This window comes from Aquarana catesbeiana, linkage group LG01 (assembly GCF_042186555.1).
Source record: "Aquarana catesbeiana isolate 2022-GZ linkage group LG01, ASM4218655v1, whole genome shotgun sequence".
NCBI lineage: Eukaryota > Metazoa > Chordata > Amphibia > Anura > Ranidae > Aquarana > Aquarana catesbeiana.
This window is the reverse complement of record NC_133324.1, coordinates 454,513,925-454,586,013: the sequence shown is the minus strand read 5'-3', so window position 1 is coordinate 454,586,013 and position 72,089 is coordinate 454,513,925.

Here is a 72,089-nt window from a genome sequence, read left to right as displayed (position 1 = left end):
GTTTCACTTACTACATGGACACAGTTAATCACACAGGGATTACTTGAGAATAACAAAAGGTAGGAATCTGCAACAATGTTTGTTAAAACCCTTGTAATGTACATAGATCACCCAGAGGGGAATGTTTCTTCTTAAAGTGAAGTTCCACCCAAAAATGGAACTTCCGCTTTAAAGCAGAGTTCCACCCATATAAAAGTCAGCAGCCACAAAAAGTGTAGCTGCTGACTTTTATTAATCGGACACTCACCTGTCCCACAGTCCAGCGATGCGGGTGTACGAAGCACCGCTCCTCTCCCCCTCCTCTCTGCAGCATCAGCATTGTCACTGTGGGCGCCCGGCTGTGGATTCACAGCCGGGCATGCACTGTGCATGCGTGAGTCTGCGCACTGCGACTTTTTGTAGCTGCTGACTTTTAAATGGGTGGAACTCCGCTTTAACAAAAGTGGAGTTACTGTTTAAAGTGGTTGTAAAGGTAAATAAGGTAAAAAATTATTTTTCTATATATAGATGTAAAGCTACCACAAATCCACTGTGTTTTCTTTTTTAACTGCTTAAATACAGGGCACTTTCACCCCCTTCCTGCCCGGGCCAATTTTCAGCTTTCAGCGCTGTCACACTTTGAATGACAATTGCGTGGTCATGCAATGCTATACCCAAATGATATTTTTATATATTTTTTCACACAAATAGAGCTTTCTTTTGGTGGTATTTAATCACCACTGGGTTTTTTATTTTTTGCTAAAATAAAATGACAAAAGACCGAAAATTGAAAAAAAAAAAAAAAAAAAAAAAACGTTTTTCCTTAGTTTCTGTCAGTAAATTTTGTAAATAAGTAATTTTTTTTCCTTCACTGAAGTGCACTGATAGGTGGCACTTATAGGTAGTATTGGTAGGCAGTGCTTATGGGCAATGATAGGCAGCACAGATAGGCAGCACTGATGGGCACTGAAAGGCAGCACTGACTGGCATCACTGATGGGCACTGATTGGTGTCACTGATGGGCACTGATTGGTGTCACTGATAGGCACTGCTGGAGCTGCACTGATAATCAGGGCACTGATTACCTGTACAGGTCTCCCCTGCAAGGAGATGCCGCTGATCAGCTCTCCTCGCCTCACACTCTGTCAGTGTGAGGCGAGGAGAGCCGACAAACAGCACTTCCATGTTTACATGTGACCAGCTATGATTGGATACAGCCGATCACATGGGTAAAGAGCCACGTCATCTGCTCTTTACTGGGATTGGGGATCTCGCCTTGTCCTAGCATGGCACAACTGCGATCGCCGCACTGCACACCCCCGTGGGCGTGTGATCGTGATGAGACCGGGCGACCTCATATGACATTGGCCCAGAATGAGAGGGGGTCCCCCCTGCTGTCATTTTACTATACGGCGGACCAGAGGTGATTAAACTAACTTGCCTGTTTTGAACTCCCTGCTTTTAAAGTGCAGGTCACGTGATTGCTATAGCTTCCTGAGCAATTCACAGACCTGCTAGTGGTTGTGTCAGAGTGGGGGCACTATGTCATTGTCAGAAATTAAGTTGCCACCTTTCTATTACCAGAGGAGGGGTGGAGCAACTGGAGGCAGGAGGGATGGGCAGGGAGGAGCAGCTGTAGGCAGGACAGATGGGTGGGGAGGAACAGATGGAGGAAGGAAGGCTGGGGGGAAAGAGCAGCTGGAAGCAAGAAGGATGGGTGGGAAAAAGCAGCTGGAAGCAGGACGAATGGGAGGGAAGGCCCTAGCTGGAGGCAGGATAGGCGAGCGGAGGAGGCGCAGCTTTCCACAGACCATGGAATTTACAGACATGCTGCGCTCTTGCACAGCGTGCCTGTACAGGCAGCAGCATGTCAAAAGACATATTGGATTGGCAGCCATAAATAGTGTGGTCCGTTTACTGTCAGGAAGAGAGGCACAGGCAGGATCAACCAGGTATTATTCAACACAGGAAGGAGTAAATTAGTACAGACAATATTATCTTACTTTAAAGAGACGGTACCATATTGCTTTTTAGAGGAGAACTGGAACAGGTGCACCTGAGCTACTACCTCCTGTGCAATGTCTGGTGGGCCTCAAGAACACAGCACTCAGCCTGTGAAGTCTCTGTAAACCTCCATGTAGTTCATGCAAAAAAGGAGAAAGGCTGGTGCCATGGAAGTCAGCAAAAACTTTGTTTTATTATTGCATGTGAACAACAGTCAAAAAAAAGTCAACATGTTTTGGCCATCAGGCCTTAGTCATGGCCATGACTAAGGCCTAATGGCCCAAACGCGCTGGCTTTCTTTTTGACTGATGTTCACATGCAATAATAAAACAATGTTTTAGCTGACTTCCATGGCACCAGCCTTTCTCCTTTTTTGCATATTTTTTTTTTATGTTTGCAAACACTTTAATTACTGCACTGAGTCACTGAGAGCTCCCTCTAATGAATAACCTACGAATATTGTTATTATCAAAAATATTGACTAAGATTGTAAAAAGTATACACGTTGTATCAAAAGAATGCACTGCAGTGATAATTCAAACTAAATGCTGACACAAAAAGCATTTTATAGAACTATCAATGTTAACAAAGAACAGTGAGACCGATTACGTGACAGGTAAATGACTGATTTACTATAAGATTGCAGCTTGATCACATAAATTCTCCCTACATGCCTGCGTATTTAAAAATAGCACTCTGACAATTTACCATGAAGTACGTGTCTATGTAAGCACACATAATTAACATATTAAAACATACAGTATATATTCCTCTTGGCTTCAGTTTGTGCTGCTCTGGGTCTTCAGTTTGGAAACTTTTTCATGCACTATAAAGTGCAAACTCAGCTGGACTAAAATTGCCAGAACGTGTACACTATGTAACGTATTCAGAGCTTCTAAAGATAGCTCTTGTAGAGCCCCAAAATCTTCAACAAGACAAAGAGGGACATTTGTGATTAATGGTGATGTCAGCAGTTGAGCAGCCCTGAGTTGGTGATAACAGCACTGGACATAGAATGGTTTTATCTGTTTTCCTTTCCTTTGTTACTTCTTCTCTTTGTCTCCTTCTCTGTTTTCCCACTTTACACTACAGCTTCTTACTCCATAATGTCACATTACTACAATGCTACTTGTCCACTGGCCTGATGAATTTTACTATTTCATAAAACATTTACAGAAAAAGTAACATGCAAATGCTGAAATATTAGGTGAAAATGCAATACAATAGAGTATAGTTAATTACAGTGATATGTAAATACAGGTTAACCAAAACAACACTGACTAGAAAAAAATGATACATGCAATGCATAATGGTTTTTATCTACCAATTTGCATTAAACCTTACAAAGCAATTACCTTTGAGTAAAAAAATATATAATCCAAAATTATGTACTGAATGCAAATGTCCTCATATCTTTTTTGATATTTTATCCCTCTTGGGGGGGGGGGGGGGGGGGGGTTATGACAAATGACTCTCCCCAAACAGGTTATAGCTCTGAACCTGCAGTTAAATAAGAGAACCAGAACATTCGCTAAGTGGAAGAGTTGGTTTGATAATAAACTTTGCAGTGCCTCTACCCAGGACAGGGCCTTTGTGAACAGAGGGGATTCCCTTCCTGGAAAACTAACCAGTGAGCTAATCAAAGTAATTTGAAGCAGCGGAACTACTGCAACCAGCATATAACACTAACCACAAGCCTAAAGATGCACACCAGTAAAAAAATAATACAAGCTTTATATAAGAAAGGATAAATAATAGTACATACATCCAATGAACAAACATATATCAGCAAATGGCCCAACAAGAATCCTGGTGGAATTGTGCACATATACTGTGTATAGATATTAATAGAGAGACCTCCAGATTATTGCAGCAAAGTCCAGTTGCAAGGGCCCGTCAGGATGATCGCGATGTGGCGTTCCTCTTGGCATTGAAGACCTGAAGACAAGATCTGCGGTGATGGGGAGACCCTCCATCCATTATCCAACCACCCCGAAACGCAACTTCTCACACACAGAAACTGTGGTGTGGCAATGGAATTTCGCCTATCTACTCTATGCTTTAGTCCCTCCCTAGTTGTTTCTAGTCTGATATGTAGGGTGTTGAATGCCCAGCCTGGCTCTAGCCTTTGCTAGTTATCGAGCCCTAAGCTAAAGCTAGCTATAGAATCCCAACCAGAAGGGACAGGGTTAACTAAAACAACTCTATTGCAATAAAAAGGTTCACTTACTAATATACTGGAATGTGACCACTGCACACATACAGTAGCACAAACCTAGCTATGTGGCACTGTGCATGTGAGATATCCGTCACAAGGATTCAGAAACACACTCAAGTAGTTACAGTATGGGCGGCTGCAGTTAAGCTATTAGCATATATAGTCTCTTCTGACATATATTTAGCAGCATGGACAGGACATGTGGCTGAGACTTTCTCTCTCTCCACTTCCTCCTTCTAGGGATTTAAAGCCAGCCTCCAGGAGACAGGAAGTGCTAATACATATTTATACATAAAACTGTGATATTAGCAGCTAACAGTAGAGGGCAGCAGATCCCAACACAATATTAATTTGATACACAACCTTTTATTGAATTTTATTAATAATATAAGGCTTAGAGGGACCACCTATGTTTTTTTAAGTAAATATAGCAAGTGCATTGTGGAGTAGAAACTTCTTCCCCAAAACAACAAAGGTAAACAAATACAATCATGAACAAAACCTGGTAAGCTGGTAAGCTGTGACATTCATTCTTCTGTTACTACAACTAAACTCTGATGGCTTGATGGGCTCATACATTGTCCCTACCTGCAAACCATATGCCAACAAGAAATCTATTGATGCCATGCAAACTGAACTGTAATAGTCATTGAAAGTCTTTATGAGGAAGCTTCCAGTATGTCTTATGTTACTACTGACTGACTAAATTAAAAATTGCAGATTCTGCTAGAGTACCTTGAAACTGCTGTGCAAGTTTTTACTTTCTAAAAGCATACATTTGACCTGGTTAAGCATCTCAATGTGCAGAAATGCCCTAAATGCCAGACTACTGCCCCTCAACCATATGATTACAAGGCGGTTGTAGTGCGGCTCCATTCACTTGCGTGCCCACTGAAGGTGACAGGGGTTTTAATTCCTGCCGTGACTGTGAACCAAAGCTGTGGCATGTGTACACCCCCGACCGCTGCCTTTCCAGCTAAGGGTTGGTAAAAATGCAGCTCAACTGCAGGGTTTTACCACTTTCCAACTGCTAGTATAAACAAGCTTATAGTGCCTGTTCACACATAGCGAGGTCACTGGTGTTTTTCCACACTGGAAGAATGCCAGTCACTGCTATGCTCCAGTTTTATGTGCGGTAGTGTGAACAGCCCTTGCTTCAGCTCCCCAGGCAAAGAAAATTGCATGTGCTATGCTAAAAAGTATATTAGTAATACCCTATATATTGTGCTGCTACATAAAAAGGCCAGCATATATTTATTACTTAAAGTGGTTGAAAACCTCAGTCATGGTATCTGAGAAAAGCATATATATTTGTAATGTTTACTTATCTCTCTCCAAAGCTCTAAGTGTCGTTTCTCTCTGGTGCTTTATTCCTCTGTATGAGTGACTTCTGAGAGGTTTTCCTGACACATGAGATCAATTTGTGTCGGGAGGGAGAGGGGGAAAGCTCAGAAGGAAGCTTGTCTTTTCAGAACACAGTTCTTCTGCTGTGTGGAGGGAGGTGTGTTCCTTTCCTCCAATTAGCTGTAACTGCAGTGTCTCCACCCCCTCCTATGTGATTCTAACTGATGAAGAAAGATTTTGAAAACAATCTGCCCTTTTGAAGGGGTGTAGAGGGTAGAAGACTGCAGATATACAAGTACAACCTATGTAGGAGGATTTGGTTCATCTCTGTGTATCATCTGAGGCTGTTCACTTCACTGGGTATATGAGAGGGTTTACAACCATTTTAATGTATTTATTACTGATATATCTGTTCCATGCGCAGATTCTTGAACCTCTGAACATTGTTTAAAAAAGATTTCTGCTGTGTACCTACAAGGAGGCAGGTGGAGGGAGGCCTTTCTCTTTCTCCTCCTGTGGGACCTGGAGTTATGTTTGAGATGATCGCTCACTCACATATGTCAGCACTTGGTAACTACTGATCTTTTATGCCTATTCCTGATTCTTGTTTTACACCCTGCTTGTGGCAGCATATATATGGTGCTTTTCCTGATAATTTCTGACTCTTTCTTTATATTTTATTTGTGGTAGTTTACACATGGGGTGTTTGTTGGTTTGTTGGTGTCTTTATTTGAATACTACATACATTTCCTTACAGGTCACTGGTTATAGACACTTTACCTTTGCTCTCTTTTGCTTTCTTTTTCTCTTTTTTTCTTCCTGAGTACATTTAATACAATTATATTTATAGCACGATATTCCATTTGCTTATGCACATGGCCATTATTTTCACTAGGAGTACTACATTCTGGCACTCTCTTTCACCTTTTTTTCTGTGGGTTGCACTTTCTGCACATAGGTCACTTTGTCTGTGTTTAATAGGCTTTTTTACTTGTTTCTGATGAGTAATAGGCTCTCTAATCCCATACATATACTGTAAATTCAGGTACTGCTCCTCGATTTTCCCATTGGGGTGCAATGTCTTCCCTCCACAAGCCTAAGCCAGACACCTGGTGGTGGTTTCCATTTGGAGATGGTATGTTAGATTGTTATAAAGCTAGTTTGTAAGTAATAATGAACAAATATATATGTATAAACATTACACCATCTCCACTCTTCCCCCGTTTTGAGGGAGTTTTGGAACATACTCTATGAAGCTGTTTTTTGGTTTGCAGATTTTACAATGGGCATCTGCTCCTGAAGAAGTGAAATTATTGTCACAAAACATGTTAAGCTAAAGGATGCACCCATCATTATGTTTTTTTAAAAACTTGGAAGAATGGAATGTGTATATGTATCATCATGTGAATATTAATATGCCGATACATGGCAGTGTTTACAAATCAGCCTGCTGTTTTAAAAATTCTCTTATTCATGTAAAAGATTTTCATCTATTACTTAAAGTGATTGTAAAGTCTCAGTTTTTTCTCTAAAAATAACAAACATGTTATACTTACCTGCTCTGTGTAGTGGTTTTGCAAAGAGCAGCCCAGATCCTCCTCTTCTTAGGGCTATCTTCGGCACTGCTGGCCCCTCCCTCCTGTTGAGTACCCCCACAGCAAGAAGCTTGCTATGGGGGCACTCAAGCTCCCTGTGTCCATTCAGACAGGGAGCCCCGCCCCACCCCCTCTCTCTCCTGATTGGCTGACTGACTTTGACAGCAGCGGGAGACAATGGCACCACTGCAGTGTCTCAGTCAATCAGGAGGAGCGTCTCTGATGGCCAAAGCACTCGTGGACATTGCTGGAGAGAGATGGAGCTCAGGTAAGTATTAGGGGGGTGCTGGGGCGGCTGCTGCACACAGTAGGTTTTTTACATTAATGCATAGAATGAGATGAAACAAATCCTCCTGCATAATGTACCTGTTTATCTATCTGTGTACTTCTTGTCTCTGCAACCTTCTAAAACACACAGATCAAAGGCATTTTCTAAGTTCCAGAATGAAGGGGAGCTGATGTTGTACATTGCACAGCAAAGACTAATCTGAGACCTTAGTGGAGGTAATAAACACAACCCCTCTGCACAGTCTCATAAAGAAACATGCAGAGCTGAGGCTGTCAATCAACTTCTGTGTGCTGGAATGCTATGAACATGCATGTATGCAGTCATGGACACCCATGACATACCAGAACACATATATCAGAGAAAGAGCTAAACCCGACACGTTTTGCTTGACAGCTTCTTCAGGGGTTCTCCTTGAAGGGGAGTAGGTGCAATGGAGTTGCTGTAAAGAAAATATATGCAAAGAATATTAATATATATTCATAAATAGCAATTTGAAAAAAATCACTTTACATTTTTTATTTATTTTATTTATTCATAGTTATATAGTTCGAAAACCTACATTATGTAAAAGTAAGTGAAAGTCTTTGAGAAGCCCCCAAGGGCACTACAAATTCCCACCAGTGCGCTGTAAAGTGGACCACATATCTGTCTCTGTCAAGTAGATCTAAGGCCAGCCAAGGATGTTTGTCCCGAAAGCCACCAAAGGTCCCATGTATAAGAGTGGGAAGTTTAGGACTGATTGGTCACATAATTTAGCCAGATGGCCCTGCAGCAGATAGAGAAATTAAATAATGTATCCCTGCCAAATATACCTCATATAATACATCAGCTGACCCATATTGTTTCACATACCTAGGGGAGACCTCCCTGGTACATCCAAAGACAGCAGCAAAAGCAGTAAGCAGATTCCAATTGCTGAGACAGATAATAGAATAGATCTGGAATAACACAAAACAAAGCAAGCATGTAAAGAAAAGCCTGTCTGTATCCCCAGATAATTACACAGCCCATATCCTCCAATCTGCCTCAGAAATAGTTGCACATTACCTTAATGGTGGCAAAATATCAAAGACCAACCGCAGATACTCTTTTCTTAAATCACATTAAAAATTACAGTCCTTGTAGAAAGTTACCTCCAAATGAGGATCCACAAATGTTCACATTAACAACACCCTTAAATAGGGTAGATTGGTGCCAAAACCGCCTTCCTATCTTGTCAGGAATCAGCTGAATCAGCTGTGTCCCTGACGTTGCCTGATCGTGCTACCACGCATGCGCCGTCAACTTGCGCAGTAATGGCGGGATGAGCCGTCAACTTGCGCATGCGCAGTAATGGCGGGATGCGCGTCCGCAGCCTGTACAGTGCCCATTACCCAGTCTAAACCCATGCATCAGAAGATGCAGGGAAAGACAGATAGGGCGCCGGGGCATATAATGCCGCCCCATCCCACCACGAGCCCACACGTCAGTATTGAAAATTTATAAAAAAAACATGTCATGGGTAGATAAGATGTCAAATTGGAACAAAACATACCTAATGCCATCTAGTGGCCATAATAGATAGCAAATGTAAAGATCCTTCACGAACAAAAATATAATACTCAATATCGTCATATTGTGTATTAAAAAGAGATGACGAGAATAAAACTGTCAATTCCTGTGTTGCATTTAAACCACAGAGGAAAACAAAAATTATAAATAGAAAGCTTCATATCTATAACAGATGTCACTAATATAGTGACAATAATAGATTCTTTCTAAACTATTATATACCAATGTGGGCTCACACATTCATGGTGTCTGGATTCTGTGTTGGCGACATAACCTGTCAGACGTGACAAATGCAAAGAGCAGAGCGAGGAGTGATCGGATAGCAACCACAATAGGTGCTTTGGATTGAGGCAAGTGCACACTGCAGAGGGTTATTTTTTGTTCATTTTTCATTTAAGAGGTTTACAGCCACTTTAGGTTTTCTTTTTTACAATCACTTTTATTGATAGCCCTGCACGCTTGATATACTTTTATTTATATAGGGTATGCACATTTCAAAAATCAAGCAATGTTTCGATAAAATAATAGATAGGAGAAAATCTCAATTTTATTTTAGACACACCACAACTTAGCTGGTGTACTTGCAGACAATAGAGCATACATTTTATAGGAAACCACCTGTAGAAATACATTATGTGTGTATTTAAAGATGTGCTGCCACAACAGTCCCTTTAATATTTTTTTGTGCCCTTGGATTGTCCTTTTGTTCCCTTTTCTTGTTTTGAAGAGGGAGAGAGCATGTAGTTACAGAGTGAGGTCCATTTCCTGTATCCACTTGTAACTGTGGTCATGTCACTGATAGTGAGGTGACAGGTATTACTGGGTTGGTGGGTGCCCATGCAGGTGCTACAGCACCAGTACCTAAATGCTGCGCACCTGGGAGTTTGTGTTCTCTAACTGTAGTGGTGTCTAGAGTGCTTAGTGTTAACAGTATAGTCAGTTAGCCTGGGGTTGTTAGAGGGTTAACTAAGTTCAGTGAGGCTCACTTCTAAGTCTAGAGTTATGCCTTAATGCTAATTTTCTCATGGAAGCAAACTCCTACCTACAGCCTAGGCCAGTGATGGCGAATCTTGGCACCCCAAATGTTTTGGAATACATTTCCCATGATGCTTATGCACCCTGCAGCGTAGTTGAGCATCATGGCAAATGTAGTTCCAAAACATCTGGGGTGCCAAGGTTTGCCGTCATTGGCCACGGCAATTAGTGAGTGTAGTTCTAGTGTCCCCCACTAGGGCACGTAAGCCCTGCTTTACATGCTGATGAAAGATTCTCTTTCAAACACTGCAGAGTTGTGTCATGCCTCTCTGTTCTACCCTCAGTGTGTCTGGTGGTTTAATGTCCTTTTGTTCCCCTCTTTTGTTTTGCCTCTAGTAGTACAGCCCCTTAGCTAGATATCCCCAGCCTAACCATGCTGTTTAGTTACTTTTATTTTACCACTGTAGAGCCAGAATAAGGTAAGTCATTGTCTTCCTATATTTCAAGGACTGTAATAACATTCTCTACATTACAATGTGCTGATGTAAAACTACATTGGATTCAACTTCTGTGTCTTCTTGAAGAGTTAATCTGCCTGTGGATCTTGTTAAGTCAACAAATTGCCATACAGTCCATACTGGGTGAGTCTCAGGATGTTTTGTGCATATAGTGACATTTGAAATCAAACACTAGAGCTTGTGCAAATGCATTCATGGACATTGTGGGTGATTTAAATATCTTGTTAGCATGAAATTTGCTTGTTTGTGTGACATCTATTTGCGATAGTATGCACATTTACATTAGTAAATCAAACCTATTAATTTACATTGTATGAAGGAGCAGTGATGCAGAATCTTTCTATAGCACTGCAAAGCAGATAGCATTGCCTTCATAAGTGTAATGGGGAAAAAGGCCTATATATAGTATACAAACTACCGTATTTATCGGCATATAACATGCACTTTTTTCCCCTTAAAATCAGGGGGAAATCGTGGGTGCGTGTTATAGGCCGATCCCCGCCAATTTTGTTCTGATCAGAGCGATCGCGGCTGTTGCCCGATCGCCGCCGACATACACAGCCGTGTGTAAATTCAAATATGGCGCTGAGACTGCAGGGACTCGTCTGAGCCGAGATACACATACCCGAGAGTCCTCGGCTTTTCTCGGCGCCGCTCACAGTCCCGCCCAGTCCCGCCATTGGACCTGTGTTATGTCCATTATAGGGCGGGACTGGGCATAACTGTGAGCGGCGCCGACAAAAGCCGAGGATACTCGGGTATGTGTATCTCAGCTCCGACGAGTCCCTGCAGTCTCTGCGCCATATTTGAATTTACACACGGCTGTGTATGTCGGCAGGGATTGCGGCAATCACACAAGGCTGCACTGGGGCCAGGCTGCACTGGGGCAAAGCTGCACTGGGGCAAGGCTGCACTGGGGCAAGGCTGCACTGACATGGCTGCACTGACAAGGCTGCACTGGGGCAAGGCTGCACTGACAAGGCTGCACTGGGGCAAAGCTGCACTGACATGGCTGCACTGACAAGGCTGCAGATGGACACCGATAACGCTGCATTGATGGGCATTTTAATGTAAGTTTTTCTTCCTTAAACTTTACTCCTAAAAGTTTTTTTCCTTAAAATTCCCTCCTAAACTTGGGGTGTGTGTTATACGCCGGTGCGTGTTATACGCCGATAAATACGGTATATACTGCATATACAGTACTGTATATATACTGTACATAGAAACACGTACATTAGTGCATATTGTTACGATTATTTACGTCAAGCTGATTTCTTTTACATTTATCTTAAAACTATAGAAATGACTGTACTTTCCCTTCAAATCATCTGTACAGATTGCTTATATAAAAGCTTCCTTATTTTTCTTCTTGGGCAAGAAAGCAAGCTAGGCTGCAATCCAGAATCCCTGCAGTTCTGATAAGATGAAAAAAAAAAAAACATGAAAGTTATTGAGGTCAGATGTAGAAAGTGTCTGTTATTTGCTTATCTCTCAAAACTTGGTCTCTTTTTAGAGCATTCACTATCCCATATGTATAAGACTGAGCCAGACTAAAGAGAGGATTAGCGTGAGTGCAGCATCCTAGTTCACCTTTGGAACTTTGCAGAAAAAGTAAGTACATGGATCTGGAAATTACAAAGTACAGTTTATGATAACTCCAATGTTACTTTCACACAGGGCCTGGATATTTTGTTCCTGAGGTTATTTAGTCTTGAGCATGCATAGTGCATGCAATTAGGCTTGTTGTGGTGAATTGTGGATGTGGCAAAATTGTGCTAACAGTGGGAGGTTCTTACAATGTGAGCCTACTAACTGTGTACAGGGTAACATATACCACAGTCCTTGTACCCCCCAAAAATATGATTTAATAACTGTGCTGCACGCAAGAGCCTAAAAGACACACACAAACCTCTGTACAATGATTTGTATACCATGAAATGCTTCCATTACATATGCTTTTCTGCAAAAAAAATGAAGAATTTCATTAACATAGTGTATGACTATTTAACAACCAGCAACAATATAAATAGTGCAGTGGTCAGAAGTATATAATGTACTTAGAGTGCAGTGGTCAGGAGTTTGTCATATACAGCCTAATGTACAGAGTGCAGTGATCAGAAGTACGAAACACAAAGCATAGCGTATGCAGTGAAGAGCTCAGAGTGCCTAATGCAAAGAGCACAGGGGTTTCGGATATGTTAACTCACATAGAGCAGCAGCAGTTTCTAACACACGGACTGCTAGGGGCAGGAAAAGGAAAGCGTAATGCATAAGCCAGTAGACATAGTACAACAAAACACCCCCCCCCCCCATCACAGATCTCCCTCAAGAACATATTTCTTTACAGTACAGATCTTCTCCCAAAGTGCAGCTGGCCCCTAGTACTGCCCCTAGATCTCCCCGTAGTACTGCCCCCCCCTCTTTATAACACACTCACCAGACAAGGCAGTTCACAGTGAGAGAAAGCCATTTCCCAGCTGACAACCAATATCACAGTGATCACGTGATATTGGATTCCAATCCACCTTCCAGGAGTAAGACCCAGTAAAAGGGCCACAAGGAAGGGGTTAAGCATCTAGCATGACCTTGTATTTACCTTTGGGTATTACTGCCTTGTATTGTATTCTTTGGCCTTTGCATATTTTCTTCCAGCATCTATTGTGTTGTTTTTTTTTAATTTACTTTGTGATCTGTGTGTGCAGCCCCAAACTTGCAGGGAACCTCCTCCTTGCTCCACTTTTGTCTGCAGACACTCATTATTGGACATTATTGTTTCTCTCCTGATGTCTCTCTGCTTCCTGGTGACGTCATCTCCCTGCACTCCACGGTGGCCTAGACCGACGTCCTGGTGGCCACAGGACGGATTGAGGCTCCCCCAGTCATCTGCCAGATCCGTGGACGCTCGTTTTGGATGCCGATCTACACCTGCAGTCACCACCATTTACAGATGAGCCTGTTTTTATGCTATTTCCTGTAAGTGCATTACTTACTTTGCTAATAAATTGTACCTTATATACTACACTCAGGCTGGCGCTTCCTGTGTCTCTCCCTCTTCCTCACTCATTATTGGACTGCCCTCCAGCCCTTCGGTAAACAAACTGCCTTTTGCTACAGCCAAATATTTCAAAGTTTGACTCATCAGTCCAGAGTGCCTGCTGTCATTTTTCTGCAATACAGTTCTCGTGCATATGTGAGTTGCTTAGCCTTGTTACTACATACAAGTGTACCTAGGAGAATTGATTCTGGTTTGAAGCCAAAGGGTAGTAACACCAAATATTGATTCTCACTTTGCTTTTTGAAAATGTATAAAAATAAACAATTAAAATATATATTTTTCAAAGCATTCTTACTTTACAGCATATCTTCACACCTGCTTAAAACCTTTACACAGTAATATATATATATATATATATATATATATATATATATATATATATATATATATATATATATATATATATATATATTGTACAGTATATATCTAAAGACTGGGGACAGAAGCATCTCTATCTGATTGGTATTATCTCACATGAACAGTGGCAGATAGCTAGGTCTGTGCTACTGTATGTATGTAGCAGTCAACCTTCCAGTATATTAGTAAGTGAACCTGATTATTGCAATAGAGTTTATATACAGCTCTTGTTATTTTAGTAAACCCTGCCTCGTCTGGTCTGCGATTTTAAAGCTAGCTTTAGTTTAGGGCTCAATCACCAGGATAGACTAGATCCGGGTTAGGTATCCACCGCTAACTCTGCTAGTTAGAGACACCACACATTGTAATCATCCTCAGGGGCCTCTGCAACTGAACTTTGCTGCAACTTTCATTCTGAAGGTATCTCTATTAATAATTATATATACCCAGGTATATGTGCACAATTCCACCAGAACCCTTGTCCAGCCCTTTGCTGATAATACCTGTTTGGATGTATGTACTGTTATTAACCCCTTTCTATATAAAGCTTGCATTATTACTATACTGGTGTGCATCTACAACCTTATGGTTAATGTTATACGTTGGTTGCAGTAGTTATTCTGCTCCCAATTACTTTGCTCAGATCATTGATTTATTTCCCAGGAAGGGAATCCCTCTGTTCACAGAAATCCTGTCCCAGGTAGAGGCACTGCCAACATTATTATTAAACCCACTCTTCCACTTAGCGAAGGTTCTGATTTTCTTATTTTCCTACAGGTTTATCACAAAATCCTGTTTGGGGAGGGCCATTTCTTGTAACCCTCCCAAAAGAGGGCTTAACAAACACTTTAATAACAAACCTTTTTTGTATGTGTGCAGTCTCATCATTCATTTACCACCTGGTCTCTTTTTCTAGATGCAATTCCTCTCCTGAACTTGTTACAAACATATGTGTTATGTGTATAATACTGCATGTACACATATAGAACTCTTGTCCCCACCCAGAAAAAAAGCCACAGAGAGATTATAAAGCTGATGTATAAAAGGAGTTTAGAATCTTTACTTATTAATTTGGAATTTTCACTTCTTTATTCAATGGAATATTCAATGGAAGCAAGTTCCTGTTTCCATTGAATACCGAATCATGCAGATTAAATAAGTAAACAGGACTTTTCTTTGACCACTTGCTGCCCCGCTCCTGCAGATATACTGCAGCGGGGCGGCATGGAAAGTGCAGTCATGGATATATGTGACTGAGCCCATTCTGGGTTAGGATTTCACAGCAGGATCCTCCTGTGACCACTGTGTCCATCGGATACAGTGGATTACTGTTACTGGTATGCACTAACCAGGTATCATCTGATCGCTATAGTCCCTTATCATCCCCTCCAAGAGTTTGCATACTATTGATGTTAGGCTAACTGGCCTGTAATTTCCAGGGATGTATTTTGGGCTCTTTTTAAATATTGGTGCTACATTGGCTTTTCTCCAATCAGCTGGTACCATTCCAGTCAGTAGACTGTCAGTGGTCTGGCAATTACTTGACTGAGTTCCCTAAGTACCCTCGGGTGCAAGCCATCTGGTCCCAGTGATTTATTAATGTTAAGTTTCCCAAGTCTAATTTTAATCATATCCTCTGTTAACCATGGAGGTGCTTCCTGTGTTGTTTCATGAGGATAAACACTGCAGTTTTGGTTACTGAAGCCCCCTCATGACAGCTATAACTATTGCTTATACAGTGATCATCACTGTATAAGCAGTAACAGTGCAACAAAAAAAATCACCCACAGTATCACTGAACTACTGTGATGACAGGATGTAAAATAAGTGTTAAAAAAAGAAAACAAAATATTTAGAAAAAATGGAATAAAAAATTATTCAAAAATGTATATATGTATTTATTTACATACTGTCACCAGTCAGCTTCCCTGATCACCATCACACCAGTCATATGATGACGCTGTACTGCACTGGTGACAGTATGTAAAGAAAAAACAATTGTGAAAAGAAAAATTACAACTTCAAAAAACTCGCCATTTCTCTTACTTTATGCCTCAGACTGTCTTCTTTCCAAAAAGGGGTCATTTTGGAGTATTTGTACTGTCCTGGCATTTTGGGGTCTCAAGAAATGAAATTTGTACAGTACATCAGGATTGATCAAGTTTCAGTTATACCATAGTTTGTAGATGCTATAACTTTCACACAAGCCAATTAATATACACTTATTGTTTTTTTTTTTTAATTAAAATATGTAGCAGAATACATTTTGGCCTAAATTTATGAAGAAACATGATTTTATTGGACTTGTTTTATATTAGAAAGTAAGAAAATATTGTTTATTTTTTATTTTTCTGTCTGTCTTTTTTCCTTATGTAATAAAAAATAAAAAACCCTGTGGGGATCAAATGCCACCAAAAGAAAGCTCTGTGTGAAAAAAATTATATAAATATAATTAGCGTACAGTGTTGCATGACCGTGCAATTGCCAAAGTATCGCAGTGCTGAATAGCAAAAAATGCTCTGGTCATAAATGGGGTAAAACCTTCTGGAGCTCAAGTGGTTAAACATGATTTGAAAAATGGAAAAGAAATGTTTACTTAATTTAGTAAAGTAAAGATTTTAAACTCCTTTAGTAAATCAGCATCATAGCCTCAATCTCAAGGTGCAGTGATACCTAATGTATGCTAAATTCCTAAATGAGCCCTTTAAATTAAATCTTAACAATCCTCAAGTATATAGACATAGTGGTACCCTCATGATCCACTTTATCAGTTATTTCAAACTTACTCCTGTCCCTTAAATATGCAGCCTAAACAGCTCTGCTACTGATGTGCAAACATTAACTTTTGTTGAAAGTTAAAAGGTAACCCCCAGTCTCCATCTTTTGCTGCCAGAGCTGTTTTTTTAGGTTTTTTTGAAGACATATTAAAGCTTGAGGATTATGCAATACCTCATAAAACATTAAGAGACCCTGGAGAATAAAATCGCGGTAGTTCCAATATTTATGTCACAACATAGCGCTATGGTTTATGGTTTATCAAATGCATAATTTTAGTACAAAATACCCTAAAGTGAATTTGAGGGCTTATAAACACAATATTTTACCCATTATTTGCTAAAGTATAAAAGATGAGGTTGCACCATGTAAATAAATACTCAACATGTCAAGCCTTAAAACTGCATGCGCCCAAGAAATGGCAACAAACTTTGATACCCCAAGTGTTCCACAGGTAACATTTTAAAAGCCCTTATAGGTGATCAGCTTAGAATTATTAGTCTAGAATTATGGCTCTCACTTGGCATAAATGGCAATAGGTAACATGTAGTGCAATTAACATTTTTTTACTTAGATGCCCCAGAAGTGTTTATCTCCGTGTATGTGAGGGTGGGAGCTCAACATTTTTTTGGTAAGGGTTTAAGTTCTTGGATGTAACGTTATTTTTTTACACTTTTTTTTTTCACTGAACTTTATTCTTTATCAGAGGACCAAAAAGTCCCCCGTGTTATACTATTTTGCAGTGAGAGGTTCTCTTTTTTTACTTTTTATTAATGATTGTACAAAATTATAAAATATCAGTTTTAAAACTACTTTAAACAAATAAAACCGGTATAGTTTATCTTTAACTAAAAAAATGTTGTACTATTGCAATAAAGTACGAATGCACTTACATGAATTTACTACAATACCACAACCTAGAATAATAAGCATCAGCTACTTCCATGGTACTATTCAAATGATAGTACTCCTACATTCATCTTTTATTGCAATAACATTATAAATTCAATATACTGATACAGCTACATGGCAAGGGTAAAAGTGCATTATTATGTAAATATAGAACATGTCTTTATCTCAGTTCATGGCTGTTGCAATAAATAAATTTAGGTTATGTGAATTAAACCTCATGGCACTTCACCTGGTCCAAAAAACACTAAGAGGAGTGCAAGCAGGTGCTACTTCCTAGCCTGGGGAAAAATAAGTGAGTGGTTGAGCAATTTCTCAGAGCCAGCAAAATCAGCTAACTAATAGCAAGATGATGGATTTGGCAAATATTTCTGAGGTCATGACAATTCATATGGGATTAGCAATGAAGAATGTGCCATATGTATAGACGCTGGAGTCCTCAGTTATAAGATTTATATGAAGGAAAAAGAAAGGAATATACAATACTTTATACATTTAGGCATATACGTATTCCTTCATTTTTTAGGCTACAAAACTAATTCTTTGCTGAGTTCTATTCTCTCTAGCAGCTGAATTTCTCTTTATGAACTGTACTCTTTAGGTTCTTTTTGCAGTCACCAGACCTTTATTGGCTATTGAAATAGTAGGACACTAAGCAATAAATGTATTCTCTCCCTTTTGTTGACTTTTTAAGAACTAAGTATGTTGTAGTGTAGGCTATTGGTCCAGACCTTGACAATAGCCAGGCCCCATGACACATAACCCCCCACTTCCCCAGGTGATTAGTTGTAAGGACTACAAGCATCCTAACAACTAATGAGGTCCCCTTCCAGCTCCTGCCCTCTGCTTGCCTGGTGCTAAAAGGTATGGGGCACCTAATGTAAGTGGGCACTGTTATGGGGACAATTGATGTAAAGGGGCACTGTTATGGGGATACATGATATAAGGGGGCACTGTGATAAGGATACATGATGTAAGGGGGCACTGTGATGGGGATACGTGAGGTAAAGGGGCACTGTGATGGGGATACGTGCTGTAAGGGGGCACTGTGATAATAGGTGTTAAAGTGTTACTAAACCCAGTAGTATGAAAATAGGTCATCCGCCCCCGCCCCCCACAGTGCACATAGCTTATAAATCTTCTTTTTACATTAAATACTGCCACTATATACCTTTCTGGATGATCTGTGTACCACGGTTACATCATAAACTGCACAGTTTCTCCGGTGCTGAGAGTTCAGGAAGGTGGAGATTTTCACTTCAGCCTCTATACACGCCCACATGTGTGATGTCAATATCATGTGACCTGGCTATCTCTGAGAACAAAAAACTGTTCTCTACAGCATTAAAGACACAACTGAGGATGAGCAGGTTGGTTACTCTGCCTGTGTTAGCTGGCTTTCCCCAGATAGACAGTGCAGGAGGGGGTGGATCTGTGCATACAGGATAAAACAGCCTTTTTACACAATGCAGAGGATTAAACCCTTAAGTTCCATAGTGAGTATAACAAGTATGCTATGCTGCATATACAGACTGATTTTACTGTTGTAGGTTTAGTAACACTTTTTAAAATGCTTACATTCTCAGAAAAGCAATATCCCAAACAGCATGACAGCATGACAGAGCGATCACTTGTAAACAAACCGGCGTTCTCTGTACAGTTTGAGCGGAGAGGGGAGAGAGTGGGTGCAGCAGCACTGTGGGCTGGATCTGTAGTGCCCACAGTGCTGCTCTGTGCCCATTGCAGCCTCATCCATCCATCCATGCTCAGCCATCCCTCTGTCATACTCATCCATCCATCTATACTCATCTATCCATCCATGCTCAGTCATGCCATCCATACTCAGCCATGCCATCCATACTCAGCCATCCATCCATGCTCAGCCATGCCATCCATGCTCAGCCATCCATCCATGCTCAGCCATGCCGTCCATACTCAGCCATCCATCCATGCTCAGCCATGCCATCCATACTCAGCCATGCTATCCATACTCAGCCATGCCATCCATACTCAGCCATCCATCCATGCTCAGCCATGCCATCCATACTCAGCCATCCTATCCATACTCAGCCATGCCATCCATACTCAGCCATGCCATCCACCCCCTTCCATACTCAGCCATACCCAGCCATACCCAGCCATACTCAGCCATACTCAGCCATACTCAGAAATAGGGATGAGCCAAACACCCCCCGGTTCAGTTCGCAGCAGAACATGCGAACAGGCAAAAAATTTGTTTGAACACGCGAACACCATTAAAGTCTATGGGACACAAATGTGAAAAATAAAAAGTGCTAATTTTAAGGCTTAATATGCAAGTTACTGTCATAAAAAGTGTTTGGGGACCTGGGTCCTCCCCCAGGAGACATGTATCAATGCAAAAAACAGCCATTTTTTGAGTGCAGTGATTTTAATAATGCTTAAAGTGAAACAATAAAAGTGAAATATTCCTTTAAATTTCATACCTGGGGGGTGTCTATAGTATGCCTGTAAAGTGGGAAATTTTTCCCATGTTTAGAACAGTCCCTGCACAAAATTACATTTCTAAAGGAAAAAAAGTAATTTAAAAGTACTCGCGGCTATAATGAATTGTCTGGTCCTGGCAATACAGACAAAAGTAATTGAAAAAAAACAGCATGGGAATCCCCCCCAGTCCATTACCAAGCCCTTTGGGTCTGGTATGAATATTAAGGGGAACCCCGAACCAAAATGTAAAAAAAAAAATTGCGTGGGGGTCCCCCCAAATTCCATACCAGGCCCTTCAGGTCTGGTATGGATATTAAGGGGAACCCTGCGCCAATTTTTTTTTTAAACATGGTGTAGGGGTCCCCCTCAAAATCCATACCAGACCCTTCAGGTCTGGTATGGGTTTTAAGGGGAACCCTGTGCCAAAATTTAAAAAAAAAATACGTGGGGGTCCCCCCAAAAATCCATACCAGACCCTTATCCGAGCACGCAACCTGGCAGGCTGCAGGAAAAGAGGGAGGATGAGAGAGCGTCCCCCCCTCCTCAACCGTACCAGGCCACATGCCCTCAACGTGGGGAGGGTGCTTTGGGGTAGCCCCCCAAAGCACCCTGTCCCCATGTCGATGGGGACAAGGGCCTCATCCCCACAACCCTTGCCCGGTGGTTGTGGGGGTCTGCGGGCAGGGAGCTTATCAGAATCTGGAAGCCCCCTTTAACAAAGGGACCCCCCAGATCCCACCCCCCCCGTTTGAAATGGTAACAGGTACATTGTACTCGTACCATTTCACAAAAAAGTGTCAAAATGTTAAAAAAAAAACAAGACACACCTTTTGACAAAATGTTAAAAAAAAAACAAGACACACCTTTTGACAAGTCCTTTATTAAAAAATGAAAAAATAAAAATGTCCCACGAAGTCCATTCATCTTCTTCTATGGTTCCGCCGACGGACCGAAAAATAAAATAAAAAAGATCCGCCTCCATGGGAGGCACCCGCCTTATGACGCTTCTGGTACCTAAACAGGTGGCCCCACCCCCCTCTGACGCCATGGGGAAGCCATTGGGAAGTCCCCGTGCATCAGAGGGGGGCGGGGTCACCCGGGTACGTCACCGTGTTGCCCCACCCTCACTTATAAAAGAACTGTCATCCGCACTGAAGCGTCATAAAGTGGGTGCCTCACATGGAGGCAGATCATTTTTATTTTATTTTTTGGTCCATCTGCGTTACCCGTTACCATTTCAAACGGGGGGGGCGGGATCTGAGGGTACCCTTGTTAAAGGGGGCGTCCAGATTCCGATAAGCCCCCCACAACCACTGGGCAAGGGTTGTGGGGATGAGGCCCTTGTCCCCATCAACATGGGGACAAGGTGTTTTGGGGGCTAACCCAAAGCACCCTCCCCATGTTGAGGGCATGTGGCCTGGTACGGTTCAGGAGGGGGGGTGTTCTCTCATCCCCCCTCTTCTTCTGCGGCCTGCCAGGTTGCGTACTCAGATAAGGGTCTGGTATGGATTTTTGGGGGGACCCCACGCCATTTTTATGGCCTGGTAATGGACTGGGGGGGATCCCATGTCGTTTTTTTCAATGACTTTTATCTGTATTGCCGGGACCCAACAAATCATTATAGCCACGAGTACTTTTATATGACTTTTTTCCTTTAGAAATGTCATTTTGTGCAGGGACTGTTCTAAACACGGGAAAAATGCTCCACTTTACAGGCATACTATAGACACCCCCCAGGTACAAAATTTAAAGGAATATTTCTCTTTTATTGTTTTACTTTAAGCATTATTAAAATCACTGCTCCCGAAAAAACAGCCGTTTTTAAAAAAAGTTTTTGCATTGATACATGTCCCCTGGGGGAGGACTCAGGTCCCCAAACACTTTTTATGACAGTAACTTGCATATTAACCCTTAAAATTAGAACTTTTTATTTTTCACGTTCGTGTCCCATAGACTTTAATGGTGTTCGCGTGTTCAAACAAATTTTTTGCCTGTTCGCATGTTCTGCTGCGAACCGAACTGGGGGTGTTCGGCTCATCCCTATTTCTGAGTATGGCTGAGTAGCAGGGGCAGGACCCAGGTCCCCAAACACTTTTTATGACAATACCATGCATATAAGCCTTTAAAATTAGCACTTTTGATTTCTCCCATAGACTTTTAAAGGGTGTTCCGTGGTTTCCGTATTTGCCGCGAACACCCCAAACTTACGTTCGACTTGAACATCGGGCTCATCCCTACTCAGAAATACCCATCCATACTCAGCAATGCCCAGTCATGCTCAGCCATGCTCAGCCATACTCAGCCATACTCAGCCATACTCAGCCATACCTAGAAATACCCAGCTATACCCAGCCATACTCTGCCATACGTAGCAAAACCCAGCCATACTCAGCAATACCCAGCCATACTCAGCCATACCCAGCCATACCCAGCAATACCCATCCATACTCAGCCATACCCAGCAATACCCAGCCATAATCAGCAATACTTAGCCATACCCAGCCATACTCAGCCATACTCAGCTAATTATATGTGTAATTTATGCTCCTAGAACGTCTGGAGGTGCTTCCTGCATGTTGGGCCTCTGTATGTGGCCAGGCTGTGTAAAAGTCTCACACATGTGGTATCGCCATACTCAGGAAAAGTAGTAAAATGTGTTGTGAGGTGTAATTTGTGGTATGCATATGCTGTGTGTGAGAAATAACTTGCCAATATGAAAATTTTGTGAAAAAAGAAAAAAAAAAATCTTGATTTCGCAAAGAATTTTGGAAAAAAATGACAACTTAAAAAACTCACCATGCCTCTTACTAAACACCTTGGAATGTCTACTTTCCTAAAAGGGGTCATTTGGGGGGTATTTGTACTTTCCTAGCTTGTTAGGGTCTCAAGAAATGAGATAGGCCATCAGTACTTCAGGTGTGATACATTTTCTGAGATTGGCACCATAGCTTGTGGAATCTAACTTTCACACAGACCAAGTACTATTCACCGATTTGGGTTATTTTTACCAAAGATATGTAGCAGTATAAATTTTTGCCAAAATTTATGAAGAAAAATTACTAATTTGCTAAACAGAAACGAAGAAAAATTCATTTTTTTACAGAATTTTTCGTCCTTTTTCTTTTATAGCGCCAAAAATAAAAAACCCAGCAATGATTAAATATGACCAAAAGAAAGCTCTATTTGTGTGAAAAAATTGGACAAAAATTTCCTATGGGTACAGTGTTGCATGACTGAGTAATTGTCATTCAAAATGTGAGAGCACCGAAAGCTGAAAATTGGTCTGGTTAGGAAGGGGGTTTAAGTGCCCAGTGGGCAAGTGGTTAATATAGCTCCTGAGCTGCCAGGATGGCAATCTCTTTTCTAGAACCTAATTGTGGCATAATTATTGGCATAATAATATCATAAACTTGAGAGCTTGCTTATCACCACAATAACCATTGAATTGAAACCAAAAATTCCTTTATGACACAATGTTCTAAAATATAATCATTGTGACATTAAGGAATTTCTTAGCCTCTCTTAACCTAACCAAACTACGTGGCATGTTCACCAATGCCAGGAGTCTGGCGGACAAGATGGGAGAACTAGAACTACTGTTATGAGGAGGATTTAGATTTTGTAGGAATTACAGAGACTTGGTTCGACAGTTCTCATGATTGGCTGGCAACCATTCAAGGGTATTCCCTATATCGCAGGGATAGAGATGGTAAAAAAGGGGGAGGGGTATGCCTGTATATCAAAAATGATGTACAAGTGAATGTGAGAGATGATATCACTAAGGGAGCAAGAGGTGAGGTGGAATCCTTAGGGGTAGAGCTACAAAGGGAGGAAATTAAGGGGAAGTAATACTGGGAGTATGCTATAGGCCCACTAACCAAAGTGAGGAGGTGGAGGTGGACCACCTATCACAATTTGCATTAGCGGCAAGAATGGGAAGTGTCATTATAATGGGGGATTTTAATTAACCAGACATAGACTGGGTAGAAGGAACCGCGCATTCATCTAAGGCTCGGCAGTTCCTAAATGTCTTGCAGGGTGGTAAATGCACCAACTAGAAACAAAGCATTACTAGACCTACGAATTACCAACAATACAGACCTGATCACGGATGTGGAAATACGGGGCAATTTAGGAAACAGCGATCACAGGTCAAATAGGAAACATAAGGAGAATACAAAGACACTGAATTTCAAAAGCGCCAACTTCCCTAAACTACGATCCTTGCTTGAAGATAATACTTGGGATAAAATCTTAAGATCAAAGAACACGGAGGAAAAATGGGTATGCTTTAAGAACATATTAAGTAGGGGCATTAGCCAGTGCATCCCAATGGGAAACACATTTAAAAGAGCTAATGTGGCTTAACTCCCATGTAAAAATGCATATAAAAGCAAAGGAGAAGGCCTTCAAAAAATACAAGGCTGAGGGATCATCATCAGCATTCTAACTTTCCAAAGAATGCAACAAGAAATATAAGGGTGCAATCAGGGCGGCTAAGATAGAACATGAAAGGCACATAGCGGAGGAGAGTAAAAAAAATCCCAAGAAATTCTATAAGTACATAAATAGTAAGAAAGGGAGGTCAGATTATATTGGTCGCATAATTCTTTATTATGATGAAGGGAATCTGGTTACTAAGGATGGAGAGATGGCGAAGGTATTGAATTTATTCTTCTCCTCTGTCTTCACAAGGGAACCGGGGGGGCTTCAGTAACCAAAACTGCAATGTTTATCCTCATGACATGTCAAAAGAAGCACCCTCATGGCTAAGAGAGGACAGAATTAGAATAAGAATTGAAAAACTTAACATTAATAAGTCACAGGGACCAGATGGTTTGTGCCCGAGGGTCCTTAAGGAACTCAGCCAAGTAATTGCCAGACCATTGTTCCTAGTTTTTACGAACAGTCTACTGACTGGAATGGTACCAGCTGATTGGAGAAAAGCCAATGTAGCACCAATATTTAAAAAAGGACAAATATATCCTATGGGAACTACAGACCAGTTAGCCTAACATAAATAGTATGCAAGCTCTTGGAGGGGATGATAAGGGACTATATACAAGATTTTAGTAATGACAACGGTATCATTAGCAGTAATCAGCATGGATTTATGAAGAATCGTTCTTGCCCAACCAATCTATTTACCTTCTATGAGGAGGTGAGCTGCCATCTAGATAAAGGAAAGCCCGTAGACAAGGTGTATCTGGATTTTGCAAAAGTTTTTGATACAGTTCTCCATAAACGTTTACTGTACAAAGTAAGGTCAGTTGGCATGGACCGTAGGGTGAGTACATGGATTGAAAACTAGCTACAGGGGAGAGTTCAGAGGGTAGTGATAAATGGGGAGTACTCAGAATGGTTCGGGGTGGAAAGTAGGGTCCCCCAAGGTTCTGTCCTTGGATCAATCCTATTTAATTTATTCATAAATGACCTGGAGGATGGAATAAACAGCTCAATCTCTGTATTTGCGGATGATACTAAGCTAAGCAGGGCAATACCTTCTCCGAAGGATGTGGAAACCTTGCAAGAAGATCTGAACAAATTAATGGGATGGGCAACTACATGGCAAATGAGGTTTAATGTAGAAAATATTTAAATAATGCATTTGTGTGGCAAAAATATGAATGCAATCTACTCACTAGAGGAGAACCTCTGGGGTAATCTAGGATGGAAAAGGACCTGGGGGTCCTAGTAGATGTTAGGTTCAGCAATGGCAAGCAATGCCAATCTGCTGCAAGCAAAGCAAACTAAATATTGGCATGCATTAAAAAGGGGATTAACTCCAGAGATAAAACAATAATTCTCCCACTCTACAAGACTCTTATCTGGCCGCACCTGGAGTATGCTGTGCAGTTCTGGGCACCAGTCCTCAGGAAGGATGTGCTGGAACTGAAGAGAGCCCAGAGAAGTGCAGCAAAACTAATAAGGGGGTTGGAAGACCTTAGTTATGAGGATAGGTTACGAGCACTGAACTTCTTCTCTCTGGAGAGGAGACTCTTGAGAGGTGATATGATTTCAATGTACAAATACCGTACTGGTGAGCCCATAATAGGGATAAAACTTTTCCACGATAGAGAATTTAATAAGACACTAAAAGCGGGGAGCATCGATAATTTAAAAAAACAATTGGATATGCACCTGAACGACCACAACATACAGAGATATACAATGCAATACTGACATAAAATCACACACATAGGTTGGACTTGATGGACTTGTGTCTTTTTTCAACCTCGCCTACTATGTAACTATGTACCTATCTACAACCCGAATTCCAAAACAGTTGGGACACTGTATAAAATCGATATTAAAATGATTTGCAAATCTCATAAAGCCCCATTTTATTCACAATAGAAAATAGAAATATCAAATGTTTAAACTGAGAAAATGTACCATTTAAGAAAAAAAGAAGGTAATTTTGAAATTGATGGCAGCAATATGTCTCAAAAAAGTAGGGACAGTACAGCAAAAAACTGTATGTGGTACTAACAAGGAAGAGCTGGGGTAACATTTTGCAACTAATTAGTTTAATTGACAAAAGGTCAGTAAGGTGATTGGGTAAAAAGAGTCAGAGTGTCTCAGAAGTAGGGATGAGCTTCGTGTTCGAGTCGAACCCATGTTCGACTCGAACATCGGCTGTTTGATCGTTCGCCGAATTGCGAACGATATGAGCCGTTCGCGCCAAATTCGTGTGGCGCGTCACGGCCCATAATTCACTGCGGCATATAAGTTAGTGTAGTGCGTCCTCCTCAAAGTGTTCAGCTAAAACTACAATTAGTGTAGTGCGTCCTCCTCACAGTGTTCAGCTAAAGCTACAAGTTAGTTTAGTGTGACCTCCTCACAGTGTTCAGGTAAAACTACAAGTTAGTGTAGTGCGTCCTCTGAACAGTGTTCAGCTAAAGCTACAAGTTAGTGTAGTGCGACCTCTGCACAGTGTTCAGCTAAAGCTACAAGTTAGTGTAGTGCGTCCTCCTCACAGTGTTCAGCTAAAGCTACAAGTTAGTGTAGTGCGTCCTCCTCATAGTGTTCAGCTAAAGCTACAAGTTAGTGTAGTGCGTCCTCTGAACAGTGTTCAGCTAGAGCTACAAGTTAGTTTAGTGTGACCTCTGCACAGTGTTCAGCTAAAGCTACAAGTTAGTGTAGTGCGTCCTCCTCACAGTGTTCAGCTAAATCTACAAATTAGTGTAGTGCGTCCTCTGAACAGTGTTCAGCTAAAGCTACAAGTTAGTGTAGTGTGACCTCTGCACAGTGTTCAGCTAAAGCTACAAGTTAGTGTAGTGCGTCCTCCTCACAGTGTTCAGCTAAAGCTACAAGTTAGTGTAGTGCGACCTCTGCACAGTGTTCAGCTAAAGCTACAAGTTAGTGTAGTGCATCCTCTGAACAGTGTTCAGCTAAAGCTACAAGTTAGTGTAGTGCGACCTCTGCACAGTGTTCAGCTAAAGCTACAAGTTAGTGTAGTGCGTCCTCTGAACAGTGTTCAGCTAAAGCTACAAGTTAGTGTAGTGCGACCTCTGCACAGTGTTCAGCTAAAGCTACCTGTAGAAGGTTGGTGGTGTTTTCCTGATCCTATCACTACTGCAGGCAGCTAAATTATTTACACGTTAGTGTAGTGCGACCTCTGCACAGTGTTCAGCTAAAGCTACCTGTAGAAGGTTGGTGGTGTTTTCCTGATGCTATCACTACCGCAGGCAACTAAATTATTTACACGTTAGTGTAGTGCGACCTCTGCACAGTGTTCAGCTAAAGCTACCTGTAGAAGGTTGGTGGTGTTTTCCTGATCCTATCACTACCGCAGGCAGCTAAATTATTTACACGTTAGTGTAGTGCGACCTCTGCACAGTGTTCAGCTAAAGCTACCTGTAGAAGGTTGGTGGTGTTTTCCTGATCCTATCACTACCGCGGGCAGCTAAATTATTTACATGTTAGTGTAGTGCGACCTCTGCACAGTGTTCAGCTAAAGCTACCTGTAGAAGGTTGGTGGTGTTTTCCTGATCCTATCACTACCGCAGGCAGCTAAATTATTTACACGTTAGTGTTGTGTGACCTCTGCACAGTGTTCAGCTAAAGCTACCTGTAGAAGGTTGGTGGTGTTTTCCTGATGCTATCACTACCGCAGGCAGCTAAATTATTTACACGTTAGTGTAGTGCGACCTCTGCACAGTGTTCAGCTAAAGATACCTGTAGAAGGTTGGTGGTGTTTTCCTGATGCTATCACTACCACAGGCAGCTAAATTATTTACACGTTAGTGTAGTGCGACCTCTGCACAGTGTTCAGCTAAAGCTACCTGTAGAAGGTTGGTGGTGTTTTCCTGATCCTATCACTACCGCAGGCAGCTAAATTATTTACACGTTAGTGTAGTGCGACCTCTGCACAGTGTTCAGCTAAAGATACCTGTAGAAGGTTGGTGGTGTTTTCCTGATGCTATCACTACCGCAGGCAGCTAAATGATTTATTATTTATTTAGTGTTCAGCTAAAGCTACAAGTTAGTGTAGTGCTACCTCTGCACAGTGTTCAGCTAAAGCTACAAGTTAGTGTAGTGCGTCCTCCTCACAGTGTTCAGCTAAAGCTACAAGTTAGTGTAGTGCGTCCTCCTCATAGTGTTCAGCTAAAGCTACAAGTTAGTGTAGTGCGTCCTCTGAACAGTGTTCAGCTAAAGCTACAAGTTAGTTTAGTGTGACCTCTGCACAGTGTTCAGCTAAAGCTACAAGTTAGTGTAGTGCGTCCTCCTCACAGTGTTCAGCTAAAGCTACAAGTTAGTGTAGTGCGTCCTCTGAACAGTGTTCAGCTAAAGCTACAAGTTAGTTTAGTGTGACCTCTGCACAGTGTTCAGCTAAAGCTACAAGTTAGTGTAGTGCGTCCTTTGAACAGTGTTCAGCTAAAGCTACAAGTTAGTGTAGTGCGACCTCTGCACAGTGTTCAGCTAAAGCTACGTTAGTGTAGTGCGTCCTCTGAACAGTGTTCAGCTAAAGCTACAAGTTAGTGTAGTGCGACCTCTGCACAGTGTTCAGCTAAAGCTACCTGTAGAAGGTTGGTGGTGTTTTCCTGATCCTATCACTACTGCAGGAAGCTAAATTATTTACACGTTAGTGTAGCGCGACCTCTGCACAGTGTTCAGCTAAAGCTACCTGTAGAAGGTTGGTGGTGTTTTTCTGATCCTATCACTGCCGCAGGCAACTAAATTATTTACACGTTAGTGTAGTGCGACCTCTGCACAGTGTTCAGCTAAAGATACCTGTAGAAGGTTGGTGGTGTTCTCATACTACAGGCAGGCAGTTGATTTTGCTAGCTGCAGTATCAGAGTATATATATATATATATATATATATATATATATATTCCAGCTTAGTGCAGCTACAGGCCATTAGTATGTCTGGAAGGCCAACAGGGAGAGGCAGACAGTCACAAGCCAATAAAAGAGGGCAAGCAGGCTGTGTGTCTAGAGGCAACAGTGCTGGTCATGGAGACGGTGCATCCTCATCAGTCTTGGGACACGCTTGGCCTTTTTTTCGGCAGCTGGCCGTGTTGAGCCGCAACATGTGGAAGCCGTCCTCACAACAGGCCGTCCTCATCCTCCTCATCCTCTCTCACCTATGCTCAGAGTACTTTGTCTGGCAAAGCAGCTGCCAACGCGGCCTCTTCCCTCGGCTCAATGGCATCAGTGACTCCTTCCCTAGCCCCACCATGTCCTCCTGAGGAGTCCCTCGAACTGTTTGACCACAGTGTTGGGTACATGCTCCAGGAGGATACCCAGCCTTTAGAAGGCTCTGATGATGATGCTGAGCTCGATGAAGGCAGAAACGTGAGCACGGACAGAGGGGGTGTCCAAGAAGGACAGCAATCTGGCAGTCATGCTGCAGCATACTGCCAGGTTTGCTCTAGTGATGAGGAGGGAGGGGATGATGAGGTCACTGACTCAACGTGGGTGCCTGATAGGAGAGAGGAGGAGGAGGCACATCACCAATGAGGCAGGATGCCCTCCAGGGGCAAGCCTAAGGGCAGCACACTGACTGCATCACACCGCAAAGCTCCGCATGTGCAGGGCGCTGCTGTCTCTAAGCATTATTCTAAAAGTTCTTTGGTGTGGGCCTTTTTTGAGACGAGTGCATCAGATCGCACTGCTGCTATTTGCAACATATGTCTCAAGCGTATCTCGCGTGGCCAAAACATCTCCCGCTTTGGCACAACATGCTTGACCAGACATATGTTGCCTGCCATGCAGTTCGTTGGCAAGCGTATCTAAAAGACCCACACCAAAGAACAAAGAGGACCTCTCCTTGCTCCTCATCAGCTGAGATCTCCAACCCCACTATACCTTCAGTCCTCTCTGAGACCTGCACTGAGAGGAATGAAGGTGTAGAATTAGGTGTGTCACAGCCAAGTACTTGTGGGCAATCTGCTTTTGGTACACGACGTCAGATTGTACCAGACAAATTTCCCTGCCCCAGCTGCTGCACGGCCGAAAGAAGTTCGCTCCCAGCCATCCACATGCCCAGCGGTTGAATGCTAGCTTGGCAAAATTGCTAGCACTTCAATTGCTACCTTTTCAGTTGGTAGACTCTGCCCCCTTCTGTGAGTTTGTGGAATGTGTGGTTTCTCAGTGGCAGGTACCCAAACGCGACTTTTTCTCACAGAAGGCGATTCCGTCTCTCTACTGCCATGTGGAAGGCAATGTCTTGGCCTCGCTGGACAGGGCGGTCAGCGGTAAGGTGCATATTACCGCTGACTTATGGTCCAGCAGGCATGGACAGGGACGTTACCTAAGTTTCACGGCGCATTGGGTGACTCTGCTGGAAGCTGGGAAGGATGCAGGACAAGGTGCAGTAGTGTTGGAGGTTGTTCTGCCACCACGCCTCCAAAATGCCTCTACTAATGATTGTGACACAACTCTCTCCTCCACCCCCTCCTCTTCTTCTTCCTCCATGGCCTCTTCCTGTGCTTTGTCCTTGGAACCAGCGGTGCTCCGTAGGTGTTCAAGGGGCTATGCAAGTATGCAGGCCAAAAGATGTCATGCGGTGCTTGAGCTGGTGTGCTTGGGGGACAGGAGCCACACTGGGACAGAGGTTCTGTCAGCTCTGCAGGTTCAGAGGTGCAGGTTCAGAGGTGGTTGACGCCATGCCAACTTAAGGCAGGAATGGTGGTTTGCGACAATGGCACCAACCTCCTCCCATGTGCCCTGTTTGGCTCACTTCCTTAACTTGGTGGTGCAGCGGTTCTTGGGCAGGTACCCGGACTTACAGGATGTCCTGAGGCAGGCCAGGAAAGTCTGTGTGCATTTTCGCCGGTCATATAATGCCAGTGCTCGGCTGGCAGACCTCCAAAAGGCGTTTAACCTGCCCAAGAACCGCCTAATCTGTGACATGCCCACCAGGTGGAACTCAACGATGGCCATGCTGCAGCGGCTGCACAGGCAGCAGAGGGCCATCAATGAGTACCTGTGCAACTATGGCACCAGGACAGGGTCAGGGGAGCTTGTTTTTTTTTCCCCACGCCAGTGGGCCATGATCAGGGATGCATGCACTGTCCTGTCACCATTTGAGGAGGCCACGAGGATGGTGAGCAGTGACAGTGCATGCATCAGTGACACTGTCCCCCCTGTCCACCTGTTGGAGCACACGCTGCATGGAATAATGTACAGGGCACTTGAGGCAGAACAGAGGCAGGAAGAGGAGGACTTCCTTAGCTCTCAAGGCCCCCTTTATCCAGACAGTGTTCCTGCGTGCCCTCCGATCACACAGGAAGAGAACAAGGAGGAGGAGGAGGAGGATTGTGTCAGTATGGAGGTGAAGCCTGGCATTCAGCATCAGCAGCAGTCTTTAAGGGATCAGTCCCAACCAACACATGGCCTTGTATGTGGCTGGGAGGAGGTGGCTGCGGACCATGTCATCCTTAGTGACCCAGAGGACTCCGGACCGAATGCCTCAGCAAACCTACGCTGCATGGCCTCCCTGATCCTGCAAAGCCTGCGTAAGGATCCTCGTATTCGTGGTATCAAGGAGAAAGACCAATACTGGCTGGCAACCCTCCTTGATCCACGTTACAAGGGTAAGGTTGCGGACCTTATCTTGCCATCGCAGAGAGAGCAGAGGATGAAACATCTTCGGGAGGCCTTGCAGAAAGGTCTGTGCAACGCATTCCCAGAGACTGGGAGGTTACAAACTCCTGTTTCTGGACAACATGTTGCTGAGGCTTCGGTCAGTCAAAGAAGGAGCGGTGGAGAAGGTGGCTGTCTGACAGATGCGTTCAGACAATTTTTTAGTCCGCAGCCCGAAGGTATGATCGGTTCCAGCAACCATCGCCAGCGTCTGTTTTACATGGTGCAGGAATACCTAAGGGCAAGATCTGACTTGGACACCTTTCCCACTGAAAATCCTCTGAGTTACTGGGTCTTGAGGATGGATCACTGGCCAGAGCTTGCACAGTATGCAATTGAGCTACTGGCCTGTGCTGCATCCAGCGTTCTTTCGGAACGCACATTCACTGCTGCTGGAGGCTTTGTAACCGATCACAGGGTGCGTCTGTCCACCGACTCGGTTGATCGACTGACCTTCATAAAAATGAATCAGTCTTGGATCACCACCAGCTACCAAGCACCTGATGCTGATGTAACCGAATAATTTTTTTTTAAATGTCAGTCCCTTCAAAGACTGCCTATGCTGATGCTGAGTGATTATCCTGTTATGCTGAGTAATTATCCTCTTCCTCCTCAATGATCATGCTGATAGCTTGTAAGAACATTTTTGGTTCTGGGCACCGCCACCAGTGCCTAAGGCCCAATTTTTAAGCCCCTGTTTAACAGGGGCATGTAATTACAATTTTTGATGCAATTCTTTGGAGCAGGGCTAGTTCCTGCGCTCCAACTAGAGTATCTGTGAGGGGTTGCAGTGTTGTGGCACCAGCACCAATGACTAAGGCCCAATTTTTAAGCCCCTGTTTAAGAGGGGCGTGTAATTACATTTTTTGATACAATACTTTGCAGCAGGGCTCGTTCCTGCGTTCCAACTACAGTATCTGTGAGGGGTTGCAGTGTTGTGGCACCAACACCAGTGCCTAAGGCCCAATTTTTCAGCCCCTGTTTAACAGGGGCGTGTAATTACAATTTTTGATGCAATACTTTGCAGCAGGGCTCGTTTCTGCATTCCAACTAGAGTATCTGTGAGGGGTTGCAGTGTTGTAGCACCAGCACCAGTGCCTAAGGCCCAATTTTTCAGCCCCTGTTCAACAGGGACATGTAAATAGAATTCTTGATCTAATATTTCACAGCAGGGCCCGTTTCTGCACCCACCAAGATTAACTGTGAGGACTTACAGTGTTGTGGCACCAGAACCACCACCACCACCGAAGGCCCAATTTTTCAGCCCCTGTTCAACAGGGGCATGTAATTACAATTCTTGATCTAATATTTCACAGCAGGGCCCTGTGAGGGCTTACAGTGTTGAGGCCACAACAACACCTAAGGCCCAAATTTCTGCTGAGTATATAGGGCAGGCCCCTACTTTCAAACATCCAACTTACAAACGGCTTCTACTTGCAAACGGAAGGAGACAACAGGAAGTGAGATGAAATCTACCCCATAGGAAGGGAAATTCTCTCCTGTAAGTGTTAATATGGGAAAAACTTTTCTCCTTTCCACTGATGCTTTATCACCAATCCTTGTTTCACTAAAAACCCCAAATTTTCAAAAAACATTTTGGACAAAAAGTGAGGTGAAATCTGAAGAGGAGCACAGACAGCAAAACAAATGTCACAGGGGTGATAACCCTTCCCTATGTTTTCCAAAAAGCTTAAAAACAGATTTTTTGGCTGGAGCTACACTTTAAAAATGTACCAGTTCAAAATTCCAAACAGATTCTACTTAACAACAAACCTACAGTCCCTGTCTTGTTTGCACCGCCTGTATACTGCTGTTCAGAGTATATAGGGCCTGGGGGCCCCACGCCTTTCCTTTTTTAATTTGGGTGCGAGGTTCCCCTTAATATCCATACAGGACCCAAAGGGCCTGGTAATGGACTGGAGGGTACCCATGCCATTTGTCTCACTGATTTTCATCCATATTGCCAGGTCCCGACATTTTATTAAAGCCGCAAGCAGTTTTAAATTACTTTTTTCCTTTAAAAATGTCATTTTGTGCAGGGACTGTTCTAAGCACGGGAAACACGTGCCACTTTACAGGCACACTATAGACACTCCCCAGATTCGATATTTAAAGGAATATTTCACTTTTTTTTTTTTTTTTTAATTTAAGCATCATTAAAATCACTGCTCCCGAAAAAACGTCCGTTTTTAAAAGTTTTTTTGCATTGATACATGTCCCCTGGGGCAGGACCCGGGTCCCCAAACCCTTTTTAGGACAATACCATGAAAATTAGCCTTTAAAATGAGCAGTTTTGATTTCGAACGTTAGAGTCCCATAGACGTCAATGGGGTTCTAACGTTCGTGCAAATTTTCGGTCCGTTCGCAGGTTCTGGTGCAAACCGAACCAGGGGGGGGTTCGGCTCATCCCTACTCAGAATTAAGATGGGCAGAGTTTGACCAGTCTGTGAAAAGTTGCATCTAAAATTGTTGGACAATTTCAGAATAATGTTTCTCAACTTAAAATTGCAAACACTTTAAATATATCATTATCTACATTATTTATTATCCTCATAAGATCCTGAGAATCTGTAGAAATCTCTGCGCGCAAGAGACAAGACTGAAATGCAATATTGAATGCCCATGATCTTCGGACCCTCAGATGGAACTGCATTAAAAACAAGCATGATTCTGTGATGGAAATCACAGCATGAGCTCAGGAATACTTCCAAAAAACACTCTCTGTGAACACAGTTTGCCATGCCTTTTCCAGAATCGCAAGGTATGCACTATCAAGCGAAGAAGCCATTTTTGAACATGATCCAGAAATGCCGCTGTCTTCTCTGGGCCAAGGCTCATTTAAAATGGTTGGTTGCAAAATGGAAAACTGTTCTGTGGTCAGACAAATTGAAATTTGACATTCTTTTTGGCAACTATGGGCGCTGCGTCCTCTGGACTAAAGCGAGGGACCTCCCAGCTTGTTATCAGCGCTCAGTTCAAAAGCCTGCATCTGTGATGGTATGGGGGTAAATTACTGTGTGTGGAATGGGCAGCTTGCGCATCTGGAAAGTCACCATCAATGCTTAAAGATATATCCAGGTTTTATAGCAGCATATGCTCCCATCCGGTTGTCTTTTTCAGGTAAAGCCTTGCATATTTCAGTAGGACAATGCTAAACTGCTAAACCAACAAATGACAACAGCATGACTTCGTAGTAGAAGAGTCCAGGTGCTTAACTGGCCTGCCTGCAGTCCAGACCTTTCACCAATTGAAACCATTTGGCACATCTTCAAACGAAATATATGAAAAAGAAGATCCAGGACCATTGAACAGTTAGAATCCTGTATTAGGCAAGAATGGGACAACATTCCTCTTTTAGAATTAGATCAATTGTAGCTGATTGCTACAATTTGCATATTGAATGGAGAAAAAACCCTCATGTATGGGACCCTATATAGCAATAACTTATCATCTATAATGAATTGTATCTTTAGAGAATTTTGTAAAAATATAAAAGAGACCATTCGTATCATAAGATATAAAAGCACATTATACAAAACAAAACATGGGTGGCTATTCCAAAATACAATGCGATATAATGAATAAAGGAATTACTATTATATTACATCCAGATAGTTGAGCATTTTCAAAACGCTTTTCAAAATTTCTTTTGTAATGCTTTTGTTGCAATTCCACTTTATTGGATAGATTTTCCTCAGGTTCTGTCTTAGTGACATCCTGTCATTGGGACAGGAAGTATGGAGGAGACACAGACAAAAACAAAAATTGAGCAGTAGCATTAACCCTTCTGTACTCTATTTAAAACTTGCGACAATGTGTGTCACTATATATCTAGCAGTGAATATGGTATTCACAGGGACATTTATATGCCATATACACCTTTGTGGATCAGATTGCCACATTACAAGATCAGGGCATACATTGCAAGATGGTAGTTACTTCACTCCTGTGCATCACTCTCTAGTCCACATAAGATGGTGCCATTTTAGTTTATATTTGGATCTGCAGTTGCCACGAAGCTGCACACAGGATCCACTGTGACACCAGCAATGTGAGAATTTCAAAGCTCTGCTGAGAGCTGACATAGGCACACTGGCAATTGTGACAGTTATCACCAGAGGAATACTTTAAATATAGCATACACTGCGCATGAAGTAGTAGGCAGAATGTAAACTAATACTGTAGGAAAGAACACTGACTTGTTTGATTTAGGACTGAATAACATTTATTCAACATTTCTAACTTGAGCTTTCTTTTAGGAAAATTATAAGTTAGTAGATTATGTTTTGCTTTATGGCCATAGCGGGCTGAACATAAAAAAAATCTAACAGATTCCTCCATCCACACAAATGAGGTGGATGGAGGAATCGACAAGTAATCAAGTGATTGACATCTGTCGACCAGAGACAGCCACACTCTAAAAATTGAAATTCTGCAGGTCCCTGCTGAACCGGCAAATTTCTATCCATCTGTGGCCAGCTTAAACATTTATAATGGTCAGCTATGCAAACCACTTTGGGCAGTTGTAAGCCTAAAAATCATGAACACAACACAATGTAAAGTAGCATGCAGCTGTTGTATAGTATGGCAATAACTGCTAGTAACACCCATGTGTTATGTGATTTTGTGACAAAAAAACAATGTACTGCAATCTGAATGTATTTTATCAATAATGAGTAAATGCCTTTTTGCCATTTCATTTTGGTATGTTGATAATTGCTTTTGGTTTAGAATCCACAGCATTCTACAAGAGAAATGTATGTTTAGAATTATGATTAAACTGTGGTAATCTGTAGAATACACTTTTTTTTTGACTGAAGGGCACAGAGCTCTGTGTAAACAGTGATAACATAGGCACTGAGGAGTGAAATATGCCTCTTTAGCTGTAATATTAATCCTTAATAATTTATTCAGCCCATTTTTGCTGACCAGTGCCATTCTTCTATTTCTATAACCCCATTACTGACATTAAATTGACTGATTAAACAATTTTAAAAAAATGCATCCTGCAAAATAAGGTATTTTTTGCAAGAAAAAAATATTTTAACCTGTGCTTGATTTACACCATTTGGCAAGACAATTTGGATAATTGGGCAATGATCATCACATATCTATGGCCAGCTTAAATAAAGCTTTTTCCTGCATACAAATGGTTTAGGGTATTTATTTGTTGGAAACTTGACTTGACCTAAAAGATTGCTACGATTATGATACTGATGACATTTTCAAACTGACCTATGTGCAGCTTGCATATTTTTAGGCCCTCTCCTTGCAAGTGCTGGATGTAGATATAATTTGTCAAATACCAGAACTCCAGTGGGTAGTAGAAGGTCTGACATGTGACAGTTGAGTGATGGGGATTGTGCTTGGTTCCAGAGGAAGGGGTGCTAAATATTGACTTTGTCCAGTGCTCAGGCTGGGAGCAGGATCCAAGGGGTTCTTCAAAGACTAATTTGAAGACTAACACAGGCACTATAATTTGCTAGTGCTTAAACACTGCTAGTACTTTAGGCCCTCTTTAGGCCAGGTCAAATTCACTAAACAATGGTTATAGTTTAATTGGATATAAATACTAAAGAATACCAGTCATTAACGAATCGGCCAGTAAAGACTATGTTGTTATACAGAGTTTAGAATCTTCCAATGATGGGTGGACATCCCCCACCGAGTAGTTACACAACTCAGCACTAGAGATTAGCACAGGTTTGGTCCAAACTTATGTTTAAAAGCAAGCTGTCATTCCTGCCAAATCAGCACACAATCAGTTGGAGCCAGAGCATTCCCCACCCCACAGCTGCACATAATAAGGGGGCAGGGATGCTCATGACATCATTGACCTAATATGGCTTCATGGCCATATTTAGCCATGTGGCTATATTAGGTCAATGATGTCACAAGCATCCCTGCTGCTTTGTTATGCGAGACTGTGGGACCAGGAATGCCCTGACTAAGTCGCACGATTTTACCACAATTTCGCCGCGATTTTACCGCGATTTGTCGCGATTTTACCGCGATTTGGGAGCCCACATTTTTGGCATTAACAAATGAAAACATACAGTAGTTGGTATGAATCATAAGGGGGAACTCCATGCCAAGTTTTAAATAAAAAAAACTGGTGTGGCTTCCCCCCCAGGGGCATACCAGGCCCTTAGGTCTGGTATGGATTGTAAGGGGAACCCCCTACGCCGAAAAATCGTCGTGGGGTCCCCCCAAAATCCATACCAGACCCTTATCCGAGCATGCAGCCCGGCCGGTTAGGAATGGGGGTGGGGACGAGCGAGCGCCCCCCCTCCTGGACTGTACCAGGCCGCATGCCCTCAATATGGGGGGGTGGGTGCTTTGGGGCATGGGGGCGCCCTGCAGACCCCCCCACCCCAAAGCACCTTGTCCCCATGTTGATGAGGACAAGGGCCTCTTCCCGACAACCCTGGCCGTTGGTTGTTGGTGTCTGCGGGCGGGGGGCTTATCAGAATCCGGGAGCCCCTTTTAATAAGGGGGCCCCCAGATCCCGGCCCCCCACCCTATGTGAACGAGTATGGGGTACATGGTACCCCTACCCATTCACCTAGGGAAAAAAGTGTCAATAAAAAACACAGTACACAGGTTTTAAAGTAATTTATTAGGCAGCTCCGGGGTCTTCTTCCGACTTCGGGGGTCCTCTTCCGACTTCGGGGGTCTCTCCGGCGTCTTCTTCCGGTGTCCGCATCTTCTGCCGGCTCCACCTCTATCTTCTGCCGCTCTTTTGCCAGCGGTGGCCCGGACTTCTGGATCGTCTTCTTCCCTCTTCTCTTCCAGAGATGTTGACACGACACTCTCTCCAGCTGCTATGGTCTCTGAACGCTCCGCAACGGACTTATATAGGCGGTGACCCCGCCCCCTTATGCCGTCACAGTCCCTGGGCATGCTGGGACTGTGACGTTTTAGGAGGCGTGGTCACCGGGTGATGACCACGCCCCCTTATGATGGCACAGTCCCAGCATGCCCCGGGACAGTGACCTCATAAGGGGGCGGGGTCACCGCCTATATAAGTCCATTGCGGAGCGTTCAGAGACCATTCCAGCTGGAGAGAGCGTTGTGTCAACATCTCTGGAAGAAAAGAAGAAGGCAGAAGGCAGAAGTCCGGGCCACCGTTAGCAATTGAGCTGCAGAAGATAGCGGAGGAGCCGGCAGAAGATCAGGACACCGGGAGGAGACGCCAGAGAGACCCCCGAAGTCGGAAGAGGACCCCCGAAGTCGGAAGAGGACCCCCGAAGTCGGAAGAAGACCCCCGAAGTCGGAAGAAGACCCCGGAGCTGCCTAATAAATTATTTTAAAAACCTGTATACTGTGTTTTTTATTGACACTTTTTTCCCTAGGTGAATGGGTAGGGGTACCATGTACCCCATACTCATTCACATAGGGTGGGGGGCCGGGATCCGGGGCCCCCTTATTAAAGGGGGCTCTGGGATTCCGATAAGCCCCCCGCCCGCAGACCCCGACAACCAACGGCCAGGGTTGTCGGGAAGAGGCCCTTGTCCTCATCAACATGGGGACAAGGTGCTTTGGGGTGGGGGGGCCCCGCAGGGTGCCCCCCATGCCCCAAAGCACCCACCCCCCATGTTGAGGGCATGTGGCCTGGTACGGTCCAGGAGGGGGGGCGCTCGCTCGTCCCCACCCCCATTCCTGACCGGCCGGGCTGCGTGCTCGGATAAGGGTCTGGTATGGATTTTGGGGGGGACCCCACGCCGATTTTTCGGCGTAGGGGGTTCCCCTTTGATCCATACAAGACCTAAGGGCCTGGTATGCTCCTGGGGGGGAACCCACGCTGTTTTTTTCATTTAAAACTTGGCGCGGCGTTCCCCCTCAGGATTCATACCAGACAGCTGTCAGCACTGCCTGTCGCTCATCTCCAAAGGAAAAAAAGTTTTCCTTTCCCGATCAACGAGCCAGGCTTGTGCTTACAAAGTCGTACTGAAATCGTGTCTATATTATTCAGGCACGATTTGCATGCTACTTCAGGGTTTAACATTGAGGTCTATGGAGTACAACTCGCATAGAAGTTGGACCAAAGTAGTGCAGGGACTACTTTCAAGTCGGCACGACTTAAAGTCGTGCCAATATGAATGGTAGTCATTGAAAATCATGGAAAATGACTTGTCATACGATTTTGCAGTACAAAATCGTGGGACAAGTCGTATACGTGTGAAAGGGGCCTAAGGCTGATTGGGTGCTGAATTGAAAGGAGTTACAGCTTGCTTCCATGCTCGGTCTGAACCTAGATTTGGACCAAACCCGTGATTATCCCTACTCAGCACAATAGTTGGAAAAGCTAGGGTGTGTCTTGGCTCCCGAGCAATGTCAGAAAACCAAACACAAATTTTTCCAAGGTTCCAAAGGTTTAATTGTCCAGACTGTAAAACTTTCAGAGATGCAAAAAACAAATAATAACATGTATATATTAAAACAACAAAATACTCTGTGCTTACCCTAATTATATCTAAAAAAACAAAAAAGGCGCTGCTACCTCTGTAAGCCTGAATAGAAGACTTATAAACTAATGCAAAAGAAATACCGTATATACTCGAGTATAAGTCGTCCCGAGTATAAGTCGAGGCCCTAATTTACCACAAAAAAATGGGGAAAACTTATTGACCCGAGTATAAGACGAGGGTGAGAAATGCAGCAGCTACTGTAAGTGGAAAAAGAGGGTCAACAATGACCATCTGCAGCTGTATACCTCCCTGTGTCCTGTGCATGTGTCTTGTGCATATGTGCATGTTTCATGTGTCCTGTGTATGTGTGCATGTGTCCTGTGCATATGTGCATGTGTCCTGTGTATATGTGCATGTGTCATGTGTCCTGTGCATATGTGCATGTGTCATGTGTCCTGTGCATATGTGCATGTGTCATGTGTTCTGTGTATATGTGCATGTGTCATGTGTATATGTGCATGTGTCCTGTGTATATGTGCATGTGTCATGTGTCCTGTGTATATGTGCATGCGTCCTGTGTATATGCGCATGTGTCCTGTGTATATGTGCATGTGTCATGTGTCCTGTGCATATGTGCATGTGTCATGTGTCCTGTGCATATGTGCATGTGCCATGTGTTCTGTGTATATGTGCATGTGTCCTGTATATATGTGCATGTGTCATGTGTATATGTGCATGTGTCCTGTGTATATGTGCATGTGTCATGTGTCCTGTGTATATGTGCATGTGTCATGTGTATATGTGTATGTGTCATGTGTCCTGTGTATATGTGCATGTGTCATGTGTATATGTCCATGTGTCCTGTACCTGTGTCCTGTGTATGTGTGCATGTGTATGTGTGCATGTGTCTGTATCCTACCTGTGTCCTGTGCATGCCTCCGTGTGCCGCTCTGCACCGATCAGCGTGTGCTATTACTATTCGGCGGCCAATTACTGTTCAAAAGCCGCGCCTCCTCCTCGTCCGTGATAGGTAGAAAACTCCATTTACCAGCAGTCAGCGGTCAGCCTATCACGGACATTCTCTCATCCTCATACCATGGACGAGGATGACAGAATGTCTGTGATAGGCTGTACACTGATTGCTAGGAAATGGAGTTTTCTGCCTATCACAGACGAGGAGGAGGCGCGGCTTTTGAACAGTAATTGGCCGCCGAATATTAGTAGCACACGCTGGCGGCCGTCTGTCTGCATGACACGCTGATCATGTAGGCAGACGGCGGTGACTCGAGTATAAGTAAGAGGGGGGCACTTTCAGCCCAAAAAAAAGGGCTGAAAATCTCGACTTATACTCGAGTATATACGGTAAGTGTGTAATCTTATTTCCCCAATGATCGTGTTATAGTAAATACCATAAATTTAAACCATCATTCAAATTCCAAATAACAGAACAACATAAAATTATGAAATCAGTGAAAAAGTGAAAATCCAGATAATCAGTCCGTGCTCAAAAATAAACAATGCTGTGTAGACAAGTGCTTAGCAAGGTGCCTTCCCCACATATACACACACCTCTTACCAGAAGGATTTGCTCTCAAATTATAGCGATCTAGCTCGCGCCAAAAAAACAATCTAACCACCAGAGATATTCTTCTCCTTGCACTCTATAAGAACACTCCCTCCGTTTATGGTCACAGCTACCACTGTTACAATGTATCCCAGAGTATCAACTAGATCCATACAAGACGTGCTGCTATGAATTCTCTATACATAGAGGATGACAGATGAAAGAAGCTTCATAGTGTAGTATGTAAAAACACCATTTATTTAAAATATATTGTTGCACTTACATATTAAAAGCAAATTAGAAGCAGTACAAACAGATATCCAGCACAGCCGTGGAACTCGCCAGTGGGCTTGTGCGTAGTGACGTCACAAATCCAACTCCACCTGGTGTGTTTCCCCGTAACAGGCATCGATGTAGAATGGAGGCTTGCATCTTTTAGTTTGGCTAGAGTAAGGAAGGGAACCCCTTGGTCGCACAGTTCTTGGTTTGCCACGAGCACAGAACAGTGACCGTCAGTCACTGCTCTCCGTTTTGCCCCTCCAGCTGTAGAGAGGGGGTGGTCGCAGCTCAGCTGGCTCAGCTCTCAGCTGCACACTGAAAGCTGGCATCAGCTGTTAATCAGGCAGTTGGGTGGATCCTAACAATATGGTCGGGATTCAGCCACAGCCTGGAGTGGCTCTGACTTATCAGCTGACAGCGGGCTATAACCCACTGTCGGTTGATTCTGGGTTATAGGAAAGCAAAAGTAAGTGCACTCCTGTGACCCACAAGAAAAGTATGACCTATAAAGCTTTGGCCATGCTTCTCTTCTAAAGTTTTCTGAATTGAATATATAGTCACCCGAGACTTAATAGGTGAAAAGGATCCAGGGGTAAGAATCTAAAAGTTTTGTCCATTATTTATCTTCTTATTATTATCATACAGGATTTATATAATTTCCAGCAGTTTATGCAGCACTTTATAACATAAGGGCGGATGGTACAATTACAATACAATTTATTACAGTAGGAATCAGAGGACCCTGCTTGTTAGAGCTTACAATGTAAGAGGGAGGGTTATTAAAGTGTAGATTTGTGTAAGGTGAAGAAAACAGCTAGCCCAGTTGTAGTTATTGCAAACTGGGAAATACTGAGTAATAAGCATTTAAATCAAGTTTGGTCATAAGTGCACTGTATATGGCTCAGTTGATTTGTCCTAATAAAATATATATGTGCAAATTTCCAATACAAGCTGTGAACATTATTCTTGCTTCCACAGAGATGCAAATGAGCCTTCCACACTCTTCCACATTTTTCACACAGCAGTAAGCTTCACTGATCCAATGGATCTGTCTGTCCCCTGGATTTCTCTATGGGAAAGATATATTTTCTCAGAGTACAAATTAAAGCATTGTGCAAAGGATTGTTGATTTAGCATTAAGGGACTCAAGATTATGACCTAAAAACCTAAAGTATGTTTAAAAAAAATATATCTTGAGCATTGCAGCAATATTAAACTGGCAATTTAAGGTATCCTCTCTGCCGCAGAGATCAGATCATGAGCACCTATACTCTAGGAATTGCATAAGGCTATGGTACTAATTCCTTGTAGTACTGGACAGGGAACTGTCTTTTTCCCAGCTCTGGCTTACAGCCAGCTCTCCATTTTTCTTCGCCAAAGCAAGTGAACTGCTCACCAAGAGTTATTGATAATAGTCACTTGCCACTAGATGCTGATTGTTTTTAGAGCTCTGAGAATTTTTCAGTACAGCATAAAAGCACTTGGGAAAAATAGAAAGTATTTTGTTGTATAGCGGGTGCCGCTCAGCCCGCTCCACCAGCCGCCGCTGCCAGCTGACACACCGGCAGCAGCGCTGGCACTGACAGACAGACTGTCTCAGCTGCGGGGAATTTCTCCCCCCTCCCTCACCTCCCCATGCTGCTTGCTACCAGAGAGCGGTGCTCGCATCGGCAGCCGCCCACTCTGCTACCTCCCCTGCTTCATCATTGACACCTCTATCCCTGTCAGTGGCAAAGGACCAATTATCAGGAAGGGCTGCTAAGCACAGGATCTTGGGACATGTAGTCCAAAGCCAGGTGGCCCCATGTACATTCCCTGGAGGCAGACTACATACCCCAGCATGCCCAGATAGAGCTGAAAAGCAAGCCCAGAGAAGGAGACAACAAAGCGAGACCACAAGGCTGACTGGGAGCAGGAGGAGAGACCACCAGGCAGAAGATAGACTGGACACAGAAGAAGGGAGCTCTTTTTCCAAGTCAGTGTGACTGTTTCCCCGCCAACAGCTCCATGGTCGGATGCAGACCCATTGCCTTAGGTACCCTATCAGCTGTTTGGGTGCTCATACAGATGCCACAGGGTGCTCCGGTCGCCAGGTAGCCAGTTGGGAAACTTGCGAAAGCCTGTTCCAGGACATATTTTCTCGTGGGCCTTGGTGTTGCCGGATTGGTGAGTGGGCAGTAGCCCATCTTGTGCAAAACCCTTTTAAAGAGGCCACTGCATGCAGACACAGTTGCTTACTTACTTTATCCAGCCCTGTGAGGAGGACCTTTGTACCAGATGTCTCACCCTGTTGAAATATTACATTTAACACACTTGCAAGGACATATTGGGCCCTTTCCAAAGAGCTAACCGAAGACTCAAGACTTCATCGCCCATGATTACTGGATAATCCCTATTACAAGGGATAAGTACTTTCAGTGCCTAGTCAGGCCTGCAGTGACTCAGGGACGAACATACTCCTTAAGGAGGAACTCTAACTTTTATCACAGAGTTGATATTGCTCATTGTTTCGTATTGTATCACACTTATACAATCAGGGCCTGTGATTTCAGGGTTTTAGGGGAATAGACTGACCTGCGACAGATCATTCTTGTTTCCCTTCATGCCTGAGCGCATAGGTCACATTTGAATCAGTTGAGCTGTTTGAGATTGTGCTGTTTATATTTTGCATGTGACTTATGCCCCGTACACACGGTCGGATTTTCCGATGGAAAATGTCTGATCGGAGCGTGTTGTCGGAAATTCCGACCGTGTGTGGGCGCCATCGGACATTTTCCATCGAATTTTCCGACACACAAAGTTGGACAGCAGGAGATAAAATTTTCCGACAACAAAATCCGATCACGTCAATTCCGACCATGTGTGGCCTGTTCCGACGCACAAAGTGCCACGCATGCTCAGAAGAAATTCCGAGACGGGACAGCTCGTTCTGGTAAACTTAGCGTTCAGAATGGATACAGCACTTTCGTCACGCTGCAATGTTCAAAATGGTTTAATACAGCGCACTCTCTTCTTCTTTATAATGTGACAAGAATAAAGTAGTTTTGCTGCTCATATTCACACACACTTCTCACAAACTTCTTTCGTTACTATTTATCGGGATTCCCTCAATATATTTTGATTTCTCACATCTGACAACATATTTTTGTATATTTTATTTTTATTTTTTGCCTTTAATGTAGAATTTTTTTTTGTGTTTCTCTTTTTTTTTTTGGTGATTTTGATTTGTACTCCCGAAAATGTTTGTGTGTTTTTTGTGACAAGTTCCCACAACACCATTGATATGTTGTTCTATTTAATCTGTAGGAGATTGTTTGGTGTTGTTGTCCCTTGTTAATTTCACATTTTATGTTAGAAATGTACCTGAATCGTCACCAACAAACTGTCCTTTTTGGATGAAAACACACACAGGAGAGTAGAATTTACCTAAAAAAATTTTATTAAGGGGTCACAACTATAAAAAAACAAAGAGGGAGGCAACGCTGGAGAAACTGCAGAAGTGGGTGAAGCCTTGGACCCACAGGGCAGACATCAATTATTTAAAAGCAAAATTGGTGGCCTGAGGAGTCCTTATCTAAGGGAGGGCAGTCTGGTCCAGAAGTCCCAGAGATCCGGAAAGCAGCAGATGACAATGACATCTGTGTCCCCAGGCTGTGGTCATACGAGAGACTGCAGCTTTTGTCAGACCAGACTCAACCCAGGGCAATCACTCTTTGGTCTTCCTTCCACGCTTCCTTACAGGCTTTGGCTGTGATGGTGGAGTTGTGGCAGCAGGAGGAGGAGGAGGAGGAGGATCGTCGATCTCAATGACATCCGTCTTGGGTGTCAGTTCCCCACTCTCCCCCTTACGTAGGACTTTATAAATCAGGTCCTCAGAGAGCTTGCGTTGGCCCTCCTGCATGCCCTGCAATTTGGTGGCAGCCATGCAGGCAAAGGCCTCTGCAGGACTGGGGAAGGCTCTGAGGGACGCAGAAGCCTCCTGCATCAGCCTGTATGCTGAATCCTGCACAGGACTGGGAGTGGCCTTCCTGGCTCGTTTATGTGGCAGGCGGAGGGGAGGGACCTGAGACTCAGTCAGGCTGCGACTTGTCCCAGGCTTCTCTTGGCTGACACTTAGCCCCACCTCCTCCTGGCTGACACTAATCCCCGCCTCCTCCTGGCTGCCACTAATCCCCGCCTCCTCCTGACTGCCACATTCCACAGCCTCCTCCTGGCTGAGGTCTTCCTGTGTATGAAAAAGGGACAAAGTTTTAGTATTTTTTACATCAATCACACACAATTTTCACCTCCTGACTGCTGCAAATTGAATGTTAACAAATATAACAGACTATCCTTCTGAGCCCAGGATTTTGCATTCTTGTCCCAATTTTGGGTGCCCACTACTGTCTATTGATATGTAAAACACTTTTTTGAATTAGCAATTAGTGATCAATAATAACATCTAGTAAACATCATTTATTTATTGCCCAGAAATCTGTAGAAGAATGCTATACCTGACTCCAGCTGGGCTCCTCCACTTCTTCCTGGCTGGAAGGCCCAGGTTGGACATCAGAAGCCTCAGCTGGGGTGGAAGGAAGAGTGGAAGGAAGAGTGGAGAGGGATTCCCTGACTTCAGTGTGGTCTGACAGAAATCGCAGTCTCTCGTAGTACCACAGCCTGGGGACATAAACGTCATCTGCTGCAGCTCCGGATCTCTGGGAATCCGTGACCTTCTTGCACTCCCTAAGATATGTGCTCCTCAGGCCACCAATTTTTGCTTTTAAATAAGGGATGGTTGCTGTGGGGACCACCGGCTTCACCAACTCCAGCAGTTTCTCCAGCGCTGCCTGCCTCTTCTGTTTGTGGTTATAGTGGGGGTGTCTCACCTGCCACAGACAGGGCAGCTCCCTGTACTTGTCAATAAACAGGGGCAGGAAATTGTGGTCGTTGAACCCATCCATTTTCTCTGCAAGACACAACACAAGACAAACCCTAATGTCAGGCCAAACTCCCCTAATCTTGTTACAATATAGGCTTCCATTTCGAAGCAGTATAGGCCCAAGTTTAGATCCTACCTTCGTTAGCATGATCGGCGTCTCCGATGCTCCTTCCTCCGCTCACAGATCGTACGTAAGACGCGCGAGTGTTACGATTTATACACACTGCGCATGCGTATAACTCCACCCGCCCCTGACGTTCTTTCTAGTTTATTCCCTTTTCGTTCGGCGCAGTGGGGGAAGAGCACATGGCGGATAGACAGCAGGTGCGTGCTAATTATAGCAACGAGGAGGAGGAGGAGGAGGAGGAAAGGCCGGAGCCTGAAACGTCCCGATCCAGAAGGAGATTAAAGGACTCAAATATGTCCTTTGGGGAGATGTTGGAGATGGTGGACATCCTGAAGAAGGCCGACTATGATGGAAAGTATGGGCCTTACCCCAACCCCAATGTCCGAAAGGCCAAGATCATGGCGAAAGTGGTCAGGAGTCTGCACCGGAAATTCGGGGTACGACGATCGAAAGATCAGCTCAGGAAGCGGTGGTCGTACCTGAAATTACGAGAACATGAGCAGTACAGAAAGATCCGGAGAGTGCTGCAAAAAAGTAAGTATTTGTGCTGGGTTCCTATTCTTTTTGTGTTTATTACGTTCATGCTGCTCCATGTGCTTTTAGGAACTGTTGTACAGTTTAAAATGGCAACTTTCATGTTCATGGGCACATTATTCGTTCGGATCACACATTTTTATTTCGGACTATAAAATACCATTGTTTAGGCCATATGCATTTGGCCACCATTTTGACGCCTTATACTTGTCTTCAAAGAATTGGGTTGTGTAGATGGCTTTGTTACTAGAATGAAATGCAAACTAGATTCTGTGTAAGGAGAGGACACTCAGCAGCTGTTTTCACATCTGGACACTGGAGCACTAGTATGGGACACAAGAACACCATTTTTATTAGGGGGCCACACAGGTGCTCCAGTGTATACTATAGGGGGGTCTCCATCGGTGAAGCTTGTACTAAACAGGTAAAGTATTGCAGCTTGACAAAGGACACTAAAAAAGCTACATCTTGGAACTCAGCTAAAATAGATAATTGTACCCCACTTCCAAGCAATGTTTCCTATTTCTAGTTCTGCCATCAAATATCTGTGTGCTAAGTATACCATTTTTGTTTTACATAGGGGAGAAAAGACTCGGAGGACACCCCTCATCCGAGGAGACCAGAGACCCCCCACCTCTGGAAGAAGGGGAAATCTACCCAACACAAGAAGAGCAGGAGGAAGAAGATGTGGTGGAACTAGTCACCACAACAGGTGAGTGTCTGCGACCACAGGCTCAGATAAGAGATGGATGGCGGCATTTTTTTTAAACCTAATTTATTTTGGGGTTCCTCTCTTTTTAGGTGATCATGAGGTTGTGGATGAAGATCCTTTCACATCCGAAAGTGCCCAGATCCTGATCGGGGAGATCATGGGGTGTAATTTACAATTGGAAAACATCAAGCAAAACATCAATGATGTTATTCCAAAATATAAAAACATCATTGATATTTTGGGGCGAGTTTAAAACCCCTCCAAATCAATTTCTTCTTTTGTGTGCTACAATGTGCAAAATGTTTTTGTGATTTTTCCCAAAGCCAAATTTGGAGGATGCACACAGTGTGCCAACATGTGCTATCTGCCATCACGGGAGATCAATGGACGCGTTTTGGGGGTGCAACCCCTTCCTCAATAATAAAGTAGCGGTGAGGAAGGGCTTGCTCCCCCAAAACACATCCCTTGATCCCCCGTGATGGCAGGTAGCACATGTTGACATTGTGAAATTTGTGTGCATCTTCCAAATTTGGCTTTTCCTGGGGTGACTTTCCCCCATCTGAACGCTATATCAAACACAATTCCTAAATACTCATGTCTGATATTGCCTTCCAGTTCTACCAAATGTGAACTTTGTAAGATCAAGATTTGTGTCTTTCTTGTGGGTTTTACACAGGCCTGTTTTCTATAAAATGGACATTTAGATTTTGGATAATGACACCACAAAAATTGTTATACAACAAACATGTTGGTTTGTCAGAAAAACCTTTGGTAAATGCACATGTGATTGTGCAGGTATTAAAAAGATTGTTCATCAAGAATGTGTGGATTATTGTCTCCATGCTACAACACTTTTGGGGTGTTTTCTGAGAAAATGGGGGTAATTTAAGGGCAAATCCACTTTGCACTACAAGTGCAGTTTCAGTGCAGTTGCAAGTGCACTTGTAGTGAAAAGTGTCTTTGCATTTAGTAAATAACAGCCAACAGTGCTTTGTATAAGGTTACACAATCACGACATTTTCTGGACTCCACACATTTCTGTCAGGGTCAGCTAAAACAAACACAAGCAGTAAATGTCCACCAAGAAGAGCCTGGGGGGAGATGCCTGTCGAGAACTTGAGGTCCTGCAGGCTTCTCCCTGTGGCCAAATACCGCAAGGTAGCGACCAACCTCTGCTCCGGAGTGATGGCTTGCCTCATGCAGGTATCCTGCCTGCTAATATAAGGGGTCAGCGAAGCCAACAAACGGTGAAATACGGGGTCCGTCATCCTGAGAAAGTTCCTGAAATCATCAGGATTATTCTCACGGATCTCACGGAGCAAAGGCATATGAGAGAACTGGTCACGCTGAAGCAACCAATTCTTGGTCCATGAACTCCTCCCCACCCTGTTCATGGACTGGACTTGTGCCAAGGTCAGGACCCCAACACCAAGCCCCCGCACAGCACGAACTCTACGAGGAGTACACATACGAAACATGGCTAGAAAACGGTCGGCTGCTCAGAACGAAGTAACAGAACGCACTGAAGAACAGCAAGGCCTGTGAAGAGCGACCTGAAAAACAGCAACGAGCAGGCAAGATCACACAGAAAACTTCGATACGAACTGACTGCACGCACTGAAGAGCAGATACAAACCCACAAGCACAAACTGAACGGCAGAAAACTATCTGAAAGCCACGAGTCTGAAAAAGCGCGAATCGTCTCTCACCAAACTTTTACTAACACGAGATTAGCAAAAGGAGCCCAAAGGGTGCCGCGCTTGGTTCTGAACCGGCCTTTTCTAGTCTCGTCGTACGTGGTGTACGTGACAGCGTGGTTGTCGATCGGAAATTCCGACAACTTTGTGTGACCGTGTGTAGGCAAAACAAGTTTGAGCCAACATCCGTCGGAAAAAGTCCTAGGATTTTGTTGTCAGAATGTCCGAACAAAGTCCGACCGTGTGTACGCCCTATTAGTGTTATACTGCCTATTACCAGAGTTGCTATATTTAGCTACTTGGTTGAATTATTACTGTCTGTTTTCTTTTAAGAAAGTCTTTCCAGTAAAAAAAATACTTTCTGGTTTACTACAGCTTGTGTCCATCTACTGTTGTGTCCATCTACAACGACCGGAGTCGTTGTAGATTGTTTCAACCTCTTTTACTATCATGTTTGCTGGTCAACTTGGTCTGCACATAAATGTGATACAAAGTAGAAAGTATAGGCATTTGGGAAAAAAAAGGATTAAATACACGAGATACTTTACATTACATCCTATAACAGTGAATATTTAGTAAAATACAGTATTTTTCATGATAGAGGTTCTTTAATTGTGGGAGAGCATTTAAAACCACTTCTGGACTGCCCACCGTGGATATACGTCACTACTTTGCCTTTAAATACTGGGGTCATGGCAGCAGATAGCTGCCATAACCCCATTATTTTTTTACACGGCGGGTGGTCCGCTTTCACATAAAAGTGGTCTCAGCGCCGGATTTGCTGCAAGATCACTTTTATGGACGTGTCCGCCGCTTTACCGGAGCCGTTGGAAGTGGGCGGAAAATATCCTATCCCCGGGATGGTTGGGCAAGAAATCGAGTGAGGGCACTATGCCCTTGGAAGACTGGAGCAACGTCAAACGTCACTTCCGCCCTCCGGCCTTAAAGGGACAATTTTTTTTCTTTTTTTATTGCTTTTAAGTGTAAATTTGAGATCTGAGGTCTTTTTGACCTCAGATCTCACATTAAAGAGGCCCTGTCTTGCTTTTTTTCTATTACAAGGGATGTTTACATTCCTTGTAATAGGAATAAAAGTGATCAAATTTTTTTTTTAAAGACACAGTGCAAAAATAAAAAAAATAAAAATATAAAGTAAAGTAAATAAGAAAAAAAAAAAATTTAAAGCGCCCGTCCCTCAAAGCTCGAACACAGAAGCGAATGCATACACAAGTCATTCCCACATATGTAAACGGTGTTCAAAGCACACATGTGAGATATTGCCGCGATCGTTAGAGTGAGTTCAATAATTCTAGCCCAAGACTTCCTCTGTAACTCTAATCTGGTAACCTGTTAACGTTTTTAAACGTGGCCTATGGAGATTTTTAAGTACCAAAGTTTGTCGCCATTCCACGAGCGTGCGCAATTTTGAAGCATGAAATGTTAGGAATTAATTTACTCAGCATAACATTATCTTTTACATTTTAGAAAAAGATGGGCTAACTTTACTGGTTTCTTATTTTTTTATTCAAAAAAGTGTATTTTTTCCCAAAAAATTGCGTTTGAAGGACTGCTGCACAAATACTGCGTGACATAAAATATTGCAACGACCGCCATTTTATTCTCCAGATTCCTTGCTAAAAAAATATATGTAATGTTTGGGGGTTCTAAGTAATTTTCTAGCAAAAAATACTGATTTTGACTTGTAAACAACAAGTGTCAAAAATAGGCTCGATCCTTAAGTGGTAATCCTGTTCATCACAATGTTCATTTCAAACTTGAGTTGTTTGACAAAGACAATGTTCTCTAGTTCAACTAGTTGTTGAAGTTCCCTGCCCTCTGAATGATGAAGGAGGTACATTATCCATAGCTGAGTAAACTGTACATGGACTTTCTGCCTCATTCAGTTGGTTTACTTCTGGCACACACAAATACAGACAATATTTCTTTGGCTTAGAATAATAATTATGTCATAGAAGGGCAGGTCCACCTTTGTCAATGTTTTTGAAATGGAGGCTATCTTGGGGGGGAAAAAATAAAAGGCATCCCTTTTCTGTTTGCAATTGTACAGTGCAATAATTTTAATAGGGGAACCTCTTCAACGTCTTAGTAAGGGTTAGTTAGACCGTTTAGGTTTTCTTTGCTGTTTCTGTCCCACTGGAGAGATTCACTTTGTGTGATTGTCCTGGTGCCCATTGGTGAGGAAAAAAAAGTGATGGGAAATCAAAAATGCTACAAGTGTTACTGTAACAGGAAGCAAGTGGAAAATTTTCAAATTGGCATTTGTTGTGGTTACACCTGTCTAATGAGGGATTTCCTTTCACTTTGAAGAGTTTTCCTGTCATTTTCTGTCTCTTGGAAGTGAAGGGATATCTTCTTATCAGAAAAAAAAAAAATTAATCAATAAATAAACAAACTTGTCATCCCTGAAAACCTTCTAAACTGGCATTAGGAATACAATGCATCAAATCTAATTGAGAAAATTCCAGAGTTTAGGGAGGGAAATGCAAATCTCTCACCTGTGTCCAATCCCTGGGGAGGTGTGCCCTGTAGGTGGTCAGAAAGGGGGGTAAATATGCTGGAAGTTGTTCAGACTATTTCTTCCCCTGTAGAAGGGGGGCTGGGTGCTTCAGGGGGCTGCAAAGCCCTGAAGCCTTTGTGACTGGCTGCTGGACTACTCCCCTTACCTGGATCGAGCCCATGCCCTTGCTTCTAATGGGATTTGTGAGTAGAGCCCAGTCGTTTGAGCTGCAGTTTATCTATGGTCCTAAGCTGTGGATGTTACAAACTGCTCCAGTATGCATAGTGTGCTATCCATCTTGTGGTCTTCAGCTGCAAGAACTTAGACTGTTCCAGTCTGCTTGTAATAACTGTGGTCATCAGCTGCAAAAAACAGACTGTTCAAGTCTACTTGCATGTCCTGCTCATGCTCTAAAATGATCCTAGTCTACAGCTGGGAGTGAAACAATGGGGTTTATTTACTAAAGCTGGAGAGTGCAAAATCAGGCTCAGTTCTGCATAGAAATTAATCAGCTACTAACCTCTGCTTGTTTAATTAAGCGTTGGCAATAAAACCTAGAAGCTGATTGGTTTCTATGCAGAAGTGAGTCTAATTTTGCACTCTTGAGCTTTAGTAAATAAACCCCAGAGTGTTGCTACTTCCTAGTGAATTAAAGGGGTGCGGGGGAGGAGTTATAATTATAACCCCACAAAGGTACCATCCCATAAAGAACAAATACCAAAATCAAACAAAATTGAGTGGAACTTTGCATGTACCTTGTAGGGTTTAATAAATGCACAAATCAAGGAGATTTTAAAGAAAAAGTAAGCAAAATTGTATTGTACACATACAATTTATTAGTTTAAAAAAGTACTGGGTAAAATCACAGTTACAATTAGGTTGTCCAGGGTGTTGTCCTGGCTGGGGAATCTGAAAAAAACGGCTGTTTTTTCGGATTCCCCAGTCAGGACAACACCCTGGACAACCTAATTGTAACTGATTTTAATCAGTAGCTTTAATCGGAGTTTCTGTTTACTTTTTCTTGATTCACTCAATGCTATTCTAGTATATCCAAAGTATTACTGTCCTCAGGATAAGGCAGATTTTTCATTCTAAGGGCTTGAAAACCCTCAGGGGGGTGTTTTTTATTGCCCCTCTACTGCTGTTGCTGCTGAGGCAACGGTCTGGGGTGTACACATGCCACAGCCGTGATGCTTTCTTTAAGGCCACAGCAAGTTAATGGGGCCGCACAGCAACCTGGTAATTAGGAGGTTAAAATAGGTGATGAGGAGGTGATATAACACCTCCTCACTGCCTGTCTGTTGCTGTCTGAAGAGCAATCTGAGCTTTGTATTTTGAAGCTCATATCCCAGATAGCAAGGAAAACATTCTACAAATTTGTGGTAGTGTTAAATTGTAAGTCTGCAAACATGCTGCACATCTTCCCTGGCAAATTGTACACTTGCAGAGCACTTGAAGCACAAGTTCTAATTGAAACTTTTCAAATTTGTAGCAAATTTGCGTAGCAAGTCTCTAGCAAGAGCAAAGTTGCAATGGTGAGTCTACGGCAAGAGCTCTGCAAGTCTACAGCATGAAAATTCAGCCACAGTGACCCTTGTGGTGGGATGACTATTGCACAACAGAACTGAACAAGAACTTGCAGCAGAACGTTTATCTGGAGTCATGCAATGTGGACTTGCTGCAATTGTGCAACATACTTGTGTAGCCTGGCAAGTCTAGCAATAGTTTAGCAAGTCATTTTCAAACTTGCAGAACAATTGCTTGCTATCTGGGATGGCTGCAAAACCAAGCATTTGGGTTCACACAATACTTCTTTATGATTTCCACAGCATCCTATAAACTACAATATTATTCAAAATGTTTCATACTCTGAATGATTAACCGCTTCAGCCCCGGAAGATTTTACCCCCTTCCTGACCAGAGCACTTTTTGCAATTTGGCACTGCGTCGCTTTAAAATGCGTGGTCGTGAGACGTTGCACCCAAACAAAATTGACGTCCTTTTTTTCCCACAAACAAAGAGCTTTCTTTTGGTGGTATTTGATCACCTCTGCGTTTTTAATTTTTTACGCTATAAACAAAAAAAGAGCGACAATTAAAAAAAAAAAACGCAATATTTTTTACTTTTTGCTATCATAAATATCCCCAAAATATATAAAAAACATTTTTTTTTTCCTCATTTTAGGCCGATATGTATTCTTCTACATATTTTTGATAAAAAATATTGCAATAAGCATATATAATGATTGGGTTGCGCAAAAGTTATAGCATCTACAAAATAGGGGATAGATTTATAGCATTTTTATTATTTTTTTTACTAGTAATAGCAGTGATCTGTGATTTTTATCGGGACTGCGACATTGTGGCGGACACATTGGACACTTTTGACACATTTTTGGGACCATTGGCATTTACACAGCGATCAGTGCTATAAAAATTGCACTGATTACTGTAAACATGTTACTGGCAGGGAAGGGGTTAACACTAGGGGGTGATCAAGGGGTTAATTGTGTTCCCTAGTGTGTGTTCTAACTGAAGGGGGAGGGGTCTGTGTAGGGGAGATGACAGATCGCTGTTCATACTCTGTATGAACAGACGATCTCTCACTTCTCCCCTCAGAGAACCGGAAACTGTGTGTTTACACACACAGATCTCGGTTCTCGGTGTGTCAGCAGCGATCGCGGGAGCCCGGCTGTGATCGTGAATGCCGGGCACTCACATCGGCTCCGGGGGAGAGCAGTGACCACAGGGCGAAGCGACGCAACATAACATCATTTCGCCCAGCCGCGCCATTCTGCCGCAGTAAAACTGCGGCGGCTGGTTGGCAAGTGGTTAAATTTCAGATGACAGCAAGCTATGCAGTGGAATAAAACAGGACAGGATATCTCTAACTTACAAGCTGACTTCAATGCAGTGTTTAATTGGGCAACTATGTGACAAATAAGGTTTAACATTGATAAATGTAAAGTTATGCACTTGGGGGCTAAGAATATACATGGATCATACTGTACATACTAGGGGGAGTAGAACTGGGGGAATCAATGTTGGAAAAGGATCTGGGTGTTCTGGTAGATCATAAGCCTAATTATGGCACGCAATGCCAAGCAGCTGTTTCCAAAGCAAGCAAAATCAATTCAAGTATTAAGAGAGGTATGGACTCCAGAGAGAGAAATATCATTTTGCTCCTGTAAAAATCATTAGTAAGACCTCATCTGGAATATGCAGTTCAGCTTTGGGCATCGATTCACAAAAATGATATAAGTGAACTGGGGAAAGTGCAGAGAAGGGCAACCAAACTGATAAGAGGCATGGAGGAGCTCAGCTGTGAGGAAAGATTAGAGGAACTGAACATATTGTCACTTGAAAAGAGGAGATTAAGGGGGGATATGATCAACATGTACAAATATATAAGTGGTCTATATATTGAACATGTTGAGTTATTCACTTTATGGTCATCACAGAGGACAAGGAGGCACTCTTTACATCTGGAGGAAAAGAGATTTAATTTCCAAATACGGAAAGGTTTCTTCACAGTAAAAGCTGTGAAAATGTGGAATAGACTCCCTCAAGAGCTGGTTCTGTCCAGCTCAGTAGATTGCTTTAAAAAGGCCTGGATTCTTTCCTAAATGAACATAATATAACAGGATACTAACATTTCTAGGTAAAGTTGATCCAGGGAAAATCCGACTGCCTCTTGGGAGACCAGGAAGGATTTTTTTCCCCTGCTGGAGCAAATTGGATCATGGTTTTCTGGGGGGGTTTTTTGCCTTTTTCAATTTTGGGTATAGGGTTGTGTACTGTATATAGGATTGTATAATTGTTTCCCCTTTTTGCTGGTTGAGCTAAATGGACTTGTGTCTTTTTTCAACCCGACTAACTATGTATACAAGAGATTCTAATGTTGCATTCAGGCAATTAGTTAAATGCTAAAAAACAATAAACAAAAATTCCCAGCTCACTTACCAGCCAGCTTGCAACAAACCAAATTGACCCTTTCTAACAGTTCACATTAAAACCAATGGATTTAGATTGCAACCGCTATTCAACCGCTTTTCTGACTCATAGACCTCTATCAGATAGCAAAGTCATGGGATTACAGCACTTTCTCTAAAGAATACAGTGGTGACACCCCCTACACCCTGACAATTGGACAATGAAAAACTGTCCAACAAACTGATAGGTTATCAGCTTCTCACTCTGCTATCCCCTCCTGTGAGCATGTTCACGGTGAGCACATTTACATGCTGAAAAGTCCAATGAACTCTTAATGATTCCCTGCTTCCCAGTTTGAGTCTTGCTGTGCTAGGGATGACCACTGCATGTAAAGTTAAGCTTTAAAGGGGTTAAGCTTTAAAGGGGTTGTAAAGGTCCATGTTTTTTCACCTTAATGCATCCTATGCATTAAGGTGAAAAAACACCTGGCAGTGACCGCCCCCCTAGCCCCCCCATTTTACTTACCTGAACTCCTTCATTCAGTCGGTGGGGACATGCTGTCTGTCTCTCCACGGGCTCCCGGCTCTTGATTGGATAGATTGATAGCAGTGCAGCCATTGGCTCCCGCTGCTGTCAATCAAATCCAATGACGCGGGCGTCGGGGGGGCGGGGCAGGGTTCGGCATTCTGTGTCTACTGCAAGGTAACCCCCTTGGGGAAGCGCTTCTCCTAGGGGGTTATCAGATGTGGGGAGGAGCCGCCGGGGGACCCCAGAAGAGCAAGTGCTGGGCCACTCTGTGCAAAATGAGCTGCACAGTGGAGGTAAGTATGATATGTTTTTGTAAGAAAAAAAAAAAAAATGTAAAAAAAGCCTTTATAGTCACTTTAACAAATATAATATCATAACATATTATATGGGAAGGTATTGTAAGTCAGGGATAAGCTATAACTACCCGCTGTTGATACTCTCTTTGTATATATCAGCAAAGCACTAGAAAAAATAAATGTCATATGAAGCAGCACATTAAATGGACATCAGCTATGCATAAGTCAGTATCCTGCAGAGTTTAATGATTCTACATAACGTTTTTGTTATCAGCAAAATGGTACTCTAATGCAGGTATAGGCTACCTTAGAGATCCACTTTAATTACTCTGAAGAATGTAAAGATCTGCCATGTCAAAATTTATGTCCAATTTTAATTTGTTTTTAAATATTAAATGTAAGCAGGAAGGAAAAAAAATAGAAGCCTTTAAAAGGTTTTTTATTTTCTAAGCAAAAACTGAAAATCCTGTTTCCAACCTTCTTCTCCCCCAGCAGTTATCCCTGCTTGGAACTGAACACTGTCAACCAGGTGTTTTACCAGTGCTGCCAGGTAGTTTTATGGCTATCAGTGCTTCCTAAGCCGCTTAGCTTTCTTTAGTAAGATGTAGCTCAGCCCAAAAAATGTATTACTGTACAAATTAGGCTGCATTGTAGTGGCACAGCTTGGCCACAGATGCCCGTTGAAAGCAGTCGATTTCTAAAACTCGACTGCATTGCACTCAAAGCACTCAGAAATTAGCATCAGCAGTATACTAGAAACGGCAATGGAATGTACGTGAACATGTTTTTCACAAAATTACTGTTACTAGTTAATGCCTATAAAAATAAAAAATAAATAAAAATAGAGGTCTCTGCAAAACAAGACTAGGTATCCAATACACAATGGGGCTGATTTACTAAAACTGGAGGGTGCAAAATCTTATGCAGCTCTGCATAGAAACCAATCAGTTTCCAAGGTTTTTTCTTGTCAAAGCTTAATTGAACAAGCTGACGTTGGAAGCTTATTGCACAACTGCAGAATTATATAGAAAAATCTTGCGAGCCACAGAAGGGTTGATGCCTTTAAAATTAATTCCTAGTGAAAGTCAGCTGCAAACACTAATCACGTTTCATACCCGTGTAAGTAGTGCTAATAAATAAATAAATGTGTCTGTGCTAAAATACAAATAGTAAAAACTAACAATAAGTACTCACAAAAATGAATACAAAAAGTGCAACGTGCATAAATATTTCAAAATCCAAGTGTTAACCCAGGAATGAAAATGCAATCACTCCTTAAATAAAGTGAAAAAAAGAGGTCCATAAAGTTCATAAAGATTTAAATATAAAGTGCACAAAAAGAAGTGTCCATAATCAGTGATATCCATCCATCCTGCTCATCCGAAAGGTGCATAACAATATAGCATGCCTTAGTGTTCTCCAGTGACCCCAAAAGCATATACGCTCACCTTGAAGTGTGTGACACAGTAATTAAACTATGTCAAATCACGCTTTGGAGCCACTCCTGGGCTCTATGGGATATAACGGTGTGGGTCTCCAATATTCTCAAATAGCGTCACAAATCATATGCAAAAGAAAAGAGACTCCATAGCGCAACATTGCAACATTGCAAAGGATTTTATTCTATAAATAAACACTCCCCTCCTAGGGGTACTCACATGATGTGGGTGCGTGAGTGCACCATCCTATTCAGGTTTTAGCATAAAAAGCAGATCGCTTGGTATAGCGTGCGGTGCGGTGTACTCGTCCAACTCTTTCTCCTTGCTGACAGCTCCGTCCTGGCCCCTCCCCTACGCGTGTTCGACACAGGGATCACGTGCCTTCATCAGGGGGATCCCTGATATATATATAGGATATATTTTTGCCCCTGATGCGTGATTTGTAAGGTGGCAGGGAAGAACCAGTTGTACAAGATCTTTTTCTCTCTTAGATCTGCTGTAATGGGTGCGAACTGTCTGCGACGGGCTAGAGTGGTAGCCGTGAGGTCGGCGTAGATATTGATGTGGGCGAATGGATCAGGGAGCTTGCCTGCTTTACGAGCTGCAGCCATGGCTCTGTCTTTAATATGGAAAAAATGAATTCTGGCCAATACATCCCTTGGGACGGAATCTGGAAGGGAATTGGGTTTAGCTATACGATGAGCTCTGTCAATGACCAGGTCACGGGCATTTTCCATAGGCAGGAGGGTTTTTAGCAATTGAAGTAGGTATTGTGAGAGTTCAGGAGGAGTAATTGTTTCAGGGATACCTCTGAATTTCAGGTTGTTCCTCCTGGACCTATCTTCGAGGTCTGTGACCTTGTTTTTCAGCCATTGTATGTCAGCATCGCGTTCTTGATAACTGTCCACTAGGACATTATGGGCAGATACGCATTCCCTCACTTTCTGTTTTGTGATATCTATTCTGCCCTCTAATTGTTCCACCTGCACCTGTAGTGCTGACACGGAGTTACATAATTCAGCCTGCAGATCATTTTTTAGTGATAACAGCATCTCTTTTAGAGTGGACTCTGAGGCAGGGCGGTCAGAGGTGGGGAATGCCGCGAGTGAATCTTGTGGGATCTGTGTAAGGTCACTGTTCTCTGGTGAAGAGAACTGCTTTTTACTCACGGGACCCTTGGATGCTGGTGAGCCAGTTGGAGAATCTGCTGGGCGCTTGTGAGACTGTTTTTCATCCAGTCTGTGGTCCTGTAAGTGAGGCTCCTGGCTGCCGGGATGTGTGAACAGCGCTGTGGAGGGTGAGGGAGAAAGGTCCATGCTTCCTCCATCGCCATCTTGGATCCCCTCACAGCCTGTGCCCGGGAAGAAGTCTGTAAGCTTTCTGAGCTGTCCCGATCCGGGATTGCGGTGAGCGGAAGTTCCCCGTGACATCCTGGAGGTCGGCGGCAGTCACCGGTTGTTTTTCCTGGGCTGGAGGTGCTGGATAGTAGCTGGCCGGTGTTTCTCCCCGTCGGAGCTCTCGGTTTAAGCGGCCATTAACTCGAGCGGCCAAACCACGCCTAAACAAGTGTATTTTAACTGTACTTCTGTCTCGGTCTGATTTCATGGTTTCTGACAATAAATGTACCTTGGTAGACAAGCATAGCTCCCATCTGTTCCTGATTTCGAGGGACTATCCCTGATTTGGAACAAAGTCCCTCTATCCCTCTTTTCTCCTCATTTGTCCCTCATTTTGATCTCATCTATATAGTCGTATGTAAAATGCACTACTGATCTTTCAAAAAGTGTTTCCCAGTGCTAAACCTTCCATCCAATTTCTTAATTGCTGCATTTGTAAATTTCAAAAGCCAATATAAAGGAATAGAAGTGGTAAAAAAGAAGCCCTTGGGGGTTTAACATTTTTTTTGTGTAATTCTCCTTTAAGAAGTCGTGACAGGGGTAGTGTTCTTTGCTAACCTACTTTTGCTAAAAGGTGTCCCTCATTCCCATCTCAAAAAGTTGGAAGATATGGACAAGTAGTAAAGGAAGTGCTGAACTTGTCTGTTCTTTAGTAGGGTGTCTTGATCAAGAGACCTGTTTATCAAAATTATAAATACTTTATACTGCATTCAGTTAATTGATTAGATTTTTTTTTAGGAAGGAGTTAAAAGTTGCAATGTCTCTACTACAATAAAATAAACCTACCTGCCTGCTCAGTCTTCTGTATAGTGTTTACTGAGCTGCACATGCATAGCTCAGTTTACATTCCAGCACAGTGCCTGTGTGCCAGGATGACTACACTCCTGCGCATATGTAAGCATGACGTCAACCTGCACCAGCTAACAAAGATGGCCAAAGGCGCCAGACTATTGAAGCAGATATATAAATATTTCAGACTTTATTTCTGCTTTAAGGACTTGTTTAGGGGTTAGGATATAGAATAAAGATTAAGGTAGGGAATGGTTAAGTGTTAGGGGATCTTGTGCCCTGCGAGTGCTTGTGATTCCTGATATGACCCCATTTTTGTAAAATGAGCACATTTACACTTTAAAAATTATGCTTAGCTGAAATGAGGCCAGAACAAACAGGCATTTGGTGTGAAATGCGTTTTGCTATAAGACATGAGGCATATGAAGTAAATTATTACTAGGCATTCTAATTTCACAAAAGAAAGGTTCCATGAAAACATCTGTTGTTTTTTGGATTTTTAATGCTTCACAAATCACTTGCTAGGGCTAGCCACTGTATTTGCTATTTTAAATCCTTTTTTTAATCAAAAGTGAATAAAATGTTAAGCCTTCTTTCTAAAAAAAAAACGCACTGTGTACTGTTAATTAATTATTATCTCCTAACAGAATTTTCTATAGAGACAAAGAGCATAATAATGAATTGCTAAACTGAAACATGCTTTTTCAAACGTGCTGTAAAAGCAATAGAATCTGAACAGAATTAGAGTCACTGTTTTCTGTGTTAGAGAATACAAAAGTCCTTTCAAGCCAAGTCTATGAATACATCCAGATATCAGCATATTTTGCAACACCATTCACTAAAAAGGTTGGTTTTATAGTTATTGACTTTTTCGTAATAGGAGAACCTGTGGCAGTGCATTGGGCAACAGGGTGGGGGAGAAGGGCAGCACCATTTCTTATTGAACCTTTTCTCCTCCAAACACCTAAAATCTGGCAACAGAGCTTGAGGGGAAGGGGATGGGGATGTCTAAAGTACAGCTGAGCCTGCAGTGTGCAAATGCAAAAAAAACAAAAAATGGCTCTGAGCTTAGTGCTTTGGCTTACCTCCTGTCGTTGTGGTTAATAGTCCTGATGGATATGACCAAGTTATAAAAAAGTGGAAGATCCTCATAAAGGATTTTAAAGTATATGGTGATAAGCTTAAAAAATATATTATTTTTTTTCAGATTCATACTTACCTAGGTTAATGCAGCATCGGTCTGATGCTGCATCTGTCCCCTGCCGGCTCTAAGACTGAAAATCGAGTGATCAAACACCATTGATCGTTCGGTTCTTAGCGCTTCCGGAGCAGAGAGCTGGTGACTGTCAGTCACCAGCTCTCTGCTCTGCCCCCCCATGCTCACTGAATCGCTGGGCTGTGGACGGTGTGTGAGTGGCCAGCTCATGCTTTCAGTGGCTCACTGAGAGGCTGAGCCAGGTGCCAGTCCAGGCATGTGGCCTATCCCAACCATATGGTCGCGATCTTGCCCGAACCTGGACCAGCTCTGTGATGTCAGCCAACAACGGGCTTCAGTTGGCTGTCTACTGAAAATGGGTCACAGGAGTGCAGAACGAACTGCACTCCTGTGATCCACAAGAGAAGTACAGCCAAACGAGCTCAGGCTGTAATTCTCTTTTTTTAACTTACTTGGTTAAGTAGATCTTAAGGTACCCTGCAACAGAAGAAAATGAATATTCACTTTTACTTTGTCCAGTGTGTTGAAAGAGCTCTGTGCAGTACTGCCATCTGAAACTTCAGGGTGTGTCAGATAGCGTGTCCTCTGCTGCTCACTGTGGTTACTCCTGCCAGGCCCTACTTTACTGCTGGACACAGTCAACCAGTGGGGGACACACTATTTAACACACCCAGAAGAATCAGATAGTAGGGGCATTTTAAAAGAGCACTGTTTCATCACACCTCTAAAGAGTAAAAGTGAAAGAAAATGCCAAATTTTGGATTGTCACCAGTAATAAACAGGAAATCTTCTAGTGGGGACACTGGTTCTGGTGACAACCCTGTTGACAACCAGGGACTTCCCTAATTTTAGAGTGATTCATCTCACTTCCTGTTTCAGATATGGGACATAAAGTTGACCACTTCGCGCACGCACTATAGCCGAAAGACGGCTACAGCGCGGACGCCAAATGCCGGGAGGGCATCCCTGGATGTCCTCCTGTTTACTTCCGCGATGCGCGCTCCTGCGGGCGCGCATCAGGGAAATTCTGTGCTGGCCGTGTCCCTTAAACACAGCCAGTCACAGATCGCTGTAAATGGCCAATCACAGCGGCTGTTTACAGCGTGATCGAAGCTTCCAATGAGAGATGATCTCATATGTAAACATATGAGATCATCTCTCATCGCTGGCTCTCCCTCCTCACACAGAGACAGCGTGTGAGGAGGGAGAGCTAACGACTGCAGCATGAGTGTCAGAAAAAAAACAGAAAAGATGTCAGTACCATCTGTCCCCATGTCATCTGTCCCCACTGTCATCTGTCACTGCCTCTGTCCCCACTGCAATCTGTCCTCAGTGCCATCTCCCCAGTGCCATCTGTCCCCAGTGCCACCCGTCAGTGCCATCTGTCCCCAGTGCCACGTATAAGTGCCATCTGTCATCAGTGCCACATATTAGTGCCATCTGTCATCAGTGCCACGTATCAGTGCCATCTCTCATCAGTGCCACCTGTCAGTGTCACGTGCCATCTGTTATAAGTGTCACGTATCATCAGTGCCACGTATCAGTGCCATCTGTCATCAGTGTCACGTGTCATCAGTGCCATGTATCAGTGCCATCTGTCATCAGTGTCACGTGTCATCAGTGCCACGTATTAGTGTCATATGTGCCACGTATTAGTGTCATCTGTCATCAGTGCCACATATTAGTGCCATCTGTCATCAGAGCCACGTATTAGAACCATCTGTCATAGTGCCACGTGTCATCAGTGCCACGTATTAGTGCCATCTGTCATCAGTGCCATGTGTCATCAGTGCCACATATTAGTGCCATCTGTCATCAGTGTCATGTGTCATCAGTGCCATGTATTAGTGCCATCTGTCATCAGTGCCACGTATTAGTGCCATCTGTCATCAGTGCCACATCAGTGTCATCAGTGCCACGTATCAGTGCCATCTGTCATCAGTACCACATCAGTGTCACGTGTCATTGTCCTGGTGCTCCAGGGCCTTCAAAAGTGTCATAGGTAGTCAACAAGTTAGATGTGTAATTTATGCTCCTAGAACTCCTGATGGTGCTTCCTGCATGTTGGGCCTCTCTATGTGGCTAGGCTGTGAAAAAGTCCCACAGATGTGGTATCATAATACTCAGGAGGAGTAGCAGAATGTATTGTTGGGTGTCATTTGTGGTATACACATGTCATGTGAGAGAAATAACCTATTACAATGACAATTTTGTGGGGGAAAAAAAAAATCTTCATTTTGCAAAGAATTGTGGGAAAAAATGACAACATCAAAAACCTCACCATACATCTTACTAAATACCTTGGAATGTCTACTTTCAAAAAAGTGGTCATTTGGGGGGTATTTGTATTTTCCTGACTTGTTCGGATCGCAAGAAATTAGGCCACCAGTACATAGGTGTAATCAATTTTTTATGATTTGCACCATAGCTTGTAGACTCTCTAACTTTCACAAAGACCAAATAATATCCACTAATTTGGGTTATTTTTACCAAAGATATGTAGTAGTATAAATTGTGGCCAAAATCTATGAAGAAAAATTAATAATTTGCAAAATTTTATCACAGAAACTAAGAAATATGCGTTGTTTTTTTTTTAAATTTTGGTCTTTTTTAATTTATAGCGCAAAAAATAAAAAACCCAGATGTGATCAAATACCACCAAAAGAAAGCTCTATTTGTATGAAAAAAAGGACAAAAAATTCATTTGGGTACAGTATTACATGACTGAGTAATTGTCATTCAAAGTGTGAGAGCACTGAAAGCTGAAAATTGGTCTGGGCAGGGGGGGGGGGTTAAGTGCCCGGTAGGCAAATGGTTAAGGGCAGGGCTTTTTTTCAGCTGGAACTTGGTGGAACTGACCACTGAATCAAGCCCTTTGCCCCCTGCTCAGCACTATCACTGGTAAACACAGAAGTCCAGCTTCTGTGTTTACCAGTGAAAGCTTGTCTCCCAGCAACTCAGACAGATTTGATCTCCTGAGTGGCTCCCACTGAGTGCAGGATGGGGACAAGGAAGATGCAGGTGCATTGCATATGCCGACACCCCCACTGGATTTTATAACGCAACAAAAGACATGTGGAAGATGGTAAAGCTCTTAAGGAGGGTATTTAATGCCCTTTTAATACCCTCCCACTGTTAGTGAAATTTAATCACACCCATTATTTGATGGGGTTGGAAAGTGTGTGTGTGGGGAGGGGGTTTTTAGGGGGTCGTGGTTGAGTTCCTGCACCTATTTTCTGAGAAAAAAAGCCCTGGTTAAGGGAATTATTCCCAATGGCCAGTTGGCAAAACAAAAACTGACAAGGTTTATAACCTCCCTTACTTTATCCAAAATTTAAAAATGTTTTACTTTTAGTTCTACTTTAGGACCAGCAGCTGTCAGTGACCCTGAAACACAGGTGCACATGCTTTACTGTCCAATGAAACTTAGTGATTGTAAAGATATATTTTCTTTTAATAACAAACACATCATATTTACCTTGTCTGTGCAATGGTTTTGCACAGAGCAGCTCCAATCCTCCTATTCTAATGTTCCCCACCAGTGCTCCTGGTTCCTCCTCCTTTCCGACTGACCCCATAGCAAGTCTCTTATTTTGGGGCGGCTCGATCTCGAGTGGGACTCTGTGTGTCCATTGACACACACAGATGAGCTCAGTCCCACCCCCCCCCCAGCTCGCTTCTCACAGGATTTGATAGCCAATGGCTCCTGCTGCTGCAGTCATATTCAGCGAGGATACTCTCAGGCACAGCACTAGATCGAGATCGGGCTCAAGTAAGGATGGAAGGTGGGGTTGGGGGGGTTAAACATGGAAGGTTTTTTATCTCAATGCAAGGAATGATATAAGGTAAAATAAATTATGGCTTTAAAACTACTTTAATATTATTTTAGGACAGTAACTGTGCCTGAGAATGTTAACGTCTAGATTGCTGGTTGGAAATGGGTAATCAACAATTGAAATATTTGTATTTTGCTAAATAATTTTATAGTGATCCTCTTTCTCATACCAGCCTGTTACAAACATTGAAGGTACAAGGACTAAACTAGAACGTAAGTATTTGGGTAGACAAATTATGGGTGTAAATTCAACTTATTGAAAATTTGGTAGTTAGTGATGGTGTGCCACAAGGACCAGAATGGGGCCCATTTTATTTTTTTAGTCAATCCAATATTTGAATAGTGGTAGGCAACCCACTTGCAATCTACCAATAGATGACCATCTTATGCAAGGCAGATCCCAGGGCAATGGTGTTTTCAGAGCCAGAGAGGACCCAGAAGCAAGGAAAGAAATATAGAAATAGCAAATTTTAATATTGCGGTCTCCATTCACTTTAGTAGAAGAATAGCTGGAGCTTAGAGAGCAAGTGCAGAGAAGGAGCACATGCACAGGACTTCCTGCCTTGCTTGTTCCCCAAACACATGTACCTATGGTCTATGATAAGTGCTTGTTAAATTGTTCACTTTCTTCTCTACTGCTTTCCATGTGTATTCCAGGATTGACATGTTCCTCGTGGACAGGGCCACCCTTTTCCAAGCCACTGAAGCACAAATAGGCACTATCCTATGGTCCGATCACGCGCCAATCTCCCTAACCTTAACTCTTCACCAACATACACAACCCACAAAACTATGGAGACTAAATACCAACCTCCTAAATAACCCTGGCTATGAGGAACAGGTCACGTCCGAATTAAATGTTTTTTTTTTACACAAAATGCTAAGTCAGTGACAAACGCACACTCTTTATGGGCGGCTCACAAAGCCTACATGCGTGGAGTGTTCCTCAAACTGGGTGCACAGGAGAAGCGTAAGAGAACGCAAAAGATTAATGACCTTACCCAGACCATAACAGACCTTGAGACCCAAAATAAAATCAAACCCTCCATCGAATTAGTAAATAAACTTCAAGAGACGCGACACAAACTCTCCCAATGTTTTGTGTCACAGTATGACCTTCACCTTAAAAGACTCAAACTAAACTACTATGTAGCTGGCAATAAAATAGGCCCTCTACTGGCAAGGCAAATAAATCATAAAATAAATAAGAGCAAAATAGACCACCTATTAGATACACAAAACCAAAGGCTAACCAATCCAATGCATATAGCTAATCGCTTCGCCGAATACTACACTGAACTTTATAACTTAGAATCCGCCCAAGTGATCCCACCTCCTGATCAGGCTCAAATTAAAGAGTTTCTACGTTCCCTCTCGCTACCGCAGATATCCTCTGCAGACCTTACCACACTATCCTCTCAGTTCTCCAGTCAGGAAATCCAAAAAGCAATTACCACACTTCCTTTGCACAAATCCACAGGTCCAGACGGGTTCGGTAATGAATATTACAAAAAATATTGCAATTTCCTGATTCCCCACCTACAAGCAGTCTATAATGCAGCAGGGACCTCGGCAAGCTTTCCCAAGGAAGCACTCGAAGCACTAATAGTAACACTGCCCAAACCAGGAAAACCCCCATACCAACCAGCTAATTACCGTCCCATCTCCCTCCTCAATTCTGATATTAAGATCTACACTAAAGTCATCGCCTCTAGATTAGAAAACATCATACCCAAATTAATTCATCCTGATCAAGTAGGATTTGTGAAAGGTCGTCAAGCCTCTGACAGCACCAGACGCATCCTCAACGTCCTTCAATGGGCTGAGTCACATCGCACGCCTTCTCTGCTTCTCTCTTTAGATGCAGAGAAGGCGTTCGATCGGGTTCACTGGACATACCTGAGGGAAGTACTTCACATCTTCGGCTTCACAGGATTTCTGGATTCAGCTATAATGGCTCTTTATTCTAATCCTTGCGCAAAAGTATACACCTCTAACACCCTCTCATGCTCATTTAACATCACAAATGGCACCAGGCAAGGCTGCCCATTATCGCCCATAATATTCGCCTTGGTTATGGAACCCCTTGCACAAACTATCAGGAACCATCCCAACATCACAAGTATCAAAATCAGCCATGTGGATCACAAAATCGGACTATATGCCGATGAAGTGATCATATCCCTCTCAAACCCTGAAACCTCCTTACCAGTAGTCTCTGATATCATTCAAAACTTCGGGTCATTATCTCTCTACAAGGTCAATGTTGCTGAATCACAGATGCTTCCTATCTTACTATCCAAAACAAAACAATCACATATATCAGCAATCTCCGGATTCTACTGGGCTCCCAAGTCAGGTATTAGATACCTGGGCATACAATTGACCTCGCTAAGTTCCTTAATGGTCCATACAAACTATGATTCGTTACTGAGGAATATAAGAAATCAAACACAGGAACTTTCCAAACTACATATTCGGAACATAATAGGACACATCCTTAAAACGGAGGTAAGGGTTCCACAAGAAGCTCTTGCTTTCTGCGCATCTCCAGCAACTATGAAGAAGGGCATCTCATACTTCTACAGACTCTTTTTACTCTCCCCACCACAGGAAAAAACTCTGTCCATGAAGAAGTGGGAAAATGACCTCGACTGCACTTTTAATCAAGTGCAATGGAACGCAGCAACTAACAATATACTAAAATTCTCCCATTGCGCAACACATTGGGAATCACACCTAAAACTAACACACCGCTGGTACTACACTCCAATTCAGCTTTCCAAATTCTCCAAAAGTACCTCCCCATGATGTTGGAGGAATTGTGAAGAATCAGGATCTCTAATTCACATCAGGTGGCACTGCCCCAAGATTCTTCCCTTTCGGAGGAAGGTATTCCACTTTATCTCTTCCATCACTGGCAATAACTGCCTTCCGGACCCAGCCATGGCTCTCCTATTACTGAACTGTGACCATTGGCCTAAGAACTATCTCCCCTTAGTGCTCCATTGTCTGACGGCCGCTAAGAAATCAATAGCTTCATGCTGGAAACAACAAGGCCCCCCAGAATTCTCCTCTTTCTTAATAAATCTCAACACTCAGAGCCAATTCGAACTTCTGTTCTCCTTGAAAAATGGCAACAGTCAACTCTTCTGCACACAGTGGTCAGTATAGCTTCAATATCCATTATGTACGGTGCACATGTAATGGTGACATGAATCTCCTTCTGGTTTCCCTAGGATGTCACCCTCCTAGCCTTACTGTCTTCCTTAATGTCTCCAACTATACCTCACTTCCCCCTTTTAAGAGATGTACCCAGCTAATGTTCTCTTATTAATCTTTCCTGATACTTTCCATGCCTTAACACTGTTAAACGACTGTTGCATAATCCTATTGTACTACTGTACTCTGCAGTTAAAGCATTGATTGTGATATATTTTGTGAACTCCTCTTCAAAAATAATAAACAATATTGAAATAAAATACACTTGTTTAATAATAAAAGTAAAAAGAACAAACGTAGTCAAAACATAGCCAAAGTTCAGTAACCGGAATGGATAGTCAGCTAAGCCAGAAGTCAAGGATCAATTTAGTGGAACAGCAAGCAAGATCTGGAGCCAGAAGGGATGTCAGCAAAGCAAGTTATGAACAGGAACACAGGAGATCGTTTCTGTGATGTTGACCAAGGCGAAGGCAGAGAATCTCTGTACTGGACGGCTTAAGTAGGTAGGACTGATGAGCAGGATATCATCAACAGCTGAGTAACTGTGGAGAGATAGGAGCTGGCAATTAGCCGATAGCTGAGCAGCCAGTTTAGAGAAGGAAGGGTTGAGCCCAGCCCTGACATTTATAAATGGCATGTAGACAAGTGGATAAATCAAGATTACAGCTGCTGCTTTTAAGAGCCAAAGAGTTTTCCAATAAAAGCTCTCAAATGACGCACACACCGCCCCCTCCCTTCCCTTCCAGCGGCACCTACAGTAGTTCCTGGGCTCTCTTGTTCCTCCTGGAAGTTTGGGAAAGTGGAACACACAGCTTCCCCTGTAAAAGCAGTGGGAACTCAATCCCTCCTATGACTAATTACCCTGGAAGCAAAGTGTATTACGTCACTTCCAAGGTCACAGCTGTCATTCCTTGGCTAGTGTAGCTGAGGATGCAGTGATTCAAACAGGATCTGTGTTAGAATACCTGCACTGGAGGGCAGGGGAGAGTAGAGTAGTTGTCACCTGCCCATGCTATCACATAGCGCCCCCCCCGGATAGCAATAAAGCAACATAAAATAAAAAATAAATAAATAAACAAATAAAGCAATATAGCGCAATGTAAGGTGAACACATGTATGTAAACATAAATTGCGCCACACATGTGAGGCATTATTGCAAACATCAGAGTGAGAGCAATACAGTATTTCTAAGACCATAGTTCATGGTTAACTCTAAACTGATACCCTGTAAATGTTTTTAAAGCGTCTCCTATGAAGAAGTTTTAGATACCATTATTTTTTTGCGATTCGACAGGCAAGCCCAACTTTAAGACTTTACATGTTTGGTATTCAGTTTACTTGATGCAACAAAATCTTTTTTTTATTTTGTCCAAAAACTGGGTATAATCTCATCTTTGTTTGAAAATATGCATTTGATAAATAACGCAAATATCGTGCAACATAAAAAAAATTGCTACTACCAACATTTTATTCTCCGGGGTCTCTGCTTTCAGACAATATATATGTTTGGAGGGGAAGGGGGGATTGGGGTTTACAGTAATTTCCAGCAAAAAATGTGGATTTTCCCATATGGAAAAAAATTAAAAATTGCCCTGGTAGGCAGATACAGTAGTTGTAGTAGAATTAAAGGCCAAATTTTCTTTTTTTTTTTTTGATTTTGGATAGAATAAAGCCTCTTACACACGCTTAGATTTTCAGACGACCGAACGTCCGTTTTTTGTGGCATGCTAGTTTCATGTCGAAAGTGAAGAGGTTACTCACAATACAAAAATTTTCGAACGACAGAATACAACGTCAGAAGTGACATAATATATGTATTCTTTTGTTTTTGAGCATGCGTAGTCGATTTTTTTCATAAAAACCCATACTAATGAAAGGAAAATCGGACGCTGAATTCACATCCAACAAAAATTTTAAAGCCTGCACATCCAGCTTTTGTCTGACGAAAAAGCAAAATCATCAGTCGAAAGCACCGTACTAACGATCCAAAAATCGTCAGACAGCTTGTCGCAGGAGTTTTTCCATCCAATTTTTGTATCGTGTGTACGGGCCTTTAGGGGGGGTTTAAAGCCATGCACTGGAGAAAGAATAAGCTGCACAACATGAGTGATGACAGATGGTAGCCTGTCATTGTCCTGTGCGTGCCACTTTGGGATGTTGCAATAAAAGGACTCAGGATCAGTCATGGTGTGCAGCCAATTCTTCAGTACTAGTTCCACAGAAGTGAGCCAGGGCGAGCACCTATGTGTGGAGTCTACCAAGCCATAATTATCTCACCTGGAGCGGCGTGTCTCTTGCCTTCCAGGGTTATAAGCTATGTCAGGGTTTTTTGGGGTTTTTTGCCCTCTGTGTTCTATTGGAAACAGGAAACAGAACAGGACAAGAAATGAGAGGAAATCCTCCAAATTGAGGGATTACTTTGTTGTCACCAGGGTCACCAGAACTAGAGTCCCCATTGGGAGATTTCCTCTCTATTCCTGTTCTGGTGACAACCCAAAATTTTGAACTTTCTTTCACTGCCACTTTTGGTAATAACAGTAAACAG